Here is a 72,089-nt window from a genome sequence, read left to right as displayed (position 1 = left end):
CTTACAAGATATAGACTCCCTAAACAAGTGATGGCCTCCTCTCAGCTCGCCCTCGGACATCAAGGGACAGAAATGGTGGCCTCCTACAGCTCATGGTGAGGGACTTCAGATCATAGTTCCTCATTTCTTCCTGATGCAAGAAATTATAAAATTTTAGTACAACCCAAAATGAAGGAAAAAGAAGATTATGCTAGTATTATATAATCAAAAGATTTAACCCCCCCCCCCCCTTCCAATTTCAAGGAATGCAAGAAATATCACTAATTAGTGTTGAATTGCAAAAACTTTTAAAGGGTGTCTGCAAGCAATTTTGAGTGTGCAGTGAAGAAGAAAGAATGAGACAAAGGACTATTATATATAGCTTCGAGGACAATGGAAAAATTACTTCCCCCTCCCACCCACCCCCTCCCCAAACATTGTTTGACTTATTCCAATAATTATTTTCTGCGGAAAAGGCATAATTGTTTGGAATCCAATTGAAGAAAAATTACAATAACTAATTTATACATTTATTCTTTCTTTCTATTATGAGAATATTTTTAATACCAATTGAATTTCTTCTTCTACCGACACAAATTGTGAAAATGAGAAGGGTATTAATGTGATTTACTGTTTATTATATAAATTATTTGTTCACGTTAATAATCCAAGGTAAGTAAGCTGTTATTATTTTGGAAAAGAAAGTACAAAATTTATTATGTCAATGGATTGCATATTGTATTACTTATAAGGAATGTAAATTTAAATAATGATGGTCAAAGATATCAAAGATTAAGGAGTGTTAATTTAAATAATATATCGGAAAGTGATATCAAAGTTTAGGAAAGGTTAATTTAAATAATTTCGGTAAAAAATATCAAAGATTAAGGAATGTTAACTTAAATAATGTCGGTCGAAGATATCAAAGATTGAGGAATGTTAATTTAAATAATGTCGGTCAAAGATATATCAAAGATTAAGGAATTTAATTTAAATAACAAAAGATTGCCAACATCGGTTTAGTCGATATTTATAATTTAAACAACAGAATATCTTTGTTAACACATGACAATATTTTCACACACTTCCATTTGCACGTGCCAATATTTTCCACGCTTCTTTATTTACACATGCCAATTTTTTTCATCTGTTTGACATCAAGAGATTATCTACTTTCTAAAAATGTTAAATGTTTAATTTCTTCGAATAATTAAATTTAAAAATGTTGATTCTCAAGCTTTCAACTCAATAAAACATTCTTGATAAAATTGAAATCACGATGAATTCTTTTTTCACAGATAGTGTGACGATGAGTCACACTTCGTATTGGGGCAGGGTGGATAAAATGGAGGTTCGCTTTCGGTGTGCTATGTGACAAGAAGGTGCCACCACAACTTAAGGGCAAGTTGTACAAAGTGGTGGTTAGACCGACTATGTTATATCGGGTGGAGTGTTGGGCAGTTAAGGTCTCTCACGTTCAAAAGATGAAAGTTGCCGAGTTGAGAATATTGAGATGGATGTGTGGGCATACCAGGAGCGACAGAATTAGAAATGAGGCTATTCGGGACAAGGTAGGAGTGGCCTCGGTGGAAGACAAGATGCAGAAAATGCGACTGAGATTTTTTAGGCATGTGAAGAGGAGAGACACAGATGCCCCAGCGCGGAGGTGTGAGAAGTTGACCATGGATGGCTTCAGAAGAGGTAGGGGTAGGCTGAAGAAATATTGGAGAGAGGTGATTAGACAGGACATGGCGCGGTTATAGCTACCGAGGACATGACCTTAGATAAGAGGGTGTGGAGGACCCATATTAGGGTAGAAGGCTAGTACATAGTCTCGTTATTCTTCCGTATTAGTAGGCGCATTAGCGCACTATAATTTTTTATGCTCTGATTTCTATTATTATCTATTACTTTTTGTACTTTGATTATTCTATTTTATTTGTGTCGCTTTAGTTATTTACTTTTCCATACCGCTTTGAACTTTTTAGCCTTATCTGACCTCTTTTTATGCTTCTATTGAGCCGAGGGTTTCTCGGAAATAGCCGTCCTACCTTGGTAGGAGTAAGGTCTGTGTATACTTTACCCTCTCCAGACCCCACGTTGTGAGATTTCACTGGGTTGTTGTTGTAGTGTGAAAATTTGAAACCATCAAGTTAGGATAGAGTTTTGTCTCAAGTTAGGGTCGAAAGTCGAGCCTCATGTCAGGGTCAAAAGTGGTGTCCAAACTGACAGTCGAGTCTCGAGTGGAGGTCAGATCTTGGATCCTGGATGGAGGTTAGATCTTGGTTCCCAAGTGGAATTTAGATCTTTGATTCGTAGTCATAGGTCAAAATCGATAATCGGGTCCCCAATTGAGGTTAGATTTTGGGTTCCAAGTCTTAGGTAGGTCGGTATTAGGATCAAGTTCATAATTAGGATCAGGGTAAATATTCTAGTCTTGGGATAGGGTCAAGGTTGGAAGTGAATTGGGTTTGAATTCGGGATTAAGAGTCGGTTTTCGAGTCAAGGACAGATCCAAAGTCTCAAATTGAAGTTAGGTCCTAGATTGGGATCATGAATTAGGTTTTGGGTTGATGTTGAGTGTCGAATTAGAGTGGGTCGAGAGTTGGTGTAATGATCCACTAGGTCATTTATATGTAAATGGTTTTTTTTCATCATTTAGAGCATTTCTATAGCAACCTTAAGTCATTTATGACTTGCTGGCACTGACAGTTTGGTCGCCTGATCATTCCTTTGGTTGTTATGGAAGTTTCTATGTTTTTGCAAAACCCAAGAAGTCTGAAAGTTGGAACTAAGGAGAAATTCTAAAATTTCTAAACTAACCCACATTTACGAGTCAGTCTACGACTCATAGAGCTTTCTATGACTAGTAATTATGAGTCGTAGAGTGACCTTTTGAGTATTGTTCAGTTCCATCCTCAGGAGAAGTTCTACGACTCAACAAGATGAGTCATCGATCTGTTGATGAGTCATAAGAATGACGCATTTCAAACTATCAGAGGCTAATGAACTTGAGGTTTTCAGGCCAACAAGAAGGGTTAAGATGACTACTCGCAGTCCTTTGGATGAGTAGTAGACACGACTCCTAGGTGAAGCTTCAGAGAGCCTCAAGTCTGCAGGTTTCAAAACCTGCAAGACAATGCACATTACGATTCATCGTCATGAAAATGAGTCATAGAAATGACTTGTATGCAAACTTCAGAGACTTGAATTCAAACCTTTTTCCCAAGCCTGTAGGACGAGTCGTCTTGACGACTCATCATTTTTTCTAAAACTCTTAGAGTCGTCTCGTAGGTTCGAATCCAAAGTTTTAATGAAGGGTAGTTATGTCATTTCTCATATTCAATTCAATGAACATAGACACTATTTCGGCTTAGTTCAAGCCTATATCTACCCAATCCTTTGAGATTCCCTCATTCTATAATCACTCTTCAAAATTCTCTAAGGCAATAACAAAATTCTCTATTCTTGTTCAAGCTACAAGCTAGGGTTTTAAATTTTCTTCAAGGTTTCTTCTCAGTTCTAAGTGATTCCAATCAATCTATGTGGGAATTGATCCATGGGTTATTTTCACCTATGGAGTCCTAAAATTTTCTCAAAGTATCATTTAATTTTCAATGGTTCATGAACCCTACTTTTGATGAATTACATTAGGTTATTTCAGTTTCGTCTTAAATTATTATCAAGGATTATTCTAAGCATGTTTCTAAATGAATTGCATGATTTTGAGTTGAATTATGAATGCCCATTCATAAAGCTATTTCCAAGTTATGAGCATGAAGTTAAAGATGATTTTCATGAGTTGATTATGATTTCAATGATTTTCCAGGAAAGTTTTTTATGATTTAAAATTGAGATTATGATTTTAATGATGAAGTTATGACGATGATCAAAGATAGTTATTATGGTATGATAAGTACAATTCTCATAGAATCATGTTTAAGATGGTGATGAGGACAATTCTCACCAAAGTTAGGGATTCCTATGAATCACTAAAGTTAATGAGTTATTCCTAATATTCTTTATAAGGATGAATTGATAAGTAGTTACTATTTTTCCTATAATATTTATGATTATGTTTTAATAAGTTTCGTTGGGATATTGACTAAGCACCGAGAGAACTTCTAGGTGGGTTAGATTCCATAATACAGTTAGTTACCCAAGAGAATCCTAGTAGCAACCTAAAGTCCCAAACTATATTACTTGCGTAGGATTGCCTTCATGGCCTAGCTAGTGGATCCACATATAGCACAATTGAGTTGAGTTGAGTACCATGATGGAGTATACCCTGACAAGGTAGCCTCCCCTTTCTCGATGTGGGTTAGATTGGATTCCATGTTATATCTCGCATGGTCTTAATATGTTGGTTAAAGGTCTTATCCTACACAAGTTGAAGGTTACAAATATGAGTTTGTAATGAAGTTTTGTGATATGCATTGACCAAGAGTTTTCATATGTTTTCAAATGCTTTTAAAGCGTTATTCATATTATCATATTAGTCAATCATCTTATGTCATATTGCTCACGCTCCTTTATCTTGTTCATGCATACCTCATATACTTAGTACCTTCTATGTATTAACACATATTTTGCCTACATTATCCAATAATGTAGGGGAAGACGTCGATCATCCGATTCGTGGCTAGAGTGCTTTAGATATCGAAGAGTTGGTGAATCCTCATTCCATTGAGGACATGACTTTCTTTCCACATTGTTCCATTGACTTTCTTCTTATGTTTTGGGTGAGCTAGGATCTTGTCCTAAGCCCCCGCCAAGGACTAGACTAGAGCTATGTTTAGATGTGGTGTGAACTAGTCCGGTTAGACATCAATTTTTTTTTTATCTCTTTGACCCATTCCATTGAGTTGTTACTTCTTATTTATCATGTTTCTTTACCGTATGTATGCGATGTATGCTAAGATATCTTAGTTCGTATCCATTTTAATCCCTATCACCGTATCACGTCTTGGCCCTAGTTCGGGTCATGAAAAACTTGGTACCAGAGTACAAGATTTAGAAGAGTCTTAGGGAGTCTAGCATGCCGCGTTAAGTAGAATCTTGTTCATTAGTGTGAAGTATTTCACATCTATGAATAGGAGGCTATGAAATGTCTTAGCAAAATCTTACTTCTTTCATAATCTATACGTGCAGTAGAGTGGTCACTAAGTCTTTCCCTCTAACGCTTGTTCTTTGCGATTTTCAGAAAATGCCTATGTGAAGATACCCCATTAGAAGGAATGTGGTTGAAGAGGAGCAACAAGTTCTGAACAATCCTTTGAATGACCAAGTATCCAATGCTGAGTTCTGAGCATCCTTTCAAGTACTTGTGCAAGCCATTATGGCTCAAACCAATCGTGAAGTGGTTGCTCCTGTGAAACCAAATATGGGTACAGTGGCGACAAAAGTTCATGATTTCATAAGGATGAATCCTCCAAGGTTTTGGGGTTCTAAAGTTAAAGAGGATCCACAAGAGTTCATTGATAGCATCCACAAGATTGTGGATATCATGAGGGTTACCCCGATTAAGAGGGCGGAGTTGTCTACGTATCAATTGAAGGGTGTTGTTTAAAATTGATTTGATCAATAAAAGAGCGAGAGGCCTAGAGAAATGGATACCGTGACTTGAGAGAAGTATGAGTGAGAGGGAGTATGCCATCAAGTTTACTCAATTGTCTAAATATGCTCCATTTATGGTTATCGACTTAAGAGCTCGTAAGACCAAGTTCGTGTCGGGAATGTCGGATGAGGTTTCTAACGAATGTAAGATGGTCATATTGGTTCAGGAAATGGACATATTTATACTTATAACCTATGTAGAGAAAATAGAGAATGAGAAGCTAAAGAAGAAAACTAGGGAGTCCAAGAGGCTAAGGATCGATGGTGGTGATTTCTCTCAAGGTAAGTTCGGAGGTGGTGGATATCCTCATTTTCTCCAAAGGTGCTCGACCAAGGATCCTTATATGTTACTACTCTAAGGTTTGACAAGAATATAGTGCCCAACCCTTAGCCTCAAGGAGGTGCACCTATTGGTCAAGTTAGCCCCGCATGCATAAAGTGTGGCAAGAACCACAAGGGTGAGTATTTAGCGGGCTTGAATGTGTGATACTGATATGGTAATCCGAGTTATCATGCTAAAGAGTGCAAGGGTAATGATGGTCATCCTCAAGGAAAAGTTGCTCAAGGTTCTCAAATGCAACCAAAAGGTGGTCAACACAACAATCGGTTTTATGCCTTCATGGTAGGCAAGAGGTGGAGGAGACCTCTGAGGTTGTTACTTGTATGTTACGAGTCTTTCACTATGATTTTTATGCCTTACTTGATTCGGGTGTAAATTTGTCTTTAGTTACTCCTTATGTGGCTATGAGTTTTGATGTTAGTCCCAAAACGTTGTTAGAGCCTTTTTCCGTTTATACTCCTGTAGGTGAGTCGGTTGTGGCTAAAAGAGTCTATAGAAGATTTTTGATTTTGGTTTTCCATAAAGTTACTCTATGTGATTTAGGTAAGATTGAGATGACCAATTTTGATGTTATCCTTTGTATGTATTGGCTATATATATGTTATGCTTCTATGGATTGTAGAACCCGAGTGGTTAAGTTTCAATTTCCAGATAAGCTATAAAGGCAGTAATTCCATGTTAAAAGTTCAATTCATGTCGTGCCTTAAAGATTGGGAAATTATTTACAAGGGTTGTATCTACCATCTTGGGAGATTTAGGGATGCAAATTCCAAATCCCCTACTCTAGAGTCGATCCCTATTGTTAATGAGTTTTCAGATTTATTTTCTGATGATTTATTCGATGTTCCTCCCGAAAGGGATATTGAATTTTGTATAGATCTTCTTTTGGGTACTCAACCCATCTTTATTCCTCCTTACCGAATAGCTTCAATAGAATTAAAGGAGCTAAAGGATCAATTAAAAGACTTGTTAGACAGAGGTTTCAATAGACCAAGTATATCCCCATGGGGTGCTCCCATTTTATTTGTTAGAAAGAAGGATGGTTCTCTACATATGTGCATTGACTACCGACAATTGAACAAAGTAACCATCAAGAATAAATATCCAATTTTGAGGATAGATGATTTGTTTGACCAATTGCAAGGGGCAAGCTATTTCTCTAAGATTGATCTCTATTTCGGTTATCACCAACTAAGGGTGAGGGAGTGTGATATTCCCAAGATGGCATTTTGAAAAAGGTATGGTAATTATGAGTTCTTAGTTATGTCATTTGGTTGACCAATGCCCCTGCTCCATTCATGGACTTGATGAATAGGGTGTTGAAATAATATTTGGACATGTTTGTAATTGTGTTCATTGATGACATTTTGGTTTACTCTCAAAATGAGGGGCAGCATGCTAATCACTTAAAGTCCCTGATTCACTCCTCTGAGTTAAGGTTAAATTTCTTGCCTCAGATTGAGGCCTTGATTAGAGTACCTAGCGTATCTTTATCCTTAGTTAGAGTTTTTGGTGTATCCTTCGCCATGGTTAGAGTCCTTGGCATACTTTCACCTTGGTTAGAGTCCTTGGAGTATCCTTTGTCTTGCTTAGAATCCTTGGCTTATTCCTCGCATTGGTTAGAGTCCTTGGCTCCTATTATTCCACTATGAAAGTCCTTGACATACAGTTTATTTAGTTCAAGTCTGTGAAAGGTCATTTTAGTATTGGAAGTATCCTCATATCATCCTTGTGGTTCCTAATCTTTAGTGTACCCATTATAGGGGTCCATTCAGGTTTTACTTAAACTTGTGCACGAGTATACCTTCTGGCTTATGTAACTTTAGTTAGGTTTAGTTAGTGTTACTAAGTTCTTCTCTATTCTTTGTACACTCATGATATTTTATTTAGAATATCGTTCTTTGGCCTCTATTTGTCTTTAAATTCTAGCATTTCATATTACCTTTATTTTTCTTGCTCAGTCGACCTATGATGCAAATTGAGTACCTTTTTTTTTGGTACTAATACTACACTTTGGATTTTTCTCATGATGTAGTCGGAGAACAAGCTACTAGCATTGATATTGAGCCTACAGTTTCCAGATTCGGTGGCAATGGGTGAGCATAGGGCGTTCTGGACTTTAACTGTCACCATTTGTATTTTGTTGGCTAGTTTTTTGCATTTGACACAAGCTATTATATTTTGGATCCACCTTTACAACATGCACTCTTTTGTTCAGCAGCTCTATACTTGTGACTTCCAGGTTCTGGGAGCAATCTTTTATTGGATACATTTTTTTGCCTCTGCTTATTCTGTTGTTTTTTAAACTTAAATTGTTGCTTTCATTTAGTTTTTACCCTTAAATCCATTGCTTATAATTATGGGTTATGGGTTGGATTACCTATTGGTGGGTTATGGTAGGTGCCATCATGACTCGAGAAATCGGGTTATAAAATCACAGCTTCAGGTTCACCGTTCTCTCTTATACGGAGCTAATGCCTAGTAGAGTCTTGCGGATAGGTGCAGAGATATCTATAATCTATCTTTAGGAGACTACAGGGCATCGTTAAGAAGATCTTCTCTTTTGTACTGCTTTTATGCAGCATGTGCCTTATTGTTTTCATGATATATAACTTGTTTCATTCTATCAATGGATGGCTTGCACACGTGGTGCAGCGGTCAGGGATGATTGAACCGAACCCACACATAGAGCCCAAGATAGGGGTAGAGGCTAACCCCAAGGTTGCACAAGGCTGGAAAACTAGCTCAGGATAGATAGAGGACTCCAAAGCTAGTGGCAGAGCCTCAGACCACTCCTATTCCTCTTCAGCCAGTGGGTTCGGGACCAATCCACCCACCAACAGGACAAGCAATGGCTCCCGATCAATAGGCATCTATCACTCAGCTCTTAACAATTCTTGGGGCTATGTAATAGTTCCTACCTCCAGCTCTAGTCATGCCAACACCAAAGGGTCAACTTGTAGAAACAGCTCAAGAGGTTCAACCGCCAATAGCACCCATCGATACTCAGCCAGATATTATTGAATGGGCCATTCCTTTACGAGAGCAAAAGATGCTTTGGTGTTTCTAAGATTGTAATCGCCAAGGTTTTCTAGAAAGATTTAGGAGAAAGCTCATGATTATCTTACTACCTGCTATAAGAGCCTATATATTTTGGGTTTAGTGGATTTAAGAGGAGCTGACTTTACTCTGCTCATCTTGATGGGCCAGCAAGACAATGGTGGTGTTTATACTTAGAGGCTAGGCCTATTGGGTCTTCTCTGGTGTCGTTGACTGAATTTTCAAAGGCTTTTCTAGGTAGATTCATATCGCGGAGTGTCAGATAAAAACTCTGTGATCAGTTCTTGAGGTTGAAGCAAGGCTCTATGACTATTTTTTGAGTATGAGGCAAGGTTTCACAAGCTCTTCCAAAATGCTACTATGATACTACCTATGGATGAGGAGAGAGTTTGATGCTACATTAGAGGTTTGAGACTTCAGTTGCAGATTGAGACATAGCCTATGGTTTCTCCTGGCTACTCGATTTTGTATATAGTTGACCATGCTAGTACAATTGAGCAACTTCATCGTGCGGCCCATGAGGGCAGTGAAAAGAGGGATAGATAGGAAGATAGCTAAAAGAGGTCCCATTCTAGGACCACAGAGTCCTATAATAGTCACTGCCAGCAGTTTCAGCAGGGTTAGTACATCCAACTTGTTCAGGCCTCACTTCATCCTTTAGAGGATGATCAACACCGACAAGGTGGCTCTAATACTGACCAGAATCTGGGTCAAGATAGGTCATAATAGGGTAATTCAAGTCATAATGGTTCCTTTGTTTTAGGCTGATCTTCACTAGGTTGATATAAGTATGGAGAGCTTGAAAATTGGTCTGGCGATTAACAATTGCATAGGACGGTCTAACCATCTCCATATGCAGCTCAACCAGCTCAAGCAACAACACCTCCAGCTAATGGTGTAGGCTAAGGTTGAGATGTTATGGAGGTCTTCGGGGAGGCAGGTTAGGTGGTAGGGTTAATGCTTGAGGTAGAGGTAGATAGGTCCACTTTTATGCAACTCCAACAAGGGCATATGTTGAGGTATCAGATGATGTAATCATAGGTACAATTCTTTTATGTCAATACCTACTTCGACTTTAGTTTATCCTTGATCTATTTTTTCATATGTATTTATGTATTATGATCCTTAGTTGGGTATGAGTTTTGAGTTCATAGCCGAGCTATTATGTGTGTCAACATCGGTGGTTGAGTCATGAGTTATAGACTAGGTATCTAAATGTTGCTTGGTGACTATTTATGGATGGGAACTCAGGCTGACCTTATATTGCTTGATATGTTGGATTTTGATGTGATCCTGGACATGGACTTATTATCCTCTCACTGCGGTCTTGGATTGCTATGCTAAGACTAGTACCTTAGCCATTCCCGATACTCTTCCTGTAGTGGAGTAGGTCTATTGTAGTCGTACACCAATTGGAGTTATGTCTTTTATTTGGGTCCAAATATTAGTGGAGAGCGAAGGCTTATTTTATTTGTCTTATATATAGGATATGAGCAGGGAAGTTCCCTCTATTGATTCAATTTTTATAGTCCGTGAGTTTGTGGGTGTGTTTCCTACTAACTTACCTCGTCTTCCTCCAGAGCGTGATATTGACTTAGCCATTGACTTAGAGCCGCACTCTAGTCCTATTTCTATTTTACCTTATTGGATAGCCCTTGCATAACTTAAGGAGCTCAGTGTTCAGCTTCAGGACCTCCTAGGTAAGAGGTTCATTTGGCTAAGTGTATCACTTTGAGATGCCCCCATTTTGTTTTTAAGAAGAAATACGGGACTATGTGGATGTGATTGATTACAGGTAGCTTAACAAAGTAATAGTGAAGAATTGTTATCTTATGCCTTATTTTGATGACCTATTTGATCATCTTTAGGGTGTCGCAGTGTTTACTAAGATTGATTTGAGATCAGATTACCATCAGCTAAAGATTAAAGTAGCGGGCATCCCTAAGAGTATATTTTTGACTCATTACGTTCATTAGAAGTTCCTAGTGATATCTTTTTGATTGAGTAACGCCTCTACTTCCTTTCTGAATTTGATGATGTGCGTGTTCGGCCATACCTTGACTTTTTTGTCATAGTATTCATTGATGATATATTTGTATACTCACGGAGCTAGAGAGAGCATGAACAACATTTGAGGATTGTGCTCCAAACATTAAAAGATCAGCAACTTTATGCCAAGTTCTCAAAGTGCGAGTTTGCCTTGAGTCAGTAGTATTTTTAGGACACGTGGTTTCCAAGGATGGCATCATAGTGGATCTAGAAAAGATTGAGGTTAATTGTGACTGGGCTAGGCCCACCTCTGTTAAAGAGTTTCAAAGATTTGTTAGATTAGCGTGTTATTACAAATGTTTTGTTGAAAGCTTCTCTATTATTGTAGCACAGTTGACCTTGTTTACTCGCCTTGATGTTACATTCAAGAGTTCTTAGGTGCGCGAGTTGAGCTTTCAAAAGCTCAAGGAGTTGTTTACTACTACTCATGTATTAACTCTTCCAGTTGAGGGTGAGGTCTTCAAGGTGTATTGTGACTCATCCAGCGTTGGTTTGCATTTTGTATTGATGCATTGAGGCTAAGTTATAGATTATACATTGAGACAACTGAAGTTTTATGAGTGAAACTATCATATTCATGACTTGGAGTTGGCGGCGGTAGTTTTTGCACTTAATATCTTGAGGCACTACCTGTATGGAGTTCATTCGAGATATACACTTATCAGAAGTGTCTTTAGTACATTATGAGTCAAAAGGACCTTAATTCGAGAAAGCACCATTGAATTAAGCTCCTAAAGGACTACAACGTCTCTATTTTATATGATTCATGCAAGGTGAATATAGTAGCATGCACCTTGAGCCAAAGGTGGTGAGTATGGATAGTCTTTCTTTACTTTCAGTTGTGGAGAAACCTTTGGCTTTAAACATTCAGTGTTTATCTAATAGAATAATCAACATGACATTTCAGATTATAGATGGGGTTTAGCCTATATAGGGATTCAGTCATCTCTGTTGGATCAGATTCGTGGTGGTTAGAAGATGAGTCCTTGGTGGCACTCAAAGATACAGTGTTGGGAGTTAGAAGGACCTTTCAGGAGGAGTTAAGAACTCATGTCGACCTTAGCACAACATTTCATCCGCAGACTGATGGTTAGTTAAAGCGCACTACTTAGGTCATTGAAGACATTTTTTGGGCCAGTGTTTTGGACTTTGGAGGTTAGTGGGACTAGTATTTGCTTTTGGCGGAGTTTGCGTACAACTACAACTACCACCCTAATATTCAGATAGGCTTGTTCGAGGAATTATATGATAGGGATTGTCGCTTTTCGGTTGGTTGATTTGAGACTTTATAGACTAGTCCATGTGGTACAGACTCGCTTCAAGAGGCCTTAGATTACATGTGGGTGATTCAGGATAGGCTCAATACAGCTCAAAATAGGCACAAGAGTTATGCTAATCATAGGCACCGACCTTTGAGATTTGGAGTTGGAGATTAGGTATTCCTATGTGTATTTCCCCATGAAGAGAATGATAAGATTTGAGAGGCGGGGCAAGCTTAGCCCTAGGTACATTGGGCCTTTTGAGATTTTGAGGATTATTGCTGATGCCACTTATAAGTTAGCCTTACCTCTTGCATTTTCATTCATTCACACGGTTTTTGATGTTTTTATGTTACGTTGGTATGTTCTTGATAAGTCTCACATGCTCCGGTATAATTTAATTGAGTAGGATGATTGACTAACCTTTGTGGAGGATCCAGTTGCTATTCTAGGAAAAGATGTGTGTCAGTTGTGGTCGAGAGCCATTCCAGTGGTTAAGGTTCATTTGAGGAACCGTCTAATTAAGGAGGATACCTAGGAGACCGAGCGTGAGATGTTGGAGCATTTCCCCGGGCTATTTGATTATTCAGTTACTTCTTGACTCTTACTTTTGCAAACAAAAGTCCTTTTTAGTAGTGGATGTTGTAATGGCCCTCCATGTCATTTTTGTGGCAATGCCTTCTTTCAATAGTTTAGAGCATTCCTATAGAAACCCCAAGACATTTATGACTTGTTGGAACTGAAAGCTTGGTCATCTAATCATTCGTTTGGTTTTCATGCAAGTTTTTCTGTTTTAGAACTTTTGAAACTTGAATTGTTGACATCATTCAAAACACATGATAAATGGCCTCAGAATGGAATTCTCGCGGTTTATTAGCTCTTTAATGTCAATTTTGGTCCAAATTACATAAGGATCCCAAGGCTTTCAGTCTAATCTCGAGTAACTTGTGGAAATTGGAAAAGAATGATGTTTGGGTATGTGACCCACTTTTCATCGAGATGACCTCGATTAGAAATTTGATAGATCTATTTAGTCTAGAATGTTGAAATTGGTTAGATAACATATTTCATTTGCATACCCAGTGTTTCAAACAAATCCCTAGCACCCTGTTGGAGAATTTGGCATTGGCCAAAACCAGATGATGCAACTCAGCTAGTATAAGGTCATTTAACCCTTTGCGGGTATGAGCAACATGTGCACAAGCAAATGGGATTGGCCTACGCATTTGCGAAGGCCAGTGTCGCCTGCCCCCCTCCCGCACCCTCAATCCTTTTTTTCTCATCTTTTTCGAGGCTAAGTGTCGCATTTGCAAAGCCCAACAACCTACCTTTTGTGATTGGGAGAGACCCTCCACATTAACAAAGGCGAAGCTCACTGGCCTCCCATGTTCACGATATAGGATTTTGTTTGGTCTTTTAATAAAAAGACTAGACGAATTGAAGTTTGAACAAATATTTACTTTAGTGATTTCTTAAGCTATAGAGCTCTGAATTGGGTGATTTCAAGTTTTATGCGTTCGAAGAGTTTGTGGGGGCGTATTTGAGTAATTGGGGAGTGCCCGAAAATCATCATATCAGGTAATTTCCATCCTGAATGAACTTCCCTCTCTTTTCTTTACATTAATGGTGGATTTTGTGCATGTGTTTGGTGTGGGTTGTTCCGAACATCGAATTATGTTCTATTTTCTGACACATGTTCCGGGAGCTTATTAGGACCTTTTGACAGAGTTAATTCCAAAATATCTAGCATTGCTCTCATATTTCCATTTTAGAATCCAATTTTTGTCCATCTTCGTTTAATGTGATTTTAGTGTCTAAACGACCACCTTACTATTATGATTCTATTTTTGATAGGGTGGCAGTATTCGGATGACGTACGGAAGGAGAAATCTCTGGAATTATGATTTGGAGCATGCATGGTCTGCTATAAAGTATCCCGTTCCTTAGATTGAGCTTGAATATTGTAATGACCCTTTGGTCATTTTTGAATTTAAGCATTCATTTCATCGTTAGAAGTGTTCCTGTAGCGACCTCAAGTCATTTATGACTTTCTAGAACTGATTGTTCAGTCGCCTGTTCGTCTTTTGGGTTTTAGGTCTATTTCCCTATTTTAGAGCTTTTATAACTTAAAAAGATGATTTTGGTCATTACTTCAGGTAAACAACCTCCGAACGGGATTCTAACGGTTCCATCATTACTGAAATAGGGAAATTAGGATAGTAGCATGGTCAGCATGAGTATCGAGGCAACGCATGAAGGGTACTCTAGGCGTAGCCGACACTCACAGACCATTGCTAGCTCCAAGCGAATCACTTGTTCCAATCACTCATTTAATCACATCAACAGAAGACTTAGAATAAATCAAAGAGACATTTAGGTGGGCCAACAACTTAATACTCAATAAGAAGGTAATAGTCTAAAATAAACAATCTTAATTAAATCAACTCAATCTCATAAAATATAGTTTTTGAGGAAAATAACAAATTTAAAGAGACCTCAACTCCAATTCTACTCAATATATGTCTAAGAATACTCTAACAACTATCAAGAAGGTGTCAAGACAAACCCACGACTACCTTAAAAGGCAATACTCAAAACAATGGATGAAATAACATGATTCCTCTCAAATCAAGGAGGTTTCACAACTATTAGGAAAGAATGGATCTTCAACGGATCTCCTGTTAATGATGTCTAGCACCTACATCTGCAATATAAAATGATGCAGGCCAAATAGCGTCAGTACATAGAATGTATGAGTATTTAAAATAGCTGAAGGAAACACAATTCATTAAACTCCATATCAAGTAATTCAACTCAAAAGAATCAACTCAAAAGTAACTCAAATCAACTCAAAATAATATGCAAGTTTATAGTAAATAATGCTTTTGAATGTAGACTCAATGATATGCAACTCAACCAATCAAACCATTTATTTTAGGGGAGTTTCTCTAACCAACAAACATCATTCATGATCTAGTGATGATACAATCTTTTGCACTACCATCATCACAACTGTCCAATACCTTGACAGGGTAAGGGACGATCAGCCTCAATGGATCCACAATCAATCAAAGTTCATCATTTTGGGACTTGAGAGGCATGACCTCTATCCTACATTGGCTATGTAATTTATAGGGTTCAAGTTGTTATTTACTCTTAACCAAATTGGTGCTCAATATTACTCCCAAAAGACTCAATATGCTCATATACACAATCAATCATTCTAATCAAATCAACTCATTTAGTCTCATTGGACTCTCATCAAACTCAGCTCATCTCAATCATCAAACTCTTTCATTTATAACATGCTTTTGAATCATTCATAACTCCTTAAGGATCAATCTAAAATCAATCATTTAACTCAATACTCAATTCATTTATACTCAATTCTCATGCTCTTTCAAACCTCAATCAAATATGCATAAACTCAGTTTAAAATGATAATTCGTTAATTGCATGAAACTCATTCTCCTCATCTCAAAATAAATGCATATAATGTAATTATCATCAACTCATCTAGGGTTCATGAAAATGAAATGATGAACATCCAATTAACAAATAAAATCATAAGAATCAACATGATATATTCATATATATATATATATATATATAAAGATCTCAATAAAGAATTACATAAATAAATCAAGAACTCAATCAAGCGGGATTAAAACTCAAACTCAATCTCAATCTTGACAAAAATAACATGCAGGGCACGTGGATGAACTTGGTCTAATATTATGATAAGCCTTACATACCTGGAACTCGAAAGAGCAATCGAGACTTGGAGGAATCTCTTGAAACCCTTGAACCCTAGCTCTCTTTCTTCTCTTCAATAGCTTTTCTCAAAAATTATAGGTGTGAATGAAAGAAAAACCCTATTGGGTATGTTAAAGGACTGATTTTTAGACCCTACACATACATGGTTCAGTTGGAAAAAAGTGGAAAAAGACCAAAATACCCTAAATTAAAGTCTCGAGTACCTTTACAAAAGGCCACCATATCCCGTAAAGCTCACCATGGGTTGTGGTGTTAGGTTTGAGTTTGGGTCAGGAGGGCTCAACTTCACGAATGTCACCATGGTCTATGATGGTCATTACAAACCATGGATCTCATCGTTGTTGTCCTTTCGATTAAGGAGTCTTGGGGGTCAACTCCACGAAAAGGACTACAATCCGTGGTGCTCACCATGAGTTATTTTCCCTCTTGTGAACTCTTCTCCTAACTCATATCCTTTAAATGCCCCATCCATGGACATTGAAGAGGAGTATGGTCCATGGTGGGTCTCGTGGCCCTATATTGATGAAATTTTTAGATTATTTCAGAGTTAGTTCAGGTTAGGGACTTCAGGGGTGTTACAAAGTTTGAGCCCATTTGGGGCTTTAGCCTTTGAAATTTGGCCTAAGGTTGATTTTGTCAACATTCTTGGAAAACACCTCTGGATGAAAATTCTATCAATGAGGTTAGATCCATAATGTCGAGTTTTTAATCTAGAATGACCCTTCGTGCGCATTCTGAGGCTTCTAGTCTAATTTTGAGGCACATAGTGGAATTTGTCTTAAAATAAGACCTGCGGGTGGGACTCACTTTTCATTGAAATGATCTGATATGGGAATTTTGAATGTACAATTGAGTTTGGAATGTCAAATTTGGTGTGATAGTATATCTCGTTTGTATGTATGGGGTTCCGAACAAATCTCAAGCACCCTGTTCGAGACATAGCCTCTTCTAAAACTCAGCTAATATAGATGATGTCTAGTGTCATTTCTAAAGAAACCCTAGGTTTCTAAATAACAAGGCTGTTGCTAAAGTAATGGCCGGCCCTGGGCGACTGTCACTTAAGCGACCGACCCTTTGCTAAAGCGACCTGTCACTTTATGTGGGTCTTACTTTAGAGAGGCCCGCAACTTGCAGGGGTTCACTTAAGGGAACTTCGATGTCACTTTTACGACACCTGAGGATAACTTTATGACCCTAATTTTAGTTATTTCTTCAAAAATCAAGTACTTATTTCTCCCTAGTTTCTTGACGAAATATGGTCGTTCATAGGCTTATTTGTAGGAGATTATTAGGAGAAAGCTGTGGGGGCCTTGGAAAGTGATTTAGAAACTTTTTTTGAGCATGGTTGTATTCTGAGGTCGTATGGAAGGGAAAAGCTCTGGTTAATGAATTGGAGTGCGCATAATCAACCTATAGGTAGGCTATAACTTTCCCATCCTTAGACTGAGCATGTTCTAGCATTTGTATGACTATTTGTGTGAAATTAAGTTTAATTGGGTGTTGAACATGTTAAATTCTTTGAAAACATGCCCTAGATCCTATTTTCAGGAAATTTAGGTTACTAAAGCATGTCTCATATTACTGTTGATCATCCATACCTTGTGGTGTATACTATGTGTTTGGTTTATATCATTGGAAGCATATTTGGCCTTAGTAAAGTATTAGACTAATAATTTCCATATACTTGCATATTTTTGGAGATGTTAGGCCTTGGAACTTCTCCGATGTCGCTACGGATGGCTTAGATCCCTGAAGACTAATATAGCAAACTTGAGTCTGATAGTCAGAGCCTTATCTAGGTAGTGAAACAACTCTTGGAGTCTTATATCCATAATTCCCTGATTGTGTTGATCCCGTATCACTTGATTCTTTATTCTAGAAGTTTATTCATCAATTTTGGTTAGATGTTGTTCGGGATGGAGTGATTTATTGATGGCACTCAGATTAGGGGTTCTCCCTATGATGCTTGGTTATCCATTGATCCTAATTCTGACCGATTAACCTTTACTCATGGTTCAAGTACCCAATTCACTCCACCAGGCACAGTTCAAGTCCTTGTCTTGGTATTATGGCCTCGATTCAATCACCTGGCTTTACTTGGTCATAATTCAAGCCCATCACATTTTTAGCCTTAGTTCAAATCCATAACTACTTTCACCTAGGTTAAAGTCCTTGGTCATAATATAACATGGTTTAAGTCCACGATTATCCCTATCCTTGGTTTAAGTCCTTGGCTACTCCAAATCTTGGTTCAATTCCTTGATACTTTCACATTCTTTTAGTTCAAGTCCTTAATTCTTTCTTGTTATGGGTTAAAAGCTTCAGGGACTCGAAATGGTTTAATTCAAGTCTGCAAGAAATTGTGACACTTTTGGCACTGCATCAGATTCCTTTATTTCACTTTAACTATCCTTTTACCTATCGGGCTTATGGGAGTACATTCGGGTTGTTGTCTTCACACTTATGCATGAGCATACTCATTGGGTTTATGGGAGCCTAATAGATTTAGCTAGTTTGTCTCTTTCTCTCTGTGTATGTATGCTCGTATACATACCTATTTTATTTCTTGTTCCTCTCTCTAGTTATGTTTAACTTCTTGTATTTTAGTTTACATTTGCTTTCCTTGCTCAGTAGGCTAGTGATGCCTACTTTATACTTGTTGTTAATCTACATCTATTTTCATGATGCAGGTTCAAGCACCAACTATCAGCGTTGATCTCGAGCCAGTTGCAGTCTTGATCTGAGGCATGGGTGAGCAAACAACATTGTGGATTTACCTGACCCTTCTGTATATATATATGACTGGCCTTTTGATTTCTGAGACCGTCTAGTTTATGTGGTCCATTTTTATTCATTTTGTTAGTAGCTGCATACATGTGATTTCCAGGTTCTGGAAGGGATCTTTTTTGTATATATTTTGATTTATTTCCGCTCGTTCATTTGTGTTCCTGTTGTTTACTATTATTTGATCTAAATGTTTATCTTCTACCCTAACATCCCATTACACACAGTTTCGAGATATGTGTTGGCTTTCCTACTGGTGGGTTATAGTAGGCGGTATCATGACTCGAGGATTTGGATTGTGAGTTGGTATTAGAGTCTTAGGTTCACCGATCTCACTTGTACATAACTAACATCTAGTAGAGCCTTGTGGATCGGTGCAAAGACATCCTTAACTTATATTTGGGAGGCTACAAGATGCCTTTAGGAACTTATTCTCCTTTGTATAGAGGTCGTGTAGAGTGTGTCTTATAGTTACTTAAAGTCTCAGTTGTTCCACTCTTTTACAAGATGGCTCCCATGCATGATAGAGCTTTAGCTAGGGTTAGAGGCAGACCTCAAGGTCGTACTAGTGCTGCAGTCACAGCCTAAGATAGAGAGAAGACTCTGGAGTAAGAAGTGGGGCCACCAGTAGCTCTAGTACATCATCAGCTAGTGGACTCAGGACCAGCCAAGCCACCTCCAACGCTAGCTGCAACTCTGGACCTTCACGCAATGTTCGCCCAGATACTAGATATTATTGGGGATATGTAGCAGGCCCCATCTCCAACTGCTCTAGCACCGCAATTTCATCCTGTACCAGCGACACCTATAGTTAAGCTACCATCGGCACCTACTACCCAGCCAGATTACTTAGAGGGTTTTATGCCACTGTGCGAGTAGAAGATACTCGAGGTGTTATGTATATTATCACTGTCGTGGTTTTCTAAGGTTGTGGGTGAGGATGCCTATAAGTTTTTACTGACATACCATGAGCGGCTGCATACTTTGGATTTAGTGGAATCAAGTGAAGCCAACTTCATCGCTTATCAGCTAGACAATCCTGCCCGGCAGATGTGACGCTCATATCTAAAGACCAAGCCAATTGGGTCTCCACCTTTGTTGTGAACAGAGTTTTAGAGGCCTTCTTGGCACAGTTATTCCCTAGAAGTGTTAGAGATTATTTTTAAGGTTAATTTCCATGGTTGGAGTAGGGTTCCATGACAATCTTGGAGTACGAGGTCAGATTCCATGAGCTCTCCAAACATGCTGCAATAACCCTACCTTTTGAGGAGGATAGATTTAGGTGTTTTATCTGGGCTTGATACTCCAACTACAGATTGAGACCCCGTTCATAGTCTCAAAAGGCTGCTCTTTTTTGGATGTGGTGGACCATGCCTACACACTTGAGCAACTTTGTCGCGAGGCCTAAGGGGGTAGTGCTTGAGGGATAGGCAAGATAATAGCCAAGGTGGGCCCTATTTCAAGCCTGGGGATTCATATAATAAGTGCTTCTAGAGGTTCCAGCAAAGTTAGTCCAATCACCTATTCTAGGCTTCACTTCACACTTTAGATGGTGACTAGCACCATTAGAGTGGCTTTAGTGTCGGTCTTAGTCAGTTCTAAGGTGGTATTCAGATGGTATCTTCTAGCTGAGATGGACGACCTCTAATTCTAAGATGATAGCCATAGGGGTCTATGACTGCAGGGAGCTACATCATTAGTCCTGTGACTGCCCTCTCTATAGATCAATGCCAGGATCAAGACCGTATGGGTGGTCATTCGGGTGTATGGGGAGGTCCTCGCGGAGGTTGGAAAGGTGGGTGAGTAGATACACAAGGTAAACGAGTCCAGGCCCACTTTTATGTAGCTTCAGCTAAGGCAAAGGTTGAGGCATCGGACGATGTGATCACAAGTATGATTTTTTATTCCATCTATCCGCCTTCACTTTATTTAATCCAGGCTCCACCTATTCATATATGTCTATGTATTGTGACCCTTGACTTAGTATGAGTCGAAATCTCTTAGCTAAGTTGGTGCAGTTTCGACCCCAGTAGAGGATTCTTTAGTACTAAATCAGGTCTTCCGATCTTGTATGGTGAAAATTCTGTGGCAAGACACTAGGGCTTATCTTATTTTACTTGATATGCAAGATTTTGATTTGATTATAGGCATAAACTGGCTATCCCTTCACCGTGTGGTTTTGGATTATTATACTAGGACTGTTACCTTAGCCATGCCTTGTTTTTCGTCGATGATGTGGCAGGGAACTTGTAATCCTATGATAATTGGGGTGATTTCTTTTATTCAAGCTTGGAGGTTTGTATCTAGCAGGTGTTTGGCGTACTTTACTTATGTTAGAGATGTTAGTAGAGAGGGCCCTATAGTTGATTCAATGCCTATAGTTTGAGAGTTTGTAGATGTGTTTCCTGCTGACCTGCCTGGCCTTCCTCCAGACTCTGATATGGACTTCACCATTGATTTAGAGCTAGATACTTATCGTATTTCCATCCCACCATACCATATATTCTCCGCAAAGCTCAAGAAACTCATTGTTCAGCTTTAGGATCTCTTAGGCAAGGGATTTATTCAGCCTAGTGTGTCGTCTTGGGGTGCCCCAGTCCTGTTTGTTAAGAAGAAGAATGATACTATATGAATATATATTTTTTATAGGCAGCTGAACAAGGAGACAGTGAAGAAATGTTACCCCATGCCTAAGAGTGAAGACTAGCTTTAGGGTGTTGTGGTGTTTTCTAAGATTAATCTGAGATCCGGCTACCACAAGTTGAGTATTAGGGTAGCAGATATCCCTAAGACCGCATTTAGGACTCGTTACGACCATTATGAGTTCCTAGTGATGTCTTTTGGGTTGACTAATGTTTATGCCACATTTATGGACTTGATAACTCATGTATTCAGGCTGTATTTAGAATCTTTTGTCATCGTCTTCATCGATGATATTTTGGTATACTCGCGGGGCCAGGTTGAGCATGAGCAAAATTTGAGGATAGTGCTCTAGATTTTTAAAGATCAGTGACTTTATGCCAAGTTCTCAAAGTGTGAATTTTGGCTTCAGTCTGTAGCATTGTTTGGGCACATGGTGTCCAAAGATGGCATTATGGCAGATTCGACAAAGATTTACACTATTTGTAATTGGGCGAGGCCCACCTCTATGATTGAGATTCGTAGTTTCATCGAATTGACATAATACTACAGGCACTTTATTAAGGGATTTTCTACTATAGAGGCTACTCTGACTCGATTGACTCACCAGGATATTCAATTTATATGGTCGGAGGAGTGTGAGAGGTGCTTTTTGAAGCTCAAGGAGTAGCTTACTACTACTCCTTTATTGACTCTTCTAGTTGAGGCAGAGGGCTTCATAGAGTATTGTGATGTATACGGCGATGGTTTGGGTTTGTTATTGATACAGTGGGGCTAGATTATTGCTTATAGGTCGAGGCAGCTTAAGCTCCATAAGCACAACTGCCCAACTCATGACTTAGAGATGGAGCAGTAGTTTTTGAACTTAAAATTTGAAGGCACTACATGTATAGCATTCGATGCGAGATCTACACTGATCACTGGAGCCTTCAGTACATTATGAGTCAGTGGAATTTTAATTTTAGGCAGTGCCATTGTATTGAACTCCTAAAAAATAAAGACATCTCTATTCTCTAGCATCCAGGTAAAGCGATTGTTGTAGTAGACGCCTTGAGTCGTAAAACAGTAAGTATGGGTAATCTAACCTTCTTTTCTACCGTGGAGTGACCTTTGACTTTGGACATCCAGTCCTTGGCTAACAGAATAATTCAGCTTGATATTTTTAATTCTCGGTTCGTGCTAGCTTATATAGGAGATTAATCATCTCTATTAGACCAGATTCATAGTCATTAGTTTGAGGATGAGGATTTGGTTGCTCTTTGAGATCGAGTTTTGGGAAGTGAATCCAGCTAGGCTACTTTAGATACAAATGGGATATTAAGGTTTGGTGGTTGTCTCTGTATTTCGAGAGTTGGGGGTTTGACCTAGTTGATCCTTAGTGAGGCCCATCATTCCAGATATTCTCTCCATCTAGGCACCACTATAATGTTTCAGACCTTGAGGCAGCATTACTGGTGGAGTCGCATGAGGAGAGATATTACAGACTATGTGTCATGTTTTTTGAGTTACCAGCAGGTTAAGGCCAAGAATTTAAGGCCTAGTGGCAAGCTTCAAAGACTACCCATTACAAAGTGGAAGTGGAAGCGTATCACCATGGACTTCATTTTTGGGATTTCCTCACTCTTCCAGATTTATTGATAGGATTTGGGCCATCATTAATTGATTGACCAAGTCAACACACTTTCTCCCTATTCATACATCCTAAAATTCTAAAATGTTAGTTCGTATCTACATTTAAGAAGTGGTTTGTCTTCATGGTGTGCCTGTCTCTGTCATTTTAGATCGGGGCTCAAAGTTCACATTAAACTTTTAGAGGACTTTTCAAGAGGATTTGGGTACCCATTTCGACCTTATCATAGCTTTTCACCAGCAGACTGATGCCCAGTAAGAGCGTATTATTTAGGTTCTTGAAGATATATTGCGATCCTGTGTTATGGATTTTAAGGGTCAGTAGGACCAATTTTTACCTTTGGTAGAGTTTACATACAACAATAGCTACCACTCCTATGATGATGATTGTATATCTCTGATCGGTTGGTATGAGTCTATGGAGCCCAGGCTGCACAGTGCAGACTTGATACAGGAGGCCTTAGTTCATGTGAGGGTGATTCAGGAAAGGCTCAAGACTGCTCAGAGTAGACACCAGAGTTACGTAGATCATAGGCGTCTGTCGTTGAGATTTATCATTGTTGATAGAGAATTCCTGTGAGTATCACCCATGAAAGGCATGATGATAATTGGGAGGCGTGGCAAACTTAACCCCAGATATATTGGCCTTTTTGAGATTTTAAGGGCATTGGTGAGGTTGCTTATGAGTTACATTTTCCCCGACCTTTTCAGCTATTCATCAAATTTTCCATGTTTCGCCGATATGCTCTAAACGAGTCTCATGTTCTCCATTAGGATGTGGTTGAATTGGATGATCGTCTGAGTTATTTTAAGAAACCAGTTGCTATTTAGGCTAGGGAGGTAAGATAGTTGTGATCCTCATTCCTATGGTTATAGTTCATTGGAGGCATCGTCTAGTCGAGGTGGCTACCTAGGAGATTGAGAAGGAGATACAAGAGCAGTTCCTTGACTTATTTGAGCCTATAGGTACACCTAGACTCTTAATTTCGTGGACAAAATTTCTTCTAGTAGTGGATGTTGTAATGACCTTCTGGGTCATTTTTGAATTGAAGCATTCATTTCTGCGTTTAGAGCATTCCTGTAGTGACCCCAAGTAATTTATGACTTACTACCACTGACTGTTCGGTTGCATAGTTGTTCATTTGGGTTTTAGGCCTGTTTCCCTAATTTGGATCTTTTATAACTAAAAAAGTTTATTTTGGTCATTACTTCAGGTAAATGATCTCAAAATAGGATTTTCACAGTTCTATTATCCTAGGAATGACCAAATTAGGCTAGTAGCATGATCAACATGAGTATTGAGGCAACTAGAATGAGATTGAGGCCATTTGGCTCTTTAGCCTTAGAAATTTGGCCTAAGGTTGATGTTGATCAACATTCTAGGAACATGTACACGGATGAAAATTTTGTCAACGTGATTAGTTTCGAAATGTTGAGTTTTATCTAGAATGACCCTTTATATGCTTTTTGAGGCTTCTGATCTAATTTCGAGGCCTATGATGGAATTTGGCTTAAAATAGAACTTGAGTGTGGGACCCACTTCATATTGAAATGACCTTATATGGGAATTTTGAATATTCCATTGAGTCTGGAACGTCGAATTTGATGGGGTAGCATATTTTATTTGCGTACGGGGGGTTGTGAAGGAATCCTGAGCACCCAGTCAGAGACTTGGCCTTTTCAAAAACTCAACTGATATAGCTGATCTCTAGTGTTGTCACTAAAGCAACTAGGGCATTTCTAAAGCGATGGCCGGCCATGAGAAGCTATTACTTAAGGAATAGGCCCTTCGTTAAAGAGACATATCGCTTTAGTAACGTGGGTCTAGCTTTAGCGAGGCCCACCTCTTGGAGTGGTTCGCTTAAGCAAAGTTTGGGGTCGTTTTGCGACACTTGAGGGTCATTTAAAGACCTGAATTTCAGTTATTTCCTCAAAGTTCAAACACAAGTTTCTCTCTCATTTCTTGATAGAATTTGATGGTTGAAAGGCCAATTTATAGGCAATTATTAGGAAAAAGTAGTGTGGGCTTCAAAAAGTGATTTAGAATCTCTATTTGAGCATAGTTTCATTCTGGGGCCGTACGAAAGGGAAAAGCTCTAGTTACTAAAGTTAGTGCAGGCGTGGTCGGCCTACAGGTAGGATATAATTTTCTCTTCCTTAGATTGAACATGTTCTAGAATTTGTATGACGATTTGTGTGAAATTAGGGGTATTTGGGTGTTGATCATGCTAAATTCTTAAAATCCACGCCTTAGGTCCTATTTTCTAGAAATTTGCATTACTGAAGCATGTCTCCTGTTACTGTTGATTATCCATACCTTTTGGTTTATACTATGTATTTGGTTTATATCGTTCGAAGCATGTTTGGCATTAGTCTAGGCTTAGACTAATAATTGTTATAGACTTGGATATTTTTGGAGTCGTTAGGCCTTAGAACTTCTCGGACATTGCTTCGGACGGCTTAGCCTTAGCTAGGCAATGACACAGCTCTTGAATATGCATAATTCCATAATTGTGTCTGTCTCGTATCACTTGATTCTTGGTTCTTGAAGTCTATTCATTGATTTTGTTTGAATTTGGTTCGAGATGGAGTGATTTATTGATGAAACTCGAATTGAGGGTACTCCCTATGATGCTAGGTTATCCATTGATCCTAATTCTGACAAATTTTCCTCTACTCATGATTCAAGTCCCTAATTTACTCCATCGGGTGTTGTTCAAGTCCTTGACTCAGTATTATGGCCTCACTTCAAGTCCCTGCCTTTACTTAGTCGTGGTTCAAGTCCACCGCCCTTTTTAACATTGGTTCAAGTACATATCTACTTTCACCTTGGTTCAAAGTCCTTCGTCATATTATCACATGGTTCAAGTCAACAATTATCCTTATCCTTGGTTCAAGTCCTTGGTTACTCCAAATCTAGGTTCAAGTCCTTTATAATTTCTTATTCATCCGGTTCAAGTCCTTAACTCTTTCTTATTGTGGGTTAAAATCTTCAGGCTCTTAGAATAGTTCGGTTCAAGTCCACAGGAAATCGTGACACTATTGGCACTACGTCAGATTCCTTCATTTCACTTAACCTATCCTTGTACCAATCGGGCTTATAGGAGTCCATTCGAGTTGTTGCTTTCAGAATTGTGCCCAAGAGTACCCGTCAAGTTTATCAGAGCCCAGCAGATTTAGCTAGTTTGTCTCTTTCACTTTGTATGTGAGTACGCTAATGTACATACCTATTTTATTTCTTGTTCCTGTCTCTAGTTATGTTTACCATCTCACATTTCAGTTTACTTCTGCTTTTCTTGCTCAGTCGCCTGTGATGCCTATAGGGTACTTGTTATTTTGATACTTCTACTACACTCGGCATCTATTTTTGTGATGCAAAAATAAACACCAGCTATCAGCATTGATCAACAGCCAGCTGCAGTCTAGATCACGTGCAAGGGTGAGCACACAGTATTCTGGATTTACCCATCTCTCTCTGTATATATATATTTATGGCTGGTCTTTTACTTTTTGAGACCGTCTTTTTTCTGTGGTACACTTTTGGAACTTGTACTCATTTTATTAGTAGCTCTGTACATGTGACTTCTACGTTCTGGAGGGATATTTTGTTTGTATATATTTTAATTTGCTTTTGCCTATTCATTTGTGGTCCTGTTATTTACTAGTATTTGATTTCAATGTTGGTCTTCTACCCTGACATCCCTTTACTCACAGTTCTGGGATATGTGTTGTTTGCCTATTGGTGGGTTATAGTAGGCGCCATCATGATTCGAGGATTTGGGTCATGACAATTATGTAAATGTATGTTGATTTGTGTGAATTTGGGGTGGAAGTCTAGTTTATCATTTTTAGTTAGCTAGAAATCATGTTTTAGGATATTATTTTTGGTCTTTTGGGACTGAGAGCATGCTATTTTAATGTTTGATAATGAGCATGTTTGGGTGGGCTTAGTCTAGGTGTAGACTAGTAATTACCATAGACTTGTTCTATTTGGAGTCGATAGGGCTTAAAATCTCTCTGACATCACTTCGATCAGCTTAGCTCTTTCTAGAGATATATAGCAAACTTGGGTCTAATAGCTTGAGCCTTAGTTAGGAGGTAACCCAACTCTTATGACCTATTATCCATAGCTCCCCTCTTTCATCGGCTCTAGTGTTACTTGGTTCTAATTTTGGAGGCTGCTTGTCGATTCAGGTTTGATTTGGTTTGAGATTACAGTGATCTATTAATGGAACTCAGTATGAGGTTCTACCCTTGATGCTCGTTTGGCCACTAATCCTAATCTAGCCAACTCATCTCTTATTTTTGGTTAAAGTCTGTGATTCACTCCTCTATATTACGGTAAAAGTTGTTGCCTCAGCTTGTGGCCTTGGTTAGAGTCCTTGGCGTATCTTTCATCTTGGTCAGAGTTGTTGGCATATACTTCGCTTTGGTTAGATTCTTTGGCATATTTTTTTCCTTGGTTAGATTCCTTGGCGTATACTTCTCCTTTATTAAAGTCCTTGGTTGTAACACCCCCTAAAAACGTTATATGATATTTCAATTCTCGATGAAAATGATATCGCTTTTGTATTTTGGGCATAACTTTTAATAGGATGGACCAAATTAGGTGATTCATATTTTTGAATAACCCGAACATCATTACGTACAACTTTTGTTAGACCATATTTTATGTTTCAGAGGTTAAGTAGGTCAAGTACATTAATTGTTGAAAGATATGATGTTGTGATGAAATGGAGTGTTTGTAAAAGAAAAATCATATCTCACTGTAATTTGCTCCAAATTGGTTGATTCTTAAATGCCATTAAAATAGACTTCTATAGCAACAATTCATATAAATATACCAAATCCTAATGAGGAAGTTAGTTTTTTTCAAATGCAGCTCCGAAAAAAGGGTATTCCGTTAAAAGAAGGTTCATCTCACCAACCATGGAAAGATCTAGATCCATTTGACATCATCCATGACCTCATAATCTTTCATTAAATTTTTAGATTTTCTTTATAATTATTTTAATTATTATTAGGCTTAGTAGTGTAGAAATACTATTCCGTTGATTCATATACTCCAGGTAGTACACAAAACTCTCTGGCGAGGAGAAAATTCTAGGATTTAAGATTGTTTATTAAGTCCTTTGATTCTGAGTAACACTTCGAATTCCAGGTATGTAAGGCTTCAATGAGAGTATTCCTTCCACTCTCATGCCTAAATTATTTTGATTATATGATAAATTATGTTTATTTTCTTTAAGCTTTACTCTAAGGTATGTAGGTGTTTATCCATGGGTTCTTCCACACATGGAGTCTAAAGATCTTTCAACTAAATCTCTTGATTTCAAGTAATATTTTCTTATGGATAATTCTTATTTTTACTTAATAGCATGAATCATGGTTAAACTAATGATTATTGGTCTATTTTGATGCAAAATGATTTCATATGTATGAATTGATGGTTTTCAAGTATTTTTCCCTATTTAGATCTTTAAAGGTTCTTAAAATTCATGGTGGCCTGTTTAAAGCATGATTTTTAATTAATAAATTTTAAATTATTTATGCATAATTTCATTTATATACATATTTGAAAGTTGAAGTGATTTAAACCCACCTAGTTTTACTATATTTTCAATGAAGTTTGACTTCAAAGTTTTGACTCCCAATAAATATTTATGAAAGCAATGTCTATGATCAAAAGGGGGTCTTATGAAATAAAATAATGATGACATGCTATGAATAATGGATTTTTTATGCTATAAGGACAATTCTTGCATATTTGAATCACGAATGTTTTTAATGAGCTATGACACCGAATGTGATATTTTGAATTCTCAAGCTATATACTATGACTATTTTGAAGTATTAAGCTATTCTATGGGATTGACTTAGCACCGAATGAGGCATTGAGGTGAGATTCGGTAAGGGAATCTTAGTAGAAACCCCTTGTATCTTTAACTATGTGCCAACATAGGAGCCCTTGTAGGCTTAGGCTAATGGATCCATGAAAGCCCTTAAAGTTAAAGTTAAGGAAATGAATGAAGTTGATGGAGTTCTACCCGACAAATAGTCTCCCCGACCAACGTAGGGGGTTATGTTGGATTCCATGTAATAGCTCACATGGTCTTAAATGTCGGTTATGGTCATTTTCTTACAAAATGAATATTTTAAAGGATATCTATATGATTGATTATGCATACATTGAATTATGTTTCATATTGCATAAATGTTTTAATGTTTCCTCAATGTTCATGCATGATTATATACTTAGTACATTCAAAGTATTAACACATACTCTTTTTTCTACATGATATCACCATGAAGGATCCGGTGCTTCTCCACGTGGCTAGTTGAGATTTACGCATCCATCATATTGTGATCAATCATAGTAGTTTGTATTTGTTGGAGTTTCTCCCTAATATGTTGTATTCTATCCTTAACCCCTTTGAATTCAGTGTTGTTCAATACTTTGAGTTCAGTTTTCACTTTTTTGAGCTTCCACCAGATCGTCTTCATGTCCCCTTTGTTATGTCCTTGCCAAGCTTGCTGCATTAGTTTTATAAAATCTATATGGTCTTCTATACAATTAAAGAACTTGAAATCTCTATTTGCATTGTTACAATAGTTGCCTAGAGTTAAGCTCAGAGGTGTATGATCTTTGATATCCTGGACCTCAGAATTTTAACCTCCATGACAGACATATGTAGCATCCAATCTTCATTTACTATAGACCTATCTATTCTTCTACATGTATGACCATTAGTCCAGGTGTAAGAACCCCCAACTATTTTTAGTTCAACCATCTCTGCATCGATCAGGAAGTCATTAAAATCTTTGATTTTCATATCCTACACTGGTCTGCCTTGTGGTCTGTCTTCAGCCTATAGTACTGCATTATAGTCCCCCATACACAACATAGGTTCCTTAGTATTGCCATCCATGTTCTTCAAATCTTCCCACATTTTCTGCCTATCATGTATTGTATGCAATCCATAAACTGCCACAAATATAAACTTCAAACCATTTCCTTTAACTCTCACATTTGTTTGAATGTATTGGTCAGATTTCCTTCCCATGGTACATTCTACATATTGAGGTTCTCAAACCACCTGAATTCTACCCTTATTAGTGAATCCAGAGTTCTCCTCATATTCCGTCCTATAGAGGCACTCTTAATCCACTACTAATACGACTTAATGAGTCCATACACCAAAAATTTAATGGCAGGTTTGGATACTTCACCCAAATAGGAATGATTTGCAGAACTTCTTTGTTAAAATCAAAGTTAGGACTCCATAACTTCACAATGATAGGTCGATTTTTCATCATATGAGGTCCTGAGTATAGGAATTTGTTCCTATCATCCAAATTTGCAAATTGATCTAGGAAGTATCCATCTTTATGGTAGTACACTTTTTGGCTGCTTACAATGTTCGCATGATGAGCAATGTATCTGTAACACCCCTCAAAAATTTTCCAAAGATTCGGACCCTTCTTGTGTTCGAGAGGGGTCGAACCCGAGTATCTTGAAGTATATTCGTGCATTGAGATGAGTCTCTGAGGGACTGAGCAGTGTTAGAGGTGATGTGAGGTCACCAAGGACCCCTAGGACCGAGCTAAGTCCAAAAGATCCATCGTGGCTAAGTTTAGGATGAGTTCGTATAACCCCTAGGACCGAGCTAAGTCCAAAAGATCCGTCGTGGCTAAGTTTAGGATGAGTTCGTATAAGGGCCGATTTTTAACGACCCTATCTTTTGAAGGATGCCAATCTGGGTGGCCCACGACCTATCAAATTAAAGGTCGTCGAGTCTTCTTTCCAACGCCACCAAGAACGTAAATTTTGGAGTTCAGAGTCAAAAGATATGACGATCCTAAGATGAACTAGCACGACAGGAATTTCATTTTCAAGCCTGGGTTGCAATTGCTGGAAAAATGGGCTTGGCGCCGCAGTGGCGCGATGCGCCACTATCGCACTAGAAACATGCCTCAGTAGTTTGGGCTCTAGCGTGGCGCGCCACTAAAAGTTGTGCAGGGTTTTTTAGGGCAAATTCCCAGAACTCAGAACAATGGCCTTGGCGCTGTAAGGGCGCGATGCGCCACTATCGCGCCAGAAACATGCCTTAGTAGTTTGGTCTCTGGCGCGGTGCGCCACTACGAGGTGTGAAGGTTTTAGGCGTATTCAGTCTGGTGCTGCAATGGCGCAACACGCCACTATCGCGCCAGGTGCATTTTTAGCCTATTTTCAGAACTTTGGAGGAGGGGCAATTTGGGAACTTACCCAAATTATATATATGTTACCCTTGGTCTTTTGGGAACACATTTTACAGCCTCACTCTCTCTCTAAAAAGTCCTAAGAGCTTCTCTCTCTCTCTCTTCTTCTTCTTCTCTATTTCCAACAAAAAAAGAGTCCAAGAGCTTCAAGATTTGAGCCCTCCATTGAAGACCCAACCACAAGGTTTTCTTCAAGTCTACACTAAGGTATGTAAGGCTATCTAAAACATGGGTTGAGTCCACCCATGTGCCCTACTCTTTCTTTGAGGTTAGATGTTCATGAAAATAGAGTTTCTTGGTATGGTTTATGCTCGTATGAACTTTGTCCCCTATGTATTTGATTCTATATGTGTTAATGTTTTTGAGCCAAGGAGTTCCTAAATTGAGCCTTTATGTGAGTATGAGTCGATGAAGATGAAGTTGTTAAATATATTTTATTAATCCCCTTAACTATGTAGATCATGATAAAGGATGTTATTTTCTTGAAAATGTTGCTCAATATGAAATGTCAATTTAAAGTCTTGAAATTGTGATAAGCCTCAAAGATTTTCTCAAATGGATGAAAGAAATGATTGATTATATCTAGTTGATGCTATATATGTGCATTTAAATTTCTTTTGGAGATGTGATTGAAATTGATCGGATAGTATGATTGGAAGAGATTGATTGTGATAGAGTTGATGAGTTGACAAGGTTGTAATGAGACTTGTAGATATGATTTGATTGAGTTGATTGGATGGAGTTTTATGAGCATTGAGTCTTGGGAGGAGTATCGAGCACCGAATTGGGCAAGAGTATAGTCCATACTCGAACCCAATACCTATGTTACTAAACGTAGGGGGGATTGAACCGTTAAAGTCAGATGTTTCCCCGAAAGATTTATCCTGACATTATAGGACTTGGTTGGATTGGATCCATGAGTGTTTGATTCGTTCATACCCTGGCAAAGTATGAACGGGCGCAGCAATAATGTCGTTTTGTTGTAGCTTCACTGGCTCATAAGTGATGGTTGTCGGATAAGAGAAACTCCCAAATAGGTCTTTATAGTACTCTGAGTCAGTTGAGTGGAGCGAGTTGCTATATGCTTATGAGTTAGTCCTGTCTAAACTATTTCTTGTGTAGACTTAGGACATTTGAGTGAGTTGTCCTATATGTATATATATATATATATGAGTTGAGATCCTGGGTTGACTGATTCTTCCTTGATGTTCATTGCATTCGGCCATTTTACATACTCATACATTCCATGTACTAACGCCATTTGGCCTGCATCGTTTCATGATGTAGAGACAGGTACTAGAGATCATCAACCGGTGCTCCGTTGAAGATCCACATACACTTTCGGCTAGTTGGTGAGTCCTCCTAGTTTTCGGAGGATGTTGAGCCTTCTTGTGCAGTTTTGTTGTCATTTCCCTTGTTTTGTTTGTTGGTAGCCATGGACTTTTCATTGGCACCTCTTGGACTTAGATAGAGGCTTCATAGACTGGAGTGTGTGGAGGTTGAATGGTTATTTTTGAGGAGTCTTATTTTATGTGTTTGTTGTGTTGATAAATGTTTGGCCTTCGGCCTCATATTGTGAATAGCATTTTATTAATTAAGTTTTTGCTAAGAGAATGTGATTGAATGAAAGTGTGACTGGACCAGGTGGTTCGCTCGGAGGTCAGAGATGGCCTTCGAGTGCCAGTTACGTCTAAGGTACCCTCCCATGGCGTGACAGTATCTTTCCACAGCAGCTATGGTATGTGAATCTCCAACAACATATAAGATCAGTCCTTGCTTCCATTCCTCTATAGCTCTGTCCACCTCTACTTTATTCAGCTCTACAATCTTTTCCCCATTTTACATAATTGAAGTTACATAACTAATTCCCATACCCTTAGCTGATGGTCTATTTGTATCAAAGAAATTAGCCAATTTTAGCTTAGATCTTCATTCATCTCTAACTTCCTTTGTGCAGGCTTTGCCATTACCTCAATGCTTTTCTCATTTTCGTCCAATCACTCTTTGTTGTTGTCACTCGCTTCGCATTGTTGGATCCAGCTTTGGTTACTGTTCCATTGGTGTTTGGTATGATCTCCCTCGAAGGGAGTGGAGTCCATTGTTCAATTGTTTGACATTGTTTCTCCTTAATTCCTACTTGACAATCTGAATCTGTATTCCCCAGTCCTTTAGGTGTCTCCCCCAGCTTGATGAGCTCCTTCTTCTTCCTTCTCCTTACCATTTTCGATCAGTAGGCACACGTTAGCAATTCACGCTATCGTGCACCAAGAGCATTCTTTATGTTAATGGTGTAGTCAATCCATCTTTTTTAGCCTTATTACTTGGAATCATAAAGAACTCACACTCATAATATCTACATGGTTGCCCTTATTTAGGAAAGCAACTATTAAATTTTAAATTTGTAATTTAACATTGAAATAATAACTTAAGGAAAAATTACGTAACTACACGACTTAAGATAACATAATCTCTAAAAATTCCTACCATTTGAATTAATTACAAAAATCCCCTTTCCTTCTTTCTATCTTAACATCTGGATACATCACTTTCTAAATGTATCTGGTTTATAGTCATTTTTCAGATACATAACTATGACAACTTTCATTATGTTTTGGTACCTGATACATATAATTTATGTATCTTTTGTTATGTATCGGGCGACTGAAAATCCAGGATTATTGTAATTTGGGAAACTTTCGGGATAAAATGTAATTAGCGCCCAAATTGTTAGGATTTCTGTACTTTGTACATAATTTAATTACCTACTATTCAAGATCAAGTGCCTCTTTAGGATAATACACAAATTCAATTCATCTCATTAAATTGAGCAACAAAATTAGATTCTTATCATTTTCTAACCTATGAAAATCTCTAAAAATTTATTAACTTCCTATTACAATGTGAACTTCAAATATTATATTTGGCAAGAACATTATGTAAACAGTCTATTTAAAGCGGTTTCCCCTCTTGTGAGAAGCAAGTGATATAGCAAACTAAAATAAATCAAGCTTCTTTATTCTTAAATTGCTCTAAATTTCCTTTACCAAATGGCTTCTGCAAAATGAGATTTTATCAAGTGAGCTTCTATTCGATGTCCTTTTCATTTGTCGTTTGTCTTCTTTTTTTTAAAACAGTTTTCATGATGCTTATATGGTGCTTTCGATTCTTAGTGAGATGACCAAGGAAGTAACCAACGCACTTGACCTCAAAAGGGAAATGTGCGACTTGAAATATGAATTGGAGAGTCTATCGATCGAGAGATCAACTTGCTCTGCTAGTAGTGCTGAAGAAGAACAAAACAAACTTATTATTAAGTTTTGTGACGATGGTGGCCAATTGAAAAAAGAGTTTAATTTTCATTTCCTCAAATATTCATTCATAAAATGCTCTAGTTAATTGGTTGCTAACTTTATGTGGCCTTTTCTTTTGCAGCATGATCAATGGTTAAGTTTTCTCAAACGTTTGAAGAAATTGGCTTCTCAAAACTAGTGTTGGCAGTGGAAATTTCTAGTGAGATTACATTTTTACATTTTTATTGCTTCAGTAGCAAGAGGAAATTTGTAGGGTATTATTAAAAATAAATTGTAGCTCTCTTTGGAAATTCTAGTTGTACTGCAATGCTCTTTGATGAAATATATTATAGTTTTTCTCATGATTCAGTTTGTATTAAGGTATAAGAAGTCTGTCACGATCCAAGTCTACATTCTAGTCGAGGCACGGTACCTGGAACCACGAATAATCTCAAGCTAATCCTTGGTATAACATATCAAAGCATATCATATGAAACTGAAGAGGAAGTTGAAAACATAATGAACTGAATTACTAATTTGACATCACTCTGGATGGAGAAATAAAAGACAATCCATGAATTTAATACTAAAACTTGAAATAAACCTCTAATGCCTTGAATAAAAGAAATAAGTTTATTGGGACGTGGCCTCTAACTATCTCAAAGTCCAATGACTAAACAAAGAAAGTCTAACAAACTAAATCCATGGAGTCCCCAAATGAGGAGGACTCACCAACTTATGACTGGAAGTGCTGCAATCTTACTAGCCATGATTCTGGAAACGAGCACCGAAATCTACATCATAAAAAGATGCAGCACAGAGAAAAGTATATGATCGGTACATGAAATGTACTGAGTATGCAAGGTACATTAAACATAAATGTAACAAGGAACAATGGTCATCGAGGGTGAGATAAGGTATCATAAGTCTTATCATAATAAGAACAAAAAGGGCATTCTGAATTCAGTATATAAATATCATTTGAGAAATTATTTTCAAATACGTAAATATGAGTCTATTTGACAGTCATTGAGAAACACACACACATATATATGCACACACAGAGACACACACAAAAGATGACACGTCTGAAAATATACCATAAATTTAAGAATATTACATAAAAAGTGCATATACTGGGGAATTTCTTTTAATTGAGATACTCCATGTGAGCTCATGATGTCCAACCTATAATCCTAATTGGAAGGGTTTCCCTAAATCTTACCAGGATATAGAACCTATCTATATAATGTGGATCCACTAACTGAGCCTCAAATGGCTAAAGAAGTTAACCGACTAGCGGTGTACTTAAGTTCTACGGTGACACATAGTTATAGAACTTAGATTTTCTAGACTCATGTCCTCTCTGTGCTAAATAGTCCTTTCAAAATAACATACATATATACTGATGCTCATAAATATGGAAACTATATATCTATCTATTTGGATCAAGTGTGAGACCCTGCTTAAAGTTCATATCTCAAATAGCCTGTATTTGAAGAAAAATCCATGTCATGCTAATTTCATGCTTAAAAGTCTTAAAGGTTTAGGTAATCATAGAAACGGTGTTATACTCGTACAATAATTTAAAACTGAAGTGGAACAATGAAGAACATGAGTTAATGAGAGAAAATCATAATTTTATGAAAATCCTATCTTGACTTCTTACAATATTGTAAAATTGGTATAGAAATAACAATTTAGGCATGAGAGTGAAGGGAATACTCTCATTGAAGAACTTGATTAAATTCCCTGGAACCCTAGTTATTGACTTGCTTATGGTGGTTTCTGATTTTGAGGAAGTTAAGAGCGTAGAAGAATGTAAAAACTAAGTTCTAGGTGTGGTAAACCCTTTTTAGAATGTCAAAACGTCGTTGCTTAGGGCTAGGAGTTGTGGGAAAATACCAAAAGAATCCTGACTTAAAGATTGATTGACAGTTTGTACGAGGGTCATTTAGGGTCCATAGTTTGATTTACGGACTGTAGACCCCACTCATGAAACACAGGTCAAATTTGGAATTTCTGAAGTTTGATCTACGAGGAGACAAGACGATCTGTAGTTGGGTCTATGACTCATAATTGGGTTCGGGAAATCAAGCTTAAAGCCAATTCTCAGAAGTTCAATCTATGAGACAATCCATCATTCTATTTACGAACTGTAAATGAGATCCGTAAAATCAGGCCAAATATCAAATTTCAAGATTTTGATCTACTAGCCAACAGAACGACCCGTAGACGCATCCACGACAAATAAACTTGACTCGTAAACTCAGACCAACATTCAAATCTCTGAAGTATCATCCAAGGATCCCGTCTACGGTCCATAGTGCATTTATGACACGTAGATGGCACCCGTAAAAGCCCTGTTTCCAGACGACTTAAATAAATATTTCTGAGTTTCACATGGCCTGATATGGACCTAAGAATTTCTAAGGCTTTACAAAGTCAAATAAACAAAAAAAATATAGTAATAGAAAAATACAAATGAAAAGAATCATTGAAAGGGACTGATGTTTGATCAAGTTGTTTAGCTAGATTTATCTTAACCCAATATTATTTATACTAATGATTGATTCTTAGGTGAAATTTGACAAAATTTCAACAACTATTATTCTGAACTCAAAATTAGGGATGGTAATGGGGAAGGGTGGGGTGGGTTGAGCTCAACCCGCAAAGTTTTAAACTGCTCTGTCCCGTCCCGCCCCGCATAACAATTTTTTTTATTTTCAATCCGCCCGCCCTGTATAAACTTTTATGTTTTTTTTCTTTTTTAATTGAGTTTAATATGACAAAAAAAAATCATAATTTTTTTTATTTTTCTCTAATTAACATCTCAACAACTAATTAATTATTTTTAGTTAACATTTCAATAATTGTTTCGTAATCGCTAATTAACTCTAATTAATATTTGTCTAGTTTAATTTTTTTTTAAAAAAGTTAAAATTAAAGTCAAAGTTTAATATAAAAAGTTTATATCTTTGATTTTTATTAATTACAAAGATTTTATTTTCTTTGGGTTCCTATTTGATACCTTAAACCCGCAATCCACCCCGCCCCGCATTAATTTTGATAATAATTACTTCAACGCACCCCGCATCCTCCCCGTATCCACGCAGCCCCTCCCTGCCCCATTGTCATTTCTACTCAAAATTTGCAAAAAAGTAGTTCATTCGGTGCTAAAAAGCTTAAAGTTTAAACTTATCAAGTTGATATTATGAATCCACCTATATATAATTATCGATACAACACATAAAAGGAAAGAAAACCAAAAGTCCATCATTGAAATGTACGTTACCCAATTTGATATTTCCACAGATTGGATACAACAAATTTTAGTCCTCTGTCACGTCCTGAGAGGTTTCCCTTAATGTGGCCGGTACTCGGAGACCATTTTTGGCCCTAGGCGAACTACTTGGTCGGACCATTCATTCAATCACTCAGTGGAAGACTCAATTTAAGGGTAAAAGGACCCATGTGGGCAACTCAAGAACCATCCTCAACAAATAAATAATAGGGTTAAAATACTCAAAGTTTAATGTAACTTAATATCATAACTCAACGACAAGATTATGTTTAAAAATAGGCTCTAAAAAGAACCATTCTATTCCAACTCTGACTCTGTCTACGAAGCTTCTATAAACTATCAAGAAATTACTGAGATAAGTTGTTATATCCCGTATGTTTACACGTCAAATTATTTGCAAGCAAGTCGAAGGCAGTGTTATATTCCGTATTTTTTTTGCATCGGACTACTCGTGAGTTAATGGACATAAATTCAAGGGCTTTTAATTTTGAATTTTTATACTTGTGTATAAATTTCAATCAGTGTCGAAATATTAGTTGAGATTAGGGATTAATTAACCATGATTGGATTATAAGTGGGGATTTGAGATTAATTAAGATGAATTAAGCTATTAGTGGCTGAAAAGTGGTCCCTACTGCCACATGGCCAAATCTGATTGGCCCATGCTTTAGTAGGGGACAAGTAGGCTTATTGGGCAGCCACTTGGTCTCCTTGTTGATTAAAAATCTGCAGCACTTGGTCTCTTTGTTGACAAAAAAAAAACTGCAGCATTGTTCTCTCCAACTCTATAAAACTCTCCAAGAAGAAAGAGACTCTCATCTTCATCAAATGGAGATAGAGAGAAGTAACGAGAGAGAGCGAGAGCTACGGCCAGCTCCTCTATTTTCTTACACCATTAAATCTCTATAGTGTTCTACATATCCACCATTAAGTTTCAATTGGAGGAGAAACCATAAACATGCCATGAAACCTCTTGAAAGCTCACGGCCATGGCCATGGAAGCAGCTCCGAGTTTGGTGATTAAAGGTTAGTTATCTTCAACTATTCAAACAAATTAGAAGGTCTACAGTGACGTGCAGCATCCATTGGAGCAATCAAAAATATTCATCCTTTCAATCCTCAAATTTCAGCAAACTAAGGAGCTAAGTATCAAGGTAAGAAATGATCATTTTCTATACGTTTTAGGGTGCGTTTGGATGTTTTGTGAGTGTATAAACGTGAATTAGATGTATAAAATCATGTTTGTTGATGCTGAAATGTTGGTGAAACATTGAGGGTTGTTTGGTGTAGATGATGGTGAACTAATTGTGCTTAGTATTTTGATTGTTATTGCTATGGATTTTATAATGACAATGAAGGTATTTAGTGGTTAAAGTTGAAGCTAAAATTTGTGTGGATGCTGTAAGGATTTTAGTGATGATAATGTAGTTTACTTGCATATGAAAAGGGGGATATAATTTTCTTGTGGCTGTTGCTATGTCTCACAAACATTTGATAAAAAGTTAGTATGAAATATGGTGTAAAAATCGTATATGGTTTTCTTGGTGTGTCCATAAGTATTCGCAAGGTTTCGAGCATCCTTATGTTGTTAATTAAGGGTTGTTTTGATATGTTGTACGTTGGTTGGGTTGTTATAGGAATATTTCGATGAAAACGTTAAGACTATTGATCATTAAAGATAACTTAAAGATGTAGTAGTTGTATGTGGACTTGGATTGTCGTCGGATGTTATAGATGTGGGCTGCCTTAATTTAAAAATAATTTTATAATGAAGAGATTAACTTGTATTAAATGGAATGGAATTGGAAGTGAGAAAACTCCATGATTAGTGTTGGTATTGAAATGGATAGAATTGGAGTTGCTTGAATCAAATTGGGTTGATTGTCGTGGTTGCTATTATTGTTATAAATTATGTGTTAAAAGTGAAGGGATTGTATATGCTAATGTTAAATCTCTGTTTGGGCTGTGTTGGGGCTATTCTAAGCTAAAAATGGTGGATTAATTTCAATTAATATTGTGGTTGTTATTGTGGCTGATTATATAATGAAAATGAAAGAATTTGGTATGTCAAGTTGGAGTTGTAATTGTTTTACGGAAGAGTTGTACGTGTGGCTGCTTGTGTTGGCTTGAAGGATTGAGTGTATTTATGATTTTGCATTGTATGGTTAATTGTTGGGCTGTTATAAATCATCTCAATAAGGTAGGGTGGTTGCAACCTATTAGAAGTATTTTGATAGCATCGTAGTCGTCATGTTGATAATCAACGAAAGTGAAATGTTATGTAGACTGTTTGAAGTATTCTTGAATCTCATTTTGGCTTGTCTTAACATGGCATTTGAATGTGTGATTGTTGATGTTACTTGGTGGTTGTATGGATGATTTGGAGGCGAGAAGAGTGAGCAGTAAAGGGGAGGTGTTGTCCAATTTCTTTTAGAAATAACCTGCTAATGATAAAATACATTTTATGCCTCTCCATAACTTAACAACAGTGCTTAACGTCTTAATATAGGTTGAAACACTATGGGGTAGCATATACATGTTGTGTGTGGATAAACGTTAAAGGTTAAAGATGTCCCTCCTTTTTTTGGCATGTCTTGGATTTAGGTGATGAATGATATGAGCTTGAGGGTAATTCTATTCATAAATGCTGAGTGTAATTCACGATCCTTATTTACTTCTTGATGTTAAAACTCTTACAATAATTGAGCTATTGCCTCTCAAGTCTTCTATACGTCAGAAAGAAATCAGTATGTAAAGCTAACCTTTCTTTCTTTTGGCATGATCCATATGAAACAAACGGACGACGAAGGTATAAATTCCAAAAAAGCTCCTATTCTTAGAGACACTAGGATGGCTAAAATTCTTAATTCCCAGAACTTATATCATTATGTCTTGATACATGTGTATAATTTCAGTCGTCATATTTTAGTATAATTCATATTTTGATATAATTCATGTTTGGTATAATTCTTAATGACAATCGAAGGCTATTTAAGATGACTACTGTCTTGATTTTCAAATGATAGTTCATTTTGATTATTTTATTGAACTTCAAATGATGATTTAAATGCATATGGTTACTCTCTACTCTGATCATGCATACTATTTTCACATCTTTCACCGAGTTTCGGGTCGGGTATGTATTCGTGCACAACTTCACTATATTATTCACCGAGTCCCTTACTAGAGGGTCGGGTACGTGATATGATAATATGATGATATGATGATATGATTATGGCACCGAGTCCCATGATGGGATGGGTATGATATATGTGTACACAACTTTATTTACCGAGTCTCTTACTAGAGGGTCGGGTACGGTATATAATAATATGATAATATGATTATGGCACCGAGTTCCATAATGGGCGGGGTATGGTATATAATAATGATATGCATGATTTTATTTCATAAGGCATAGGTACAGTGATTTTGTTGATTATTATACTTGTCTGCTGAATCTCTATTTCAGATGTGATCTCTTTTATGATATTTTATACTTTATAAATTCAGTACATATGTCGTATTGACCCTCTCTCTTTAGGGGGATGCGTTTCATGCCCGTAGATACAGATACTCATTTCGTGGATCCACCAACTTAGGATTTCCACTAAACTATTTTGGAGTGTTCCATTGTCCCAGAGCCTAGACTTTTGGCATAGATCCTTCTGATGTATATATTTGTTTATCTAGGGGTACGGCGGGTCCCTGTCCCATCATATGCTACTATTGATATTCTTAGAGGTCTGTAGACATGTATGGGTTGTATCTAGATGTTATCCAGTTGTACTAGTATGACTTATGTTTGGAACGTTCTCATTCGTAGTGGCAACCTTCTCGGCTTGTATATATATATATATATATATATATATATATATATATATATAGTTGGGATGTTCCCTCAAGTTATGACAGCCTTTTTCAGTTTACGTACTATGTTATCTTTTGATGATTGTGACTCCTCAAGAGATAGGTGATTTTGGTTTATATATATATATGTGCCAGTTTTGATACGACGTTCTGCCCGTATAAGTACCATATCATTTTTAGTTGCTGATGGATTATAGATAACAGATGTGTATACGAGTTTTTAGTTCGGGCACTAGTCACGGCCCACGGGGTTGGATCGTGACACAAGCTCACGGCTACCTCAAATAAAATAATCAAAACAAGAAATGAAATAAAAATAATTCCTCCAAAAGCAAGGAAGTCTCACCATTTGTCAGGAAAGGAATAGGTCTTCAACGGAGTGCATGTTGATGATCTCTAGCACCAATATCTGCATCATAAATGATGCAGACCAAATGTCGTCAGTACATAAAATGTACGAGTATGTCAAATATCTGGAAAAGAATACAATCAACAAGAATCAACCTCATGTAACTCAAATCAAAGGACTCACTCTAAAATGACTCAACTCAATAAGCATGCAAGTTTAAAAGTAATAATCAAAGCTTTAAAAATAGACTCAATGACATGCAACTCAATAAAATCAAACCATTTATTTTAGAGAGTTACTCTAACCGTCAACCATCACTTATGAGCTAGTGATGATACAATACTTTGTGATTTTTTTGCTACAGCCGTCCAATACCTTGCCAGGATAACAGACTATTAACCTCATTGGATCCACAATTAATCAAAGTCCATCATTTTAGGACTACAGAGGCATAGCCTCTATCCTATGCTGGCTACTGTCATGACCCGACCTTTGGCCTAGTCATAACACGGTGATCGAAATCCCAAAGGGTTCCAACCAAGCCTCTTGATATATCATAAAGCATACATAAGGTAAAATAAAGTGGAACATAGCATAAGTAAGAGTCTAACATAAAACATAAAAGAGGATATAATCTGACTACATAAACTCTACATGTTTGTCCAACAAATGCCTCTACTAATGAAAGTTGGCGGGGTCTAAGACATGTCCCTAGATCACCCTCAAATATGAACATAACAAAGTCTTTTCAAGTAAGAAGATAACAACTCATAACTAGTCCTCGATAGATGAGGACTCACCATAACTCCGCCGACAAGAAAGCTCACTAGCCACGTGTGGGAATATGATCCTCAACCTCAGTCCCTATATTATGAGATAATTTAGGCAACAAATTTGCATTAGTACCTTTGAATGTACTAAATATATGGGCATAAAATGCAATATAAATCAAAAGATGCAATAATGAAGGACATGCATAATAAAGAGGATCGGTAAAACCATCAGAACAAAAGGATGATAAAAGCATTTAAGGGACTTAGTTGAAAATTATAAAATAACATGATGAGCATATACATACGTGGGAGATAACTATAACCGATATTAAGACCATGTGAACTATAATATGGAATCTGATGATCCCCACATCGAGAAGGGGGGAGGCTACTTGCCAAGGTAGGCGTCGTCCAATTAATATCATCCTGTGCTATATGTGGATCAACTAGCTAGGCCTTAAGCCAACCTACAGTGGGAACGTAGTTTAAGGGACTAGAAGTTGCTACTAGGGCTTAGGTCGAGCCCCCACTTTAAGTTATCTCAGTGCTAAGTATATTAACCCGCGGAATACATATATCATCATCCTAGTAAATAATCATACTTGAATAAGTCATATCTCCTCATAGTCATACTTCATAACATGTTCATATGAATAGCTCATTTAGGATATCAAGTCACCCATAAAGGATCTTGAATCACCTTTCTCAATAGAGTCTTAAGTCACCTTCTAGGATCTTAAGTTACTCTTTTCTTAGAGTCTTAAGTCACCTTCAAATATATCAAGCCACTCCTTCCTTAAACTTGTTTGACACATCAATAAACGTTCTTGAATCCTTATTCATACTTTTTCATGAGTTATTCATAAACATTACTTGCATGAATATCATAATTTGATCATAATGGAAATCCATAATCATAATACATGCTTGGATATAGAGTAAGTCTCATATTCATAATTAATTTGGATGAAAATCATTAGAATACTTGAAATCATTAAACTTCTTAATCATACTTCATGTATATCCTTATTGAAAATAGCTTCATGTGTGGGCATTCATAATTCAACTTGAAATCATCATATTAACATGTAAACATACTTATAATGATTATTTGTAATGATTAAAAACGTAATTGAAATAGTCCAACACAATTCATCAAAATTGGAGTTTAAAAGTAATGAGATTTCATAAGATTTTTGAAGTAATCCTTGGACTACATGGGTGGAAGGGACCCATGGATGAATCCACAGATACCTTGATTGAAATCAACTCAAAATTGAATTGATCATACTCGACCCTCTTACTCATTTAGACTCAATAGAATATATATATATATATATATATATATATATATATATGTATATATATATATATGTATATATATATAATACCAGTTTAAATCACTCTCTTCATCAATGCCTGAAAGTCATCATTTTTATTCAAAAATATACATGTCAAAGTCATGATCATCAAATCAATTCAGGTTCGTATGAAAGTAGCCATGAACAACAATTACAATCAATTGAGAGATAGTAAACAATGATAATCTCAATGCATAATTATATATAACTAAATAGAAGAAGAATTAACTCATGAACTCAATGTATATAAGGACTCAAACTCAACACTAGACTCAATCTCGGCTGAATAAATATGTAGGGCACATGGAGGAACTTATTCCAACATTCGATTAAGCCCTACGTACCTGAAAATACAAGGAACGATCAAAACTCAAAGGTATTGCTTGAAAACCTTGAACCCTAGCTCTTCTCCTTCTCTCTAATCTCTTCTTTTAAAAGCTTTAAGTGTTAATGAGAGGGAAAACCCTTTTGGGTATGATAAGGAACTAATTTTTTATCCCTAAATGTGTAGGGTTCAGTTGGAAAAAGATGGAAAAAGACTAAAATACCCTTTAATAAAACTAGGTCGGGCACCCTCATGGAAGGCCACCACAGTCCATGAAGCTCATCATGGGCCGTGATGGTGGGGTTGAATTTTATTTAGGAAGGGTCGACTTCACGGAGGTCACCATAGCTCGTAAAGCTCATCACGATCTATGGTGCCTATCATGGTTGTATGCTCACTTAAGGGGGTCCTGGGGCCAAGTTCATGGACGGCATCATTATCCGTGAAACACACCATGGGCCGTGAAGCTCTTCTTGGACCCTTCCTTTTACTTTCCATGCTTCCTGTTGACCTATTCTAAAAAAGTCGAGGTATTTTAAATTTTTTGTTGACATGGAAAATGTCAGGGAAAACCTCTGAAATTATTTCAATCCAATACGGCCACCCTCCATGGGTCGTGAAGCCGAGTACCGCCTATAGTGGGTCTCGTGGTCCTTGCCTGGTGAAATTCTCATATCAATTTAGAGTTAGTTCAGGCTAGGGACTTCAGGGGTGTTACAATATTTCCTCCTTAGGATCATTCATCCTCATATGATGACTAATCTAGGAAATCACTCAAGGCATGAATGTAAATCAAGAACTCAGATACTCAAATACTAAAACATTCAAACAATCATATACTTGGACTCAAGAATACTTATCATATACTCAAACTCAGAATGAACATCAACTCAAAGATAAGAAAAAGGAACATTACCATCAATATCATTATTAGAAGGCACGAATAAAGAAGGGTATTTAACCTTCATATCCTCTTCATCTTCCCATGTAGCCTACTTAACACATTAGTTTCACCAAATAACTTTAACTGAAGCGACCTCTTTGGTTCTCAATTTATGAACTTGATGATCAAGAATTTGAACAGGAATCTCCTCATAAGTCAAAATCTCTTTCACCCCAATGTTTTTTGTAGGAACAATGAGTGAAGGATCTCCCAATCACTTCTTAATCATGGAGATATGGAAAAAAGGATGAAGATATCCTAATCACTTCTTAAGCATGGAGATATGAAACACTGAATGAACAACATCTAACTCAGGTGGAAGCTTTAACTCATAGGAAAAATTTCCAATCCTCTTTATAATCTGGTACGAACCAATATAACGCGGACTCAACTTCCCTTTCTTACCAAACCTCATAACTCCCTTTATGGGTAAAACTTTCAGATATACCCAATCATTTACCATAAACACCAAATCTCTTCTCCTAATATCAATATAGGACTTCTATTGACTTTGCGTAGTCTTCAGCCTTTGTTGAATGATCTTTACATTTTCCAAAGCTTGATGCACCAAGTATGGCCCTATCAACTTAGCTTTACCAACCTCAAATCTACCAATTGGCGACCTACACCTCCTCCCATAAATAGCCTCATATGGAGCTATCTGAATACTCGAATGGATATTGTTATTATATGCAAACTCAATAAGCAGGTCATCCCAATTCCCCTTGAAATCAATAACACAAGCCCTCAACATGTCCTCAAGAGTCTGGATAGAATGCATCTCTTGACCATCTCTCTGGGGTGGAAAGCGGTACTAAGATTTACCTTTGAACCCAAACCTTTTTGGAATGACTTCCAAAACTATGCAGTGAATTGGGTACCTCTATCCGAGATAATGGACAAGGGAACCTCATGTAATCTAGCTATCTCTCAAATATACAACCTCGAATAATCCTCTGCTGAGTCTGTAGTCTTAACAGGCAAAAATTGGGCTGATTTGGTCATAATATCCACTATCACCCAAATCGAATCATGCTACCTGTGAGATTGCAGTAAACTTGTGATGAAGTCCATGTTTATCATCCCCCACTTCCATTATGGAATCTCAATATTCTGATCCACCTTACAAGGCCTTTGATGCTCAACTTTGACTTGTTGGGAGTTCGAGAACTTATACGCAAACTCTTCTATATCTCTCTTCATTGCATTCCACCAATATACTTCTCTCAAGTCATAGTACATCATTATAGAGCCCGGATGTATTGAATATCTAGAGTTGTGTGCCTATGCCATAATCCTATCTCGAAGACCATCTATACTCAGAATGCATACTCTGCCATGGTACGTTAACACTCCATCTCCCCCTTTGGAAAGAGCCATGACTTTCTTCTTATGAACATCATCTTTCAGCTGAAGTAGGATGGAATCTTGCTCTTGCTTTTCCTTCACCTCAGCAACTAGAGATGATTCAGCCCCATTTTCAACAATAGCACCACCTTCACTAGAGTCAATAAGTTGAACTCCCAAACATGTAAGTCTATACACCTCTTTAACCAACTCCCTATTTCCTCCCTCCACATGGGTAGTGCTCTCCATAGATAATCTGCTAAGAGCATCCCCAACCATATTAGCTTTACCTGAGTGGTAGAGAATTCTCATGTCATAGTTCTTGAGCAACTCAAGCCATCTTCTCTACCTCAGGTTCAACTCCTTCTGACTAAATACATATTGTGATCTTTTGTAATTAGTAAACACATCAACATGCACCCTATAGAGATAGTGGTGCCAAATCTTGAGAGAAAATACTACGGCAAGGTTGTGAGTCGGGTAGTTTCTCTCATAAATCTTAAGTTTCCTAGAAGTATATGAAATAAACTTGCCCTTATATAACAATACACATCCCAATCCAACTCTATACGCGTCACAATAGATAACAAAACCATTTGTTCCCTCAAGTAAGGATAAAATTGGGGCAGTGGTCAACCTCGTTTTCAACTCTTGGAAACTCTTCTCACAAGCATCAGACCATTAAAATTTAGCCTTCTTCTGAGTCAGCTTAGTCCATGGAGATGATCTAGATGAAAACCACTCAACAAACCTTCGATAGTAGTAAGCCAAACCCAAGAAAATAATTATGTCAATCGGGAATATGGGTCTGGGCTAGTTTTATACAACCTCGATCTTTTGTGAATTAACTCATATAATTTCACCAGTTATAACATGGCCAAAGAATGCCACAAAAGTAATCCAAAACTTACAGTTCGAAAATTTTGCATCAAAAAATTTGCATACAACTCCCTATCCTTGAGATTCTTAAGCACAACTCTGACTTGATTGGCATGCTCCTCCTCAATTATGGAGTAGATCAATATATCATCGATAAACACAATCACAAACATGTCCAAATACTATTTGAAAACTCAATTCATCAAATGCATAAATATTGCAGGAGCGTTAGTCAAATTAAAGGACATAATAAGAAATTTTAAGTGACCATATCGTGTTCAGAAAGCTATCTTTGGAATGTCACACTCTCTCACTTTCAACTGATGATAGCCAGATCTGAGGTCTATCTTTGAGAAACAAGTGGCACCCTGAAGTTAGTCAAACAAGTCATCTATTCTTAATGGTGACATTGTTCAACTGACGATAATTAATACACATTCTAAGGGAACCATATTTCTTTCGTACGAATAGGACAAGAGCGCCCTAAGGTGAGACACTCAGCCTAATGAATCCCTGATCTAAGAGATCTTTCAAATGCTCTTTTAGTTCTTTCAACTCAATAAGAGCCATTCTATATGGAAAAATAGAGATAGGATGCATATTAGAAAGAACATCAATCCCAAAGTTGATCTATCTATTAGGAAGGACTCCAGACAAATCATCAGGGAAGACCTCGAGAAACTCATTGACAACAGGAACTAACTCAAGGGATGAAGTATCCACATTATCATCTCTACCTCGAACTATGTGGTAGATACAACCCTTGGATATTAACTTTCTGGCCCTAAGGTATGAAATAAACTTACCCTTAGGCACTGCTCGACTACCCTTCCACTCTATGACAGGTTCATTAGGAAATTAAAACTTACTAACTCTAGTTCTACAATCAACTGAGGCATAACAAGCATATAGCCAGTACACGCCAAGAATAACATCAAAATTAACCATGTACAACTCAACTAAGTCAATCATGGTATCTCTATGATAGATGGACACAAGACAAACTCTATAGACCCTCTCAGCTAGAATAGACTCACCAATAAGAGTAGAAATACTGAAGGGTTCAAGAAGACGCTTAGGAATAATCTCAAACTTATTAGCTACATAAGGGGTCATAAAAGAAAAGGTGGCACCCGAATCAAGCAAACTATAGACATCAAAAGAAAAGAATCAAAGCATACTAGTGACAACATCTAGCAAGTTCTCCTGATCCTGGTGGCTAGCCATAGCATATAGACGATTTGAAACCCCGCATGTACAAGTGGTACCTATCTGATTACCTCGACTTGGTGGTGCCATAGTATAAGATTGGGCTATGTCACCCTATATCAAACAATCTCTCTGAAAATGACCCATCATAGCATATTTATGGCACCCATTAGTACCGTCTCTGCATTCTCCCAAATGGATCTTACTACACTTTTCATAAGGCGGATTTCCTTTTGAACCTTGAACCACATTTCCATGCCAAAAATCAATTATGATGTCTTACACTCCTTCTTCACATGCTTGTGAAAACCAGAGACAAACTTCCTCATTTTAGATCTCATATATGGTACCATCTTCGAAGTATATCTAGACAGCTGAATAAAATTAAGACTATACTCATTCACATTCATCCCCTCTTTCTTTAGATTCATGAACTCTTCAACTTTAGCTTCCCTTAATTCTCTAGAAAAGAAGTGATCAAGGAATGTACCCTCAAACTCATCCCAAACAGTGGGCTTAGCATCATCTCCATGACTCTCCTCCCAATGGTTGTACCAAACATTCACCATATCCTTGAGCTGATAGGAAACCAGCTCAACTCTCTCAACCTTAGTAGCATGCATCGCCTTTAAAATCTTCCACATCTCATAAATAAAGTTATGTTCCTCAACCTTAGACCCTGTAAACACTGGCAGACTCATCCTTAGAAAATCTCTAATCCTTGTAGCGGCGGATGGCTCTTGAGAGCTAGAGCTGGAAGCTGGTGAACTTTGGCTACCATTCTAGGTTGTTAACACCTGAGTGAGCATGGCAATAGCTCCTATAAAATTTGCCTCTAAATTAGGAGCAGGCCGAGTAGTAGGCATTTGGGGATTCTTAGTAGTTCGGGGATGTCGACCCTTAGTTCTCACTCCAGAGGGTGGAGGCATCTCAGACTGCAGAACCTTGGTGCTGGAAGCGTTCCTCTGGCTAGCTGTACATTTAGGAGTCATGATCTGTAATGTTTAAATGCATGAATTAGAAAGAAACTTTTATAGAGTTAAACTCTATCGCACAAACTCAGAATATGAAGAAGTGAAACAATTCATAATATCATGTAGCCTCCTGATTATAAGTGTGGTGCATGACACATCTATAAGCAAGACTCTACTAGACACTACTTCATAGACACCCTAGGACTCTTGAACTCTATGCTTTGATACAAAGTTTTTTATACCATGAGAGGGTACTCTAGGCATGGCCGGCACTTAGAGACCATTATTGGGTCCAAGAAAACCACTTGGTCGGATCACTTCAATCACTCAGCGAAGTGTAACACCCTGAAAAATTTTAAGCTAAGATTTGAACCATTCTTTGAATGCATATAAGCCCAAACACGATGACTTATTAGTTGTGCATAGATTTTAAGATCCTTTTCTAGGTATTTGAAGTGTATTGGATGTGGTTTAGGGTCATAAGGAACCTCAAACAATAATTCAAGTTCAAAGCATTCCTATAAGCTATGTTTTTACATGAATTCATATAAGGGTCAACTTCAAATGACCATATCTATCATAACATAAAGATTTAGGTAGCCCGTGACTATCAAATTGAAGGTCTATGAGTCTTATTTCCAATACCACCAAGTTTGTATCAATTGAAGATTAGAGTATAGATTTATGCCCATTTTACTGGGCACTATCTTGCCGCACGCCCGAGGTACTTTCCGCACGCTAGCGCACCGAGGCAACAGCTACTTCTAAAATGTTTTCCGCTTGCTAGCATGGGCCTGAGGCTTTTTAATAACCCCCAAAGATGTAGTTCATTTTCCTAGTTAAAAATTTTACCCTACAAAGAAAGGTTTTCAAGAAACTAACTTCCTCCAAGGTAAGATTTGACCATGGAATTCCATAATTTCTTCATCTTAACACCAATTAATATCTTTTACCCATGGAAATAGGTTTTCAAGAAAATCCACCTCTAAGGTTCAAGAAACGGATTCTTGCCACCTCTTCTTCCAAAGATCTCACCTTTCTCAAGAATTAGGAGCGTATAAGGTATGTAAGGCTACCATAACGATGGAATAAGTTCATCCTCGTGCCCTACCTCTCTATACAATCAAGTAAAGTTTCAAGATTGGATTTTTAATTCCATAAATGTGAATTCTTGAGTTTTCATCTAAATTTATTTATGTGCTTGGATATAATCAATATATCTTGATAAGTTTTTTGAGTTGAGTTTTGTGATTTGGGATTCATTATTGCATTCATATGAACCCTATTTGAATTTTAAATTTATTATTTTATGAATTATTTGAGTAAAGAATGTGTAATTATTTTCATTATTTGATTGAAAATAGTTTAAGTATGAGTTGAATTTGAGAAGCCTTTCATTTATCATTTTGAAATTCAACCGAGTTTGAGAAGTCTTTTATGGGTCATTTTGAGCATGAGTTGAGAAGTCTCTTAAATTTTATTTTTAGGCATATACATTTAAACATCTATTTTGATTGAGTTAAGGAGTTAAATTATGTTTGTAAATGCATTCATTGAGTTGAGGTTGTATCTAATTTAAAGAGAAGAGATGAGTTGATAAGAGTTGAGTAAATTGATGTAAAGTCCAATAAGATTAGATGAAATGTATTTTGAGTATAGTACTCACTTAATGTATATGAGCATAATAAAGCATTTTGGGAGTAGTATTGAGCGCCGATTTAGTTAAGAGTAGAGGCAACTCAAACCTCATAAACTACGTGGCTAGAGTAGGATAGAGGCAAAGCCTCTCTTATCCCTAATAAGAGGACTTTTGATGTGGATCCAGAGATGTGACGTCCTTTACCCTGAAAAAGTATTGGACGGATATGGCAATGACATCACTTCATTATATCGTCACTAGCTCATACGTGATGATTTTCGGTTAGAGAAACTCTGCAAGAGTAAACATTATATTTTTATATACTAAATTACATTCACGTATACATAACTTTTCAAGCATTGTTTTACTTACATTGCATGTTTCATTGAGTTTAGTTATTTTCAAGGTTGAGCCTTTTGAGTTGAGTTGAGTTGAGTATCTTTGAGTAAGTTTCTTTTTAGCTATTTTACATACTCGTACATTTTATGTACTTGATGCCGCTTGGCCTGCATTATTTTATGATGCAGATACAGGTGATAGAGATCCTCAAACCTCCTTCAACTAAAATTCACACTTACTAAATTTTGCCAACAATTGCCTATCCTTCAACGTTTGAAGCATAACTCTCAAGTGATTTTTATGTTCTTCCTCATCCCGAGAGTAAATCAAAATATCATCAATGAAGACCACCACAAAAGTATCAAGGTAAGGTTTGAACACCCTATTAATCAGTCAATGCCGCTAGCCCATTCGTTAACCCAAAACTCATCACCATAAACTCGAAGTGTCCATACCTTATTTGGAAAGCCATTTTGGGAATTTCACACTACCTCACTCGTAGTTGGTGATAGCAAGAATGAAGGTCAATCTTGGTGAAGTGACTTGCCCCTTGCAATTGATCAAACACGTCATCTATTCTAGGGAGTGGGTACTTGTTCTTAATGGTCATCTTATTTAGTTTCCAGTAGTCTATGCACATTCGGAGCGACCCATCCTTCTTTCTCACAAATAACACGGGAGCATCCCATGGCAAAATACTTGGTCTTATAAACCCCTTTTCTAATAAGTCCTTTAATTATTTCTTCAACTCTTTAAATTTTGTCGGGGCCATCCGGTAAGGAGGAATAGAGATAGGTTGGATATCAGGGAGGAGATCGATACCAAAATCAACTTCCCTTTTGGGAGGGACTCTAAGAAGGTCATCGAGAAAAACATCGGGAAACTCAATGTCTATGGGAACCGATTCAAGAGGAGGATTTTCGGAGTTGACATCCCCTTACCCTCACAATATGGTAAATACAACCCTTAGAAATTATTTTTCGGACCTTAAGATAAGAAATGAACTTACCCTTTACCACCGAATCACAACCCTCCCATTCAATAACAGACTCATTTGAAAATTGGAACTTGACTCAATGAGTCCTACAATCTATGAAAGCATAAGATGTATGTAACCAATCCATCCTAAGAATGACATCGAAATCTACCATGTCAAGCTCAATGAGATCACAAGGAATAACCTTATGCAAGATAGACACAGGACAACCCCTATAAACCTTTCTAGCAATAACTGACTCACCAAAGAGGGTAGATAACAAATAGGGCTCTAATAACATTTCGGGTGACACATCAAACCTATTAGCAAGGAATGGACTAACAAACGATAAATTTTCACTCGGATGTAATAGTTCATACACATCAAAAGTAAAGACCATTAACATACCAGTAATGACATTGGGTGCGTCCTCAACCTCTCGTCTCCCATGCAAGGCGTAAAATCGGTTGGTGCGTTGGACATCTTCTTGGGATTTTTAACCATGAGCAATTTGGCTTTGAGGCCTACCACCACCATCTCTACAATCCCTAGCATGGTGGCCCAGCTTTCCACACTTAAATCATGTATTGGAGCTGGCTAAGCATTCCCCTTTGTGAGTCCTTCCATACTTCTTGCAAGAAGGGAAAGTTTGAGCAACAACATTCTCTCTTGGAACCATTGGTTTAGAACCCTTTTCCTTGTTGAACCTTGGAGGAGGAGTATAGGTGAAACCTTGTCCCATAAAATGTTGCCCACCTTGGCTTTTTCCATTGTTACTATAACCGAACATTTGAGGGTTAAACCCTCCACTATCCACTCTAGCCTTTTTGAACCCCCTTGATCTCTCCCTCAGCTTCTCTTCTTCAATTTGTTCTGCGTAAGTCATTAACTGAGAGATGTCCATCTCCTTGAACAACATGTCCATTTTGCACTCCTTGGACACTAAGCTTGAGACACCACAAATAAATTTTCTCATCCTAGCTCTTAGGTCGGAGACTGTGAAGGGAGCATACTTTGACAACTTAGAGAATTTGAGAGCATACTCCCTTGATGTAGGTTGATGAACTCTTGGATTTTGACCTCCCTTAGCTCCAATGGTAAGAAGCGGTATAGAAAGGAACCTTCGAACTCTTCCCATCCTATCGGCCCTATTTCTTGATCCCTCTCAACAACCCATTATTCGTACCACACTCGAGCCACAACTGTTGAACGTACTGTTGTGTATTCTTAAGAAGCTATAGAGAAAGAGGTGGTTAGGTTTTATCAGGGCTTGCTTGGACAGGCTACTTCTTGTTTGCCAACTATGGACACTAACATCATGAAGAGAGGTGGCATGCTTAGTAGAGATCAACCAATTCAGTTAGCAGCTCCAGTCACAAGAAGGGAAGTGGTATTAGCTTTACAAAGTATTAGTGACCAAAAAGCTCTAGGGAAAGATGGTCTGAATATTATGTTCTTTAAAAGAGCATGGTCAGTAATAGGAGAGGAGATTACACATATTGTGCTGAATTTCTTTGAAACTGGGGAGATGTACCAACCAATTAACTGTACTGCAATAACTCTAATACCTAAGGTGGAGAATCCAACTAAAGTAAGTGAGTTTAGGTTAATATCATGTTTTTCAACAATATACAAAGTTATATCCAAAGTAATCACTGTTAGGTTGAAGTTAGTTATGGACAGTTTGGTGGATTCAAATCAGTCAGCTTTTGTACCAGGTAGAGCTTTGAGTGATAATGTGATACTGACCCATGAAATTTTAAAAGGATATGGAAGACAAAGAATCTCTAAAAGATATATGGTCAAGGTAGACATGAAAAAAGCTTATGATTCACTAGAATGGACAACCCTGAAGCAAGTAATAGTGTAACTAAAAATGCCCAGCAAAGTCATAAAATGGATAATGCAGTGTGTCACAATAATTACTTACTCAATTCTGGTGAATGGACACAATATAGTACCATTTAGAGCAAGAAGAGGAATAAGGTAAGGTGACCCAATGTCCCCTTATTTTCTTGTATTAGTCATGGACTACTTGGCAAGAAACTTAAAAAGTTCGCAGACAAATTCTGATATCCACTATCATTCTAGATGCAAAAGCAGAAGAAAGTACAACTGAGCTTTGTTGATGATTTATTGATGTTCTGTAGATGAGATGTTAAGTCAGTGAAAAGTTTATATTAGTGTTTTCAGGTACTCACTAAGGCATCAGGACTGGTTTCTAATCAAGAGAAGAGCAGTGTCTACTTTGGAGGAGTTAACCACCAGATACAGGAAGAGATCTTAGAGGAGCTTCAATTTGTGAGGGGTGAACTCCCATTTAGATACTTAGGAGTGCCTCTAAGTACCAAGAGGGTGTCCATAGTGCAATGAAAACTACTCCTGAAAAAAAATGCTAGGGAGGATCTCTAGTTGGACTACTAAGTTTCTCTCATATGCAGGGAGAGCTCAACAAATTGTAACACCCCAAATATTTTTGCCAAGACTCAAACCATTCTTCATATGTGTGTAGACTCGAACTAAATGACTTGTAATTTTATATATGAGTTAGGATAAATTCCTAAGTATTTTAAGGGTATTAGATGTGATTTAGGGTCATAAGAGATCCCTAAACCCAAGCCAAATCCAGAGAATTTCTATCGGTTAAGTTTCCTAATGAGTTCGTATAAGGGTCAACTTAAAATGACCATATATCCTAGAATATAACGAATTGGTATCCCATTACCTATCAAATTAAAGGTATTTGAGTCTTCTTTCCAACTCCACCAAGATTGAATTTTTTGGAGTTTAGAGTAAAACGTTATGATTATTTTACTGAAGCATGTCTCGACAAGACAATTCGGCGAGCTCACCAGCTAATTTGGCGACTAGCCGAATAGTTTGGCAAACCAAGAACTAGCTCATCGAATAGTGCCCGAAATCCTTCAGAAACTGTTGGATTGGGCGAGCTAAAGCACCATTTGGTGACTCGCCGAATAGGTCACCGAGGAGACCTCCAGCTCGTCGAAATTGCCGATGGGATTTATTAAAAGGTGATTTTTCTCAATCTTTCAACCTAATAATATTCTTATGCGTAGAGATACTCTCAAAATCCTAAATTCTCCTTCTCCCAAAGATCAAAAACTTTAAGAAAGGGATTTCTCCAATATTGGGAGATCTAAAGACTCCAAGTTCAAGATCTCCTTCACAAAACCATAGATTGGTTTCTCAACTTCAAGCTACAAGGTTCCAAACCCAATACTTTTATCCACTAACTCCTAAGATTCAGGTATGTAAGGCTAACACAACATTGGACTGAGTTCGTTCACGTGCCTCTTCATCTTTATTGATTCAAGTTGAGTAGAGTTGGAGTTTTTGAGTTCCTTGAATTGAATTCTTGAGTTATCTATTATCTTTTGGGTTCCTTGTACATATTTAAAATATGTATTGATGTTGTTCATGGGTTGAGAATTTGATTTGGATGCATGTTCATGTCTTCATACACATGAACCCTAATTGAAAATTATATTTAATTTTGAGCATTGATTGTAATAAGAGTTTGAGTTTTCTCATAAGTTGATTTTTTCATTATTTTGAACATGGATATCTTGAGCATAAATGATGGTTTTGAGACAATATTTTAATGAGTTGTGATTGATTTTCAAAAATATATTTCTTAAAAAACTTGATGATTTGAGCTTGAGTTGAGCCCGAGTTGAATTCAAAGAGTCTTTAAGAATTTTAACCATTTTGATCGTCATTTTGCTATGCACTATTTTGAGTCGAAATTGCATGTTTTAAAAATATTTAAAAGAGTTGAGTATTTAATCTCAATGAGTGGATTTGATTGAGTTGATTTGAAAGGGCATAATGATTAAGATGAGATTGAGTTTCGATGGGAGTCCAATGAGACTAGTCAAAAGTTTTGATTGAATTAATTTGTTTAGGTTGCATGATCATTTTGAGTTTTGAGACTAGTATCGGGCATTGAATTGAGCGACAGTAAAACTCAATAACTACGTAGCCAGCGTAGGAGAGGATTGGACTGTTAAAGTCGAATGTTTCCCTATTTTATTGTCTTGAAAAGATAGGACTTGATTGATTGGTGGATCCAGATTGGTAGATTTATCCTTTACCTTGGCAAGTATTGGACGGACGTGGAAACGATGTCGGTTTGTTGTGCATCACCTACTTATAGGTGGTGGGATTGTTATCGGTTAAGAGAGACTCCCAGATTGTGCATGAAAGTATATGACATGTTTTTAACAAGTTGCATATTACTAAGTTCTTCTTGAAGCATTGTTATATTTTATACTTGCATATCATATTGAGTTGGGTGAGTTTCATTCTATCCTGAGTACCTTTGATGTATTGTTATTTCATTCTGCCATATTACATACTTGTACATTCCACGTACTAACGTCCATTTGGTCCTGCATCATTTTACGATGCAGGGACAGGTGTTAGAGATCATCAACATGCGCTTCATTAAAGATCTATTTCTTTCCTGATAGTGGTGAGACCTCCTTGCCTTAGGAGGGATCATATTGATTCTTTCCATTGATTATGAGTAGTTTTTTGAGGTAGCCATGAACTTGTCATTGACACCATTTAGGTAGTAGAGATAGAGGCTTCATAGACTAGATAGTGATGTATTTATTTTGATGTCTTTAACTCTTGATTAGTTTTCTTTCAAACTATGTTTTTGATTAGAATGATGGAGATTGATGATTGAGTTAGCCCACTAAGATTTGTTTTTCTCTTAAACTAAGTCTTCCTCTGAATCAATGAATGTGTGATCAGGTCAAGTGGTTCGCTTGGGAGCCAGCAATGGCTTCTGAGTGCCGGCCACGCCTAGGGTACCCTCTCGGGGCGTGACACTAATTAAGAGTGTACTATATGCAATCCAAATGTTGTGGTCCCAAATATTTGCACTACCCAAGAAAATTGTTCAGACATCGAAGCAATGCGCAGGAGATTCTTGCGGACAGGTAACATGGAAACCTTAAGGAAGGCTCTAATAGCATGGGATAAGTTATGCTGCCGTAAAGTAAGTGGAGGCATGAACGTCCTTTACATACACACATGGAACAAAGCTGCTATTGAGAAGTTGCTGTGGAACCTTTGCAAGAAAAAAGACAAGCTATGGGTAGCTTGGATTCATAATTACTATGGGAGGAATGGTATATGGAACATACAAGTGAAACAAGTTTCTTGGATATTCCAAAGAATTCTAAAGGTTGCTCATTATCTCCAAGAGGCTGGATATAATGAGGCAGAGTTACAAAGCATGAACAAGTACTCCATAGGGAAAGTATACTTGCAGATGAGGGGTACAAAAGAGAGGGTGCAGTGGAGATCGTTGGTTTGGACAAACATGGGAGCCTTGGAGTAACTGGTAAAGTTGCTGCCATGTGACCAGGAGGTCACGGGTTCAAGCCTTGGAAACAGCTTCTGGCAGAAATGCAAGGTAAGGCTGCGTACAATAGACCCTTGTGGTCAGGCCCTTCCCCGGACCCTGCGCATAGCGGGAGCCTTAGTGCACCGGGCTGCCCTTCTTTTTTTTTATCTAGCAGTGAATGGCAGACTTGCGACTAAAGACAAATTGGCTAAATGGGGTGTCACATACCCTCCCTTGTGCAGTTTATGTCAGCAGATGGATGAAGATATGGATCACTTATTCTTTCAATGTGTGCATACTGCAGAGATGTGGAACCAGTTGCTGAAATGGCAAGGAGTAAATAGAAATTCATTGAGTTGGACAGAGGAGGCACAATGGGCTATTAAAACTATCAAGGGCAAGAGTAGTACATCACTTTTGTATAGTGTATCACTTATGGATGGAGCGTAACAACATGATCTTTAAGCAGAAGCAACAATCTACTAGTGCATTAATTAGGCATATCATCCAGGAAACACATGGGCGAGGAAGACACTATCCTAGACTAGCTACAAAACTACAGAGTTTAAATATGTATGCATAGAATAGGTGGCTGAGTTGGTGACTAAGTTTACCAAGGATAGAGCTTTACGTTCATGCCTGCTATTTTTTTTTCTGATTTGTACTGCTTACTTGGTAAATAAAAAGTTTTACTTACCAAAAAAAACATAAAGAATTTTAATCAGGCAATTAGTTAGGAAATTTTGTACCAAACATACAATTACTCGAATTTAACTTTTTCCTATGATATATTGTAACAAGAAGCCTTTCTTGAATTCTCTTTAGTTGAACTAGAGAAAGTTATTATAGATAATTAATATACTTAATTACAAAGGCAATGTTTCGAGTAACATTTGGTCCAAACTTTTGTTAACCACAATAAATTTAATTAAAGAAGTTCTTTATTTATCTGATTTGATTGCGTCTAAACCAATTAAAAGAGGAACTTCTAACATATAGAAGTTCATACAACAACAACATACCCATGGAAATTCCACAAAGTAGGGTTTGGGGAGGGTAGACCATACACAAACCTTATAACACATAGAAGTTCATAACATTATGAATATAAAATAACACATCTAAAATATTTGGTTTTATTATATGTAGAATGAGTTTGATTGAATGTCTCTTATTCAATCTAATGTTTCTCAAACTCAATTTGTTCCACATGACATGTTTAAGACTACAAGATTAAATGATATTTTGGCACATTCTACGTATCTTTAGTTTAATTAAGACTACAAGATTTAAAAGTTTTTTTATTTTTCTTAAACTCTGTGTCAATTCAAAACCAGACAAATAAATTGAAACAGATGTTAGGACCACTGACAAGGGAAATAGACATTATGCAAGAGAAATCAATATGGAATAATGACATACCTGGTGGGATATAACCTATAGAACCGTTTAGTGCAATAGAAGTTTGTTTGTTCCATGATGATTTAAAGAGAAATTTTGCCAGTCCAAAGTCACCAACATGGGCAGTCATCTCTTCATCGAGGAGTATGTTGCTCGGTTTTAAATCGCAGTGAACAATTGGTACTTGGCAATTGTTGTGGAGATAATCAAGTGCTGAAGCAACATCTATTGCGATGTTTAGTCTTTGGATTATATTGAGGTATTGCTCATCACCTTTCGAGTGCAGCCAGTCATCTAAGCTTCCATTTTCCATGAACTCAAAGACTATGCATTTGAAATCATTACCTTGGTAATCCATGCTTGAACAAACAGCTATTATCTTGAGGAGATTACGATGCCTTATGCTTTTCAAAGCTCTGCATTCATCCGAAAAGCTTTTCAAAGCACCTCTTTGTTGTAGGTTCAATACTTTCACTGCCATAGCTTTATCAAAAACCTGAAACTGTCCTTTGTAAACAGAACCAAAACTTCCTGTACCGATCAGATTATCCTCAGAAAATCCAATGGTTGACTTAAATATATCTTGGTAAGTTATTTTTGCTGCCAAAATTGGATCATTAGACAAAGTTGGTTTGTCATCATCAAAATGTTCAGACTGCCTTTCTCTTGAGGACCGTCCAGTGAGATCTCTCTTTCTCGAGTTCCTAATTACTATATAACAAGCTACAAAAGAACATAATAGTAAAAATGAAAATGTAACAGAAAGAATAATTGCTACTACTTTTTTCCTTGAACTAATGTGTTTCTTTGATGATGCATCTTTTTGTTTAGGACATGTAGGAAAATTGTAGTTTGGAGGACCTCCACATAGTTCATGATTCCCCGAGATTAAGACGGCGCTTGCATTTGCAAAGAACCCTTCAGTTGGTACTTCGCCTTCAAGTTTGTTGAATGAAAGATCAAGCTTCCTAAGATATGGAAGTTTCACAAGAAACTGTGGTATTCCTCCTGAGATGTTATTGTGTGACAAATCCATTTCTTCTAAACCTCTTAAACCTTGCAAGGATTCAGGAATTTCTCCACGAAACAGGTTATTATTCGCTGTGAAGCGCTCTAAGCTGACACAGCTACTTAGGGTGCTTGGAATTTCACCTGATAATTTGTTGTGTGAAATATCCATTTCCTTGAGATTTATCAACTTTCCAATTTCAGCTGGCAAGGAACCGGTCAAAGAATTGTTCGATAAGGCTAAAGCAATTGAAAGAGAAAAAAGACCTGCAAGCTCCTTTGGTATGGAACCAACAAGGTTATTTCCTGTGAGGTTTAGCACTGATAAACGGGTGCACTGCCCGAGCTCCGGAGGTATGTTTCCTTCTAACTCATTGTCCTCAATGTTTAAAGTAGACAGAGATGTTAAGTTACCAATAGAAGATGGAATCCTTCCAGACAACTTGTTTCCATTCAACATCAGTCCTTGCAGGCGTCGAAGCTTACCTAAAGACTCAGGAACACTGCCTCTCAAGTTGTTATTAGCCAGTGATAGAAGGGTCAAATTAACAAGGTTTTCTAGTCCAGTAGGAAGAGAACCAACTATTATATTATAACCGACACAAAATATTGCTAGACTTGTGGAAAGGTTACCGATTGTTTTAGGCAATTCGCCTCCCAAAAAATTGTTCTCGAAGCTAAGAACTTGCAAAATTGTGCAGTTAACTATGAAATCAAGAAACCTCAAGTCTTCACTTGTGTTTCTTCCAAGACTATTGATCTCAAAGTTCAACCTGTACAACATTTGCAATTGTCCTAAACTCGTAGGGACATTTCCGGTGAGCTTATTTTGAGACAAATCAAGCACACCAAGCTTTGAAGCATTTGATAATGAAACAGGAATTGGTCCCGTGAAGTCGTTCACAGCACCAGCAAACACCTCAAGATTTGGAAGAGTAAGGCCTATATCTGATGGAAGCTCTCCATACAACAAGTTTTGAGTAACAGAGAAATAGTAAACAGAGGATATATTGAAAACAGATTGAGGAATTGTACCATTCAACTGATTTCCATAAACTTGGAAGATTTGCAAGTTTGACAAACGACCAATATCTCGAGGTATTGGTCCTTGTAGATTGTTAATTGCAAGGGAAAGACCTCGAAGAGATGAAAAGTTTCCTATCCATGATGGAATACCTCCTGTGAGATTGTTGCTTCCAAGGCCTAAATAATTCAACTTTGAAAGTGAACTGAGCTGATCAGGTAATACTTTCCCAAATAGACTATTATATTCTAGAGCAAGTGATTTAAGTTCTTTACAGTAACTCAAATTAGCAGGAATGGTTCCAGTAAAAGAATTCCAAGTGAGATTGAGATGTTGCAGCTGCAACAGGTTGCCAATTTCCATAGGAACTTCACCATGGAAGCTATTATTCCTAAGATTTATCGCTGTTAGGAACGTGAGGTTCCCAATAGAAGGCGGTATGGATCCAACGAGCTTTAGTGATCTCAAGTCAAGAATTATGACTCTTTCAAAGAAGGGGTTACATGTTATGCCTGTCCAATTGCAGTAATGGAGAGAATTGTTCCAAGAAGACATGACTTGGAATGGATCATCAGTGATTCTACTTTCAAAGTCTAGTAAAGCTTGTTCATCAAAACATGACACTGTCATAGACATAACAAGAATTGAGCAACGGATGTATGATACTAACCACTTGAAATTCATAAAAGATTGTTCCATTTTGTTTGGGAGTACACAACAAGACTATTTCCTGTTTTTGTTTTGAATATAATAGGTAAGGGTAAGGTGAGATTTTCCCTTTGTTTGAATTCTTGTTTGAGTAGTAAATAACAGGTACCTCGTAAAATTAGTCGTGGATACGATAATTATAAAACAAAAAATGCATGCATTTATTTTTCTAGTGTTTTTTAGAAGAATTTTTAAAATCAATTATGCTAGAGTACAAATTTTCTCAATCTTTTTAAATACTGATTTTTTGTTTCCTTTAGTAGGGGTGTGGGTAAATTTTTTATTTACCACTGTTCTAAAAAAATATCAAGTTTGAGATGATATTTTGCGGTAGGCATTTATTAGCTAGTGCAAGTATATTTCCTATTTGATGGGGGCTTGCATTTATTGGCATACAAAATTTACACTTCTCGGTTCTCAATTTCAGAATGATAAAGTCATGGGTGGTTAGATACCCTTTTCAAAGGATAAGATATATCGTTTTCACCATTAAATGCATATCTAAGGATGTATTTAAGTCCATGTTTGTAAAATAATAATAAAATTGTTTACTCTTAAAATGATACAGTTGAATTTGTAGACGTGGTTCAAGGATACACAGATTGATATGACCAAAATATGTGATTTGTATATTTTAAACATGCTTAATTAGTGTGAACATGTAAGAATGAAAGGAAGCTTGTGGTGAATTTCTGATCTCTTTCATTGATCATTATGTTCTCTATTTATACAAATATTTGTACAAAATAATTAAAGGAAAATGCATAAGAAAAATATTCAGTTGTACACTTATCCCAATCCTATATAAAATATTCTAAGCATGTAACAAATTGTTATAAAAGAAATTAACTTAGCAACGTAATAAGAGAAAGAAATAGTAAAAGAAAGATTAATAGAAGGAGAAAGAGTTTGCTATAATTCTTGTATCTCTATCTATATTTACATTGTAATACAAGCCAATTTATAGGGAATAAAAAGGGAAAAAATATTGGGGGACAATGGAGGGTGGGAAGAAAAGAGAAAAATAAGTGGAAGAAAAAGTAGTGGAACATCCACTTCTTCCTAATACTCCCCCTTGGATGTCCACGTGTAATGTGTCTCAAAATATATTTTTTACAAGAAACAATATAAATATGTTGTTCTGAACATCCATTGATGTTGTGCCTCGTTAAAACCTTAATAGGAAAAACCCAGTGGGAAAAAGCCTAGTGAAGGATAAAGAGTACACACATCTGGTAATATGCATTGAGTGCTGCCTCATTAAAAACCTTACCAGGAAAACCCGGTGGGATAAAACCTTGGCTAAGAAAAAAAGAGTACAGCACGTATTTTGCTCCCCCTAATGAAAACATCACTTAACATCTCGACGACGACACATTCCAATTTTATATCTCATTTTCTCAAAGGTTGAAGTTGACAATGCCTTGGTAAACATATCTGCTAAATTGTCACTTGAACGAATTTGTTGGACATCTATTTAACCCTTCTTTTGAAGATCATGAGTGAAAAAGAATTTTGGTGAAATATGTTTTGTTCTGTCTCCTTTGATGTATCCTCCCTTTAGTTGAGCTATACATGCAACATTGTCTTCAAACAATATTGTTGGAGCGTCTTTTATCAAAGAAAGGCCACATGTTTCTTGAATGTGTTGAGTTATTGATATTAACCAAACACATTCTCGACTTTCTTCATGAATGGCTATTATCTCTGCATGATTTGAGGAAGTGGCAACCATAGTTTTCTTTGTTGAACGCCATGATATAGCTGTACTACCATATATAAGTAAATAGCCTGTCTGCGATCGACCTTTATGAGGATCAGATAAATATCCCGCATCTGCATAACCGATCAATTATGATGTGGAATCATTTGAGTAAAATAATCCCATATCAATGGTACCTCGAAGGTATCTGAATATATGCTTAATTCTATTCCAGTGTCTTCGTGTTGGGGAAAAACTAAATCTTGCTAACAAGTTTACTGAGAAAGCTATATCTGATCTAGAATTATTGGCAAGATACATTAATGCACCAATTACACTAAGGTATGGTATTTCATCCCCAACAAGATCTTCATCATTTTCATGAGGTCGAAATGGATCTTTATTAATATCAAGAGATATCACAACCATTGGGGTACTCAATGAATGTGCTTTATCCATATAAAACCTTTTAAAAATATTTTCAGTATATGTTGACTGATGGACAAATATCCCATTTGTAAAATATTTAATTTGTAGACCAAGACAAAATTTTATCTTTCCAAGGTCTTTCATTTCAAAAAAAATTTCCAGATATTTTACTGCCTTTGAAAGTTCTTCTGGAGTTTCAATAATATTCAAATCATCAACATATATTGCTATTATGATAAATTCAGATCCAGACCTTTTCATAAATACACAAGGGAAAATTGGATCATTTATATATCCTTCTTTTAGCAAATATTCGCTAAGACGGTTGTACCACATTCGCCCTAATTATTTCAATCCGTACAAGGATTTCTGAAGCTTTATTGAGCAATTATCTCGAGAATCCTTGTATGTTTTAGGCACTTTGAACCCTTTGGGAATTTTCATAAAAATGACGTGGTCCAATGAGCCATATAAATAGGCAATGACCACGCCCATTAATTGCATTTCAAGCTTTTCATGAACTGTCAAATTCATTAGATACCTGAAGGTAATTGCATCCACCATAGGGGTATATGTTTCCATATAGTCAATGTTAGGTCTTTGCGAAAAATCTTAGGCTACAAGACGTGCTTTATATCTTACGACTTCTCCCTTTTTATTTCGTTTACGCATAAAAACCCATTTATACCCTACTGGCTTGACACCTTCAGATGTTCGGATTATTGATCCGAAAACTTCACGTTTTTCAAGTGAAGTTAACTCTGCTTGAATTGCATCCTTCCATCTTGGCCAATCACTTCTCTGTCATCATTCATCGACAGATTTTGGTTCAATATCCTTATCTTGTTGCATTATTTCAATGGCAACATTATAAGCAAAAATATTATCGACCACAATATCATTTTGGTTTCACTGTTTTCCTGTAGAGACATAACTTATTGAGATTTCTTCATTCTCATTATTTTCAGGCACTTGGACCTCCTTGGTGGTATCGCCATTTGTTGTATCTCTGGGCTCTTCTTGAGTACTTTCCTCCAAATTATAATCATCTTGATCATTTATTCCTTTCCTTTTTCGAGGATTTTTGTCTTTGGAACCAATTGGTCTTCCACGTTTTAAGCGTGGCCTAGACTCATTTGCCTGAACAAGTTGTCCTATCAGGACATCAACTCAAACTTGAGCATTAGCAGCTGAGATATGCAATTTAGTAACCCGTGGAAGGTTAGTAAATGCATCCGGCAGTTGATTTGCAATATTCTGCAAATAAATCATCTTTTGAACTTCTTGCTCACATTGATTTGTTCGAGGATCTAAATAAGATAGTGACAATGAATTCCAATCTATCTCATTTTTCAACTGCTTATGTTCTCCCCCTAATGTTGGGTATACTTATTCATCAAAATGACAATCAACGAATCTTACCGTAAATAAATCTCCAGTCATAGGTTCCAAATATTTTATAATAGAAGGAGATTCATACCCAACATATATTCTCAACCTTCTTTGGGGATCTATCTTTGTGCAGTACGGTGGAGCAATTGGGATATATACCGCACACCCAAATATTCTAAGATGGGATATATTTGGCTCCCTTCCAAACGCCAACTGTAATGGGGAAAATTCATGATAATTTGTTGGCCTTATGCGCACAAGTGCTGCTGCATGCAAAATAGCATGTCCTCATACTGAAATATGAAGTTTTATCCTCATTAGCAATGGTCTAGCTATTAATTGGAGGCATTTAATCAATGATTCTACTAGACCATTTTGAGTATGGACATGAGCGACCGGATGCTCGACTTTTATTCCAACCGACATACAATAATCATTAAATGATTGAGATGTAAATTCACCAGTATTATCAAGACGAATTGTCTTTATTGCATAATCTGGAAATTGTGCTCTTAATCTTATAATTTGAGATAACAATCTCGCAAAAACCATATTGCGAGTTGATAATAAGCACACATGTGACCATTTTGTAGATGCATCTATCAAGACCATATAATATTTAAATGGTCCACATGAAGGGTGAATTGACCCATATATATCACCCGATATACGTTTCAGAAACGCAGGGGATTCAATCCCAACCTTAGTTGCTGATGGTTTGATAATCAGTTTTTCTTGGGAATAAGCAACACAAGAGAATTCCTTAGATTGAAGAATTTTCTGATTCTTCAAAGTGTGTCCATGTGAATTCTCAATAATTCTGCGCATCATATTATAGCCGGGATGGCCCAACCGGTCATGCCAAATGATAAAATCATTAGAATCAGTAAACCTTTTGTTTACAATGACATGTGATTCAACAGTACCAATATTTGTATGGTACAATCCAAAAGAAAGTGCATGTAATTTTTCGTGCACAATTTTCTTCTCCATATTTATTGTAGTAATATAAAGGTATTCAACCTTTCCTTCATTTGCAGTCTCAATATGATAGCCATTTTGGCGAATAACTTTGAAACTTAATAAGTTTCTTTGAGACTTACTACAATACAATGCATTATCAATTACCAATATCGTTCCTCCAGATAGTAATAAGGCCGCTTTTCCAGAGCCTTCAATCAATTTTGTACTACCAGATATTGTATTGGCATAAGCCTTTTTCATAATCAAATGACAGAAATATTTCTTTTCTTTTAATATTGTATGAGTTGTAGCACTATCCAAAATGCACATATCTCTATTATTCATCTTGAATCCAATTGTAGATTGAGAAATTTATTTATCTTCATAAAATAAAAATGCATTATAAGAAATAAAATAAGTAACAATATTGCTAAAAAAATATAAGTCCCTTTTTTTTCTTAAAAGTTAAATTATGGTAATTTAGAATTTTAAAAAAATTATATGATTCAATTATGATGAATGTTACAATAATTTAGTTTATGGAATTATATTGTAATGAATTTATAACACAAAAAAATGATTGATAATATGAACCTAACGTACCAAATTATTAGAATAAGAATTAACAAACTGAGGTGTGACACGTTAATAATAAATATAATTTTATATAAATTAATAATTTACTAGTGAATTAGTTTAATGAACTTAGAATTCAAAATGTTTATGGCAAAATATACTTATTAACCTTAAATAAATATTATACATAAGTATTAAAAATAAATATAAAATAAATAAAATTATAAAACATGAATATAATATTATTCATCATGTATAGATAGTTTGTTTATTGGCAAAAATAATATAATCATTATATAATATTAATGTCTAAAACATTAACAAGAATAAACAATTAGTATAATGACATTAAATAAAGCGAATATTATTTTTAGTAACAATATGATATTAAGATTAAATAATAGCACACCAATAGTAATTAATTACAACATTGTAAAATAGCATAATGTAATAAATAATATACAATTATCATAAAAATGTGGCCCTGATTTTATATTATTTTTTTTCAAATACATAAACGTAAAAACACGATAATTTAAAGTACATAAAAATGACAACATATTGAAAAACATGAAATTAAACATCAATTAAGATCTTTAAAAAAATCTTCAACCTCCAAATGAGTAATATCATTGAGGTCATTAAAATCATCATTCATCAAAGCCAGATTTACTTCAATATTATCATTATGCAAAGACCTTGCCTCAACATTATTTTCGAACGTCAAGTGTGACTCTATCCGAGCATTAGAAGAAGAGGCACCACCTCTATTTGCCTTTCTTTTGAAATAATTTTGATAAAGTCTTACAAAATACTCAGGCGTCCAACATTCATTTTTCAAGTGGCCTTTCATGCCACAACGATGACAGTTACTTCTTGAAGGGCCATTTTGAGAACTGATATTGTTCTCTCTTTTATGTTGACCACCACCACGACGATTATTATATTATCTACTGTCATTGCCACATCCACGCAGATTATTGTGGACATGATTTTTATTTTATCTTCTTTCAGACTGACCATGTGCTTTTACCATATTTGCCTCCGATAATGGAGCAGTTCCAGTGGGACGGGCTTCATAATTTTTTATTAAAAGGGCATTATGTTGCTCAGCCACCAGAAGGCATGAGATCAATTCAGAATATTTTTTAAAATCCTTTTCATGGTATTGTTGCAGTAATATTACATTAGAGGCATGAAAAGTAGTTAGTATCTTTTCTAACATGTCCTCATCATTTATAGTTTCCCCACATAATTTTAATTGGGAAGTTATTCTAAATACAACAGAATTATACTCAATTACAGTTTTAAAATCTTGAAACCGTAAGTGCATCTACTCATAACGAGCCCTTGGCAATACCGTTGCCCTGAGGTGGTCATACCTTTCTTTTAAGTCTTTCCAAAATTCAAGTGGATCTTTCACTATCAAGTATTCCATTTTCAGGCTTTCATCTAGATGATGACGAATTAAAATCATAGCCTTTGCTTTATCCTGACTTGATGTTGTATTTCTTTGAATTATAGCATCACCAAGACCCTTAGCGGTAAGGTGGATTTTAGAATCAAGTACCCATGACAAATAATTTTTGCCAGAAATATCAAGTGCCACAAATTCCAATTTTGACAAATTTGATATGATAAAAATTAATTTGAAAGTAACAAAGACAACTTAAAAATTAAATTTCTTTAGTAGATATACCTGATATAGAAGTTAATTTTCTAAAAATTAGAGTTTTATGATGATAACGTGTTATAAAAGAAATTAACTTAGCAACGTATAAGAAAAAGAAATAGTAAAAGAAAGATTAATAGAAGGAGAAAGAGTTTGCTATATTTCTTGTATCTCTATCTATATTTACTTTGTAATACAAGCCAATTTATAGGGAATGAAAAGGGGAAAAATATTGGGGGACAATGGAGGGTGGGAAGAAAAGGAAAAAATAAGTGGAATAAAAAGTAGTGGAACATCCACTTCTTCCTAATACAAATTATATTCTTTTCTATGTTGAATATTGTGCTGCTCACGTGCTTGCTTCAGCATAAAGAATAGTGCTGATCAAAGACTTTACTATTTCTTCTATTTCTCCTTTCTTTCTTTTTGCTACACATGGATAGTGAAGCTAAATGGATCTTCTCATTTTCCTTTCCATTTCCAACAGAACAAGGTACAAAAAAAAACAAATATGAAATTTAACTCAAGTTGTAAAGTGAAGGAATAGAATTATCCTGAAGTCCGGTACGTTGATGATTGGTAGCGTTTGAGAAGAGATTGAGCTTATTTATATGATTAATAATAGTGAATTGTAGAACACAAGAACTTGAGAGTACAAGAGTGTCACACCCCGATATCAATAGGGTGTGATGGGCACCCGACCCCGTGCTCGGAGCCGAGCGAACCCGCTAACTCATAGTACATACTCAATCTCTTTAAAATTTGCATAAAAAAGAATTGAATAACATAGCTACGCTTTCTGAATCTTGCTATCCAAAATCTACCATCTCATAAACTTATGACATACTACATAATAACATATCGGCTGGTGACGCCACTTACAAAGCTGACACTCTATACCCACGACTCTGTCTGCAAAGTCTCTAACTTCGAATGAAACATCATAGCACATATACTCTGACTCGGCAGCACTCCAGGAACAAGTGGAGTTGCTAACCCTGCTGCAACATCTTCTATGGTAACTTCTACTTGTCTGGGTGTACCTGCGTGGCATGAAACGCAGCCCCCAAAGAAAAGGGGGTCAGTACGAGTAATGTACCGAGTATGTAAGGCATGAAAATCAGCATAATAAAGAACATAAGGTATGAACAACCATATCGTAGAATCATAGACATATAGTGAGTTAAGAGAGTAACCTGTACATATGAGTGCCCTTTTAGGCCAGATGCCATGCATGCTTGTCTTATCATAAAAAAGCATTTCTTGTTCATATTCATAGAAAATAGAAGTCATATCACCGAACAACGTCGGCGTGCCCACATATGTCCCGCGTCCAGGCATCCCGCGTCCAGGATGAAAATTACTCCAACTGATCAGGTGGGAATGCGTCTATAGCGCCACATATACACCTCCCCATATCCCACATATACATATACATATACATATAGACAGCATGCAGGAGAGCTCAACGAAAGTCATGTATCTATCGGAGTGACGGAAGGTCGGTAACCTCCGATTATATTATGAATTAATCACGGTCGCTTTGTCTCACCTTGAAGGAACAATTATTATAGGATGAGACTATCAACGAAAGATAATATTAAGAGAACGTAGAATAAGGTCACAATCTCATAAGACGCCAAATCGTATACATATCCACATAGGACCAATTTTCAAGACTCGTAGAAAAATCGGAATGAGCTATGATTCAAAATCAAGATAAGAGTCATGTCAAGTACCTTTCGAAAATTTCCATAGATTATATCCAAATAAACTTTTGGAATCATATACACATATCTAAGCACGAGAAAATATCCTTTGGAAACTCAAGAAAATTGGCCATACTAGTGGCTCTACGAATAAGACTTCCTTGAAATTGTATAAAATGCCATATACTTGTTTCATAAAAATCATGCCAAAAAGAAAGAGTAGCTCTATATATTTATGTCAAAACATGCCAAGAAAAAGAAGGGTAAACCTTTATTTTGGGAAACTATAGACATTTTGGAAAACATTGACGGGTTATAGAAAGAAACAAATAGTCATTCCATGGGACCATTGACACCTAACTTTTGGAAACAAAGAAAATATGGAAGCACTTATGAAACCATGACATCGGAATCATGCCTTAAAAGGAAAGGGTAAGCCTTACATACTTATGTCAAAGACATGCCAAAAGAAAAGAAAGGATAGACGTTACATACCTTGTCCGCTTCCTTAGTCACCACACCTAACTCTTGGCCTTTCCAAAATCTATAACAAGATTAATGAATGCCAACATTAGCTATAGGTATCCAAGAACCTCATTCTAAACTAGCATTTTGTCTACCGAAATTTCGACAGCACTTCTCCTGTAAATACACCATCCCCGAGAATCTAACTCGGCCAATTTACCAACAATCATACCAAATCAATATACTACTTTCTCCAAGACCTTCCAATTCCAATAAGAACAATAACAATCTAATCCCTTCTTTCAAATTCAATTACCACAACCCAATAATTTACACACTAACCACATCATACTAACAATATTAGCTTCCATATATGCAAGAACATTATATTAGATTTACAAACTTCTAAAACAAGTCTCCAACTACTACAACTTTATAAGGATCCTTAAGCTTTTCTTAGCAACATAGAATCCATAACAATAACTAAAATACTAAATAGAATCAATTCACCATAACTTGCCAAACCACCCCCATATTCGGCCACAACAACTATATACATATTTTCATGAAGTTTCCATCCATTCCTATACCTTGCAACAACCACCACATACTACATAAAATTAATCTATTCTTTCCACACAACATCACATACACGGCCAACACCCACATACCTATTTTCATATACTTCAT

The 72,089-nt window shown here is 36.8% G+C and overlaps 1 protein-coding gene across 2 annotated transcripts; it reads right to left on the bottom strand.

Annotated features, from left to right (window-relative positions):
- Positions 1-35,254: 35,254 nt before the first annotated feature.
- On the bottom strand, positions 35,255-62,552 carry LOC129902856 (putative receptor-like protein kinase At3g47110). 2 transcript variants are annotated; one of them, XR_008770162.1, is made up of 4 exons: positions 59,773-62,552; positions 43,006-43,069; positions 42,203-42,329; positions 35,255-35,476 (listed from the first exon to the last, which is right to left on the bottom strand). XR_008770162.1 is itself a non-coding variant. In XM_055978292.1 (2 exons), the coding sequence occupies exons 1-2, from the start codon at positions 62,480-62,482 to the stop codon at positions 43,032-43,034; spliced, it is 2,748 nt and encodes a 915-aa protein (XP_055834267.1). In that variant the 5' UTR covers positions 62,483-62,552; the 3' UTR covers positions 42,801-43,031. The 2 variants fall into 2 exon arrangements, 1 of the variants encoding a protein (XP_055834267.1); XM_055978292.1 differs by lacking the exons at positions 35,255-35,476; positions 42,203-42,329 and having other exon boundaries at positions 42,801-43,069.
- Between the last annotated feature and the right edge of the window lie 9,537 nt (positions 62,553-72,089).

Source organism: Solanum dulcamara, chromosome 1, assembly GCF_947179165.1.
Source record: "Solanum dulcamara chromosome 1, daSolDulc1.2, whole genome shotgun sequence".
NCBI classification, from domain to species: domain Eukaryota; kingdom Viridiplantae; phylum Streptophyta; class Magnoliopsida; order Solanales; family Solanaceae; genus Solanum; species Solanum dulcamara.
Note: the sequence above shows the minus strand (reverse complement) of the source record. Positions and strands in the feature narration are given on the sequence as shown.

Excerpts from the sequence above, each read along its gene's own strand:
- LOC129902856 (XM_055978292.1), bottom strand. The coding sequence starts at position 62,482 with ATGGAACAATCTTTTATGAATTTCAAGTGGTTAGTATCATACATCCGT. Across the intron at positions 43,070-59,772 it reads TATAGGTTATATCCCACCAG|GGACTGAGGTTGAGGATCAT; the intron begins GTATGTCATTAT and ends CTCATAATATAG.